Source organism: Musa acuminata, chromosome BXJ1-5, assembly GCF_036884655.1.
Source record: "Musa acuminata AAA Group cultivar baxijiao chromosome BXJ1-5, Cavendish_Baxijiao_AAA, whole genome shotgun sequence".
Taxonomy (NCBI): Eukaryota; Viridiplantae; Streptophyta; class Magnoliopsida; order Zingiberales; family Musaceae; genus Musa; species Musa acuminata.
In genome coordinates, this window is record NC_088331.1 from 25,823,778 (window position 1) to 25,894,882 (window position 71,105).

A 71,105-nucleotide genomic window follows, 5' to 3' on the forward strand; every position below is an offset into this window, starting at 1 on the left:
AGAAAAAGATCGGAGTAGATGGAAAGGTAGAGACCTATAAAGCAAGGCTAGTGGCTAAGGGGTATCGTCAAAGGCAAGGTGTTGACTACGACGAAACTTTCTCACCCGTAGCAATGCTAAAATCCATCAGAATTCTATTGGCTATTGCAGCACACTATGATTATGAGATCTGGCAGATGGATGTGAAAACCGCATTCCTCAACGGGAACCTGGAGGAGGAGGTGTATATGATGCAACCTGAGGGATTCGTGTCCAAGAACTACCCAGATAAGGTGTGTAGGTTGCTTAGATCCATTTATGGACTAAAGCAAGCTTCCCGAAGTTGGAACATAAGATTTGATGAGGCAATCAGATCTTATGACTTCGTTAAGAACGAAGATGAGCCTTGTGTATACAGAAAGGTAAGTGGGAGCGCTATTAGCTTTTTGGTGTTATATGTGGATGACATCCTCATCATTGGGAATGACATAGGAATGCTATCCACAATAAAGGCTTGGTTATCTAGACACTTCTCCATGAAGGACTTAGGAGAAGCATCTTATATCTTGGGGATTAGAATCTATAGAGATAGATCCAAAAGGATGCTTGGCTTGTCCCAGTCCAGGTACATAGAAACTATTGTCAAAAGGTTTGGCATGGAAAATTCCAAAAGAGGTCTCATACCGATGAGACATGGGATATCGCTTTCTACGAGTATGTCCCCAAAGACTCCAGAAGAAAGGGCGAACATGGATATGATACCTTATGCCTCAGCAATAGGGTCTATCATGTATGCCATGCTATGTACTAGGCCTGATATAGCGCATGCTCTGAGTGTCACGAGCAGGTATCAGGCGGATCCAGGCTTGGAGCACTGGAAAGCAGTAAAGTGTATCCTTAAGTACTTGAGAAGGACTAAGGATCTTTTACTAGTATATGGAGGTAATAGCCTTAAGGTTGAAGGCTACACTGACTCAAGTTTTCAGTCTGATGTCGATGATAGCAAGTCGAATTCAGGGTATGTGTACACCTTGAATGGAGGAGCAGTGTGCTGGAAGAGTTCCAAGCAAGATACCACTGCTGACTCGACCACAGAGGCGGAGTACATTGCTGCATCAGATGCAGCAAAGGAGGGAGTCTGGTTGAAGAAGTTCATCACAGATTTGGGAGTCGTGCCGGATAGTGAGGAGCCGATTTCCCTATATTGCGACAACAACGGGGCAATTGCTCAAGCGAAGGAACCTAGGTCTCATCAGAAATCTAAGCATGTTCTGAGGAGGTTCCACCTTATCAGAGAGATCGTGACCCGAGGAGATGTAGCAGTGGAAAGAGTTCCATCCGAAGATAACATTGCAGATCCACTAACAAAGCCATTGTCTCAGATTGTCTTTGAGCGTCACAGGGGTCTGATGGGGATCAGACACATAGGTGATTGGCTTTAGGTCAAGTGGGAGATTGCTAGTCATAAGTGCCCAGCAAGCCAATCACGTGAGTGATGGCACGTGTGACTTGATACAGAATCTTTTTGCTTATTATATTTTGGCGTATATCACTTTATAACTATTGCATAAATGCATATATATTGTGATGTCCTTGGATTTGTGCAATGGGAATCGGATCGTGATGAGATCACGATAATGAGATCGATTCACCTTTAAACACATATCCTAAATAATCCCGGTCATAGGTTACTCGAGAGGGACATCGTGATAACCGGATAGACTGGTGTGCTGTATACCCGTCCATATGATGGATGCAGCTGGTCTCATAGCTGCTCGTGTAGGGACACTAGGGATACAGTACAGGTGCTCATTGGAGAATGAGTTCACTGATTGATCCGCTTACGGAATGCTGGATGGTTGATGATGCCTTATTGTCAGACAACGATTCCGTAGTCCTAGTGGTGTATCTGGTTCTTAGACTTGAGACACCAAGGATGTCCTGTATGAGTGCTCCACTCTTTGATACCAGACTTATAGGTTTGGCTGTTCCCAGATCTAGTACAACTGGTCATTGGGAGTGGTAGTCGACCTTACGAGGGCTATTGAGTGTCGATAGAGGATCATCCACTCTCGGTATCATGAGAGGAATATCCCATGTGTTCTTGCTCAGACAAATCCCTGGCCAGGGTCATTCGGGTTGAGAGAGAAAGAGTTCTCCGGGAGAATCCGATTAGAGCGAGACTCGAGTAGAAACCGTATGGGTCTGACAGCACCATGCTCGATATACGGTCTCTGGGATATTAGATGGATGAGGGACTATAGGTACATGGTAACTAAGGACAGACAGGTCCAATGGATTGGATTCCCCTGTATCGTCTGGGGACTACGGCGTAGTGGCCTAGTACTTCCGTAGTCGATGAGTCGAGTGAATTATTACAGAGATAATAATTCACTGAGTTAGAAGGAGTTCTGACAAGTATGACTCACGGCCAGCTCGATATTGGGCCTAGAGGGTCACACACATATGGTAGGCATTGCGATGAGTAGAGGTTCGGATATGAGATATCCGACGGAGCCCTTGTCTTATTGGATGCAGATCCAATACCCACTAGGGAAAGGACCCATTAGGGTTTTGACACGGGATCTCTATAAATAGGAGGGATTCACAGCCTCATAGGCTAGAGTCTTTGCTTGCCCTTCCTATTCTCCTCTCCCTCTCCCCCTCAGAGTAGGCCTGGAGTTTTGAGGAGCGTCGTCGCAACCCTGCTGTGTGGATCACCGCTAGAGAGGAGGACGCTTGACCTCCTTCACCCTCTCCTAAGGATCTGCAAGGAAACAGGGATATACGATCTCCCTAGGTAACACAATCTTTATACGCAGTTTTGTGTTTTTTGCGGATTTTGCGCACCAATCTTCGCACGACGATGAACATCTTTTTGGGAATCGGGGATTTTTGTTTTCTTGTTCTTCCGCTGCGCATATGATGTCGCCCCCTATGATTTCCCAACAGTTTACCCCTGGCACAACATGATTTTTCCTGCTTTAATTGTGTCATCCTGATCAAAGCATCTTGCATTACTCAAAACGCAGATTAAAATATAAACACATATCGATTGGTTTCATCATCAAAATTCGAGATTCAATAGTACCGCCCAGTGGTAGATCCTACGGCGATAGTACTGCCCAGGAACGACGGTGGTATCGCTAGTACCCAGTAAACCTGGGATGAGACATTTTTAGGCTCCAAGTGTGAATCAACTTGAAGCCTATAAATATCCCTCTCATTCCTGGTTAACTAAAAAAAGCACATAGAGTTTAAAAGTGAGAAAACTCTGTAGAAATCTCTTGAGAAATCCCTTCCTCTAACTTAAACTTAGAATTATGTTTAGAGAGGAGTATGTGCTTGTAAAAGTTGTCTCCTAAACCTGTGAAAAGGAGAAGAGGGGTGTAAGAAGGAGGTTGATCTTCGCCTATGAAAGGAAGATCGATAGTGGATGCCGATGGCCTTGACAGAAGAGGAATTGGCGGAGTGGATGTAGGTCACGACGACCGAACCACTATAAAAATCCGATTTGCCTTTTCTTTTGTGCAATTTATCTTACTACAAACCTCCTTACTTTCTTACTATGCTTTTACTATGCCTACACTTGCATACGCCTTCAAGTTTCTGAAATCAATTTTTATCGTTTGAAACAAAGAGATTTTCAGAACCAATGTGATTTTTACCGCTGCACTAATTCAACCCCCCCCTCCCCCCCCCCTCTTAGTGCCGACTCGTTCCTAACAATTAAGCCAAGGAAATTGAAGTTGTGGCGATCAACTGACCGATTGCGCAATAGGCTGTAAGAGAGGACGATGCATCGAACAATCGGACGAGGTGTCGATGAACCAATAATATGCCGGACAACATCTGATTAGCTTAGTATTAATTATCTACATCATAGTAGGTTTTATGTGTGCAGGATTAACTACAATAGCAAGGCATAAAGCAAAATAAAGTCTTGGAGTCAAGGACACGATTTCGTTGGGAGTTCGAGAGTTCGTTAGAAGTCCGAACGTTTGTTGGAAGTTCTATTGGAATTGACCGAGAAAACCATAAGTTTGTCGAAGAAGCTCGTCAGAACTTGTCAAGAAGATTATAGTGAAGTCTAGGAGTTTGTCGAGAGTCTGCTGGAACATTGCCGAGAGATCATCGGAAGTTTGCCAGAAGATCGCTGGAAGAAACCTAGACTTACGGACTTGTTTAGCTTAGTAAATATCTTAGATTTCGTAGTTAGCACATAATTGGGATTGGAATTGGGCCAACCCAATTAGGTCTAGTTAGGCCCATATATGGACTATGTTGGGCCCAATAAAAAGCCCAAACAATGACCCGATAGGTGGCACCGTTGTGACACAGTCTCCGAGACTATGTCAAGCAGTTGTACCCGCAATTTGGGTAGTGGTACTGCCCGGTGGCAATGTCAAGCAATGGTACCACCAGTTTGGGTGGTGGTACCACCCAGACAAAGTCTTCCAGGTGGTGGTATCGCCCAGTATAGGCAGTGATACCGCCAGGACCGAGGAAACTTGGGATGAGACCTTTTTAGGCTCCAAGTTTGAATCAACTTAAGGCCTATAAATACCACTCTCATCCCTGGTTAAGTTACACACAACTGAGAGTAAAATGGGAAAGAAATTTCTATTGTAATTATGTGTGAAACTCCTCTCAAAGCTCTAAGTGTTTATGTTGTTTGAGAGAGGAGTAAGGGGGGTTGTAAAGGTTCTCTCCTGAACCTATCAAAAGGAGAATCGAGTTGTAAAGATGGTTAATCTTCGCCCATTGAAGGAAGATCAATAGTTGATGCTGGTGACCTCGACGGAAGAGGAATCAATGGAGTGGATGTAGGTCATGACGATCGAACCACTATAATTCGGTTTGCATTTCTGTTTTGAGCAATTTACTTTAAACTGCAAACTGTCTTACTTGCTTTACATCCACTATACGTTTCCATATGCTTTCAAGTTAAACATATTTCTGATCGGTTTTAATCGTACGAAGATTCTTCAAACCAATGTTTTTTTATCGCTACACTAATTCACTCCCCCCCCTCTTAGTGCCGACTAGTCCCTAATAGATAAAACTTGAGATTATATTTATAATGTAATGATTTGAATAGTAATATCTCAAACACTTGAAATTTGCACTTCTCCTTTTTATTAATGACAAAGGGGGAGAAGTATGATGATATTATGCATAATTTTATGATAACATGTTGCTTGGATTTTTGAATCCAAGAGTTCTATCAATATGACATATTGATAGAGGGAGTTAAGATTAACTCCGTGATCAATTGGTTGTTATCATCAAAAAAGGGGAAACTATTGAATCTCGAATTTTGATGATAAAACCAATTGATAGAGTTTATGATTTGATCTACGTTTTGAGTGACACAGGAAGCTTCGATCATGGAGAGACAATTAAAGCAGGAAGAATCATGTTGGGCCAGAGAAAAAACATGTCAGAAGATTGGATGTCAAGTTGAAGGATCAATCGACATATCGACAGAAGGCTTCGGGCCATGAGTTCGGGCATCTAGCCAAGAGCAGATAATACGCCAAGGAAATTGGAGTTGAGGAGGTCAATTGGTCGATTGGGTAATAGGTCGCAAGAGAGGACGATGCATCGAAAAATCAGACTAAGCGTCGATGAACCAATAACATGCCGGACAACATCTAATTAGCTTAGTATTAATTTTCTAGATCGAAGTAGATTTTTATGTGTGTAGGATTAACTACAATAGCAAAGCATAAAGCAAAATGAAGTCCTAGAGTCAAGGACCCGATTTCATTGGGAGTTCAAGAGTTCGGCGGAAGTCCAGACGGTCGTCGAAAGTTCTACTAGAATTGACCAAGAAGTCTAAGAGCTTGCCGAAGAAGCTCATCGAAACTTGCCAAGAAGATTATCGTGAAGTCCAAGAGCTTGCCGGGAGTCCATTGGAACATTGCCGAGAGATCGTCGGAAATTCGCTGGAAGATTGTCGGAAGAAACCTAGACTTATGGACTTATTTAGCTTAGTAAATGTCTTAGATTTCATAGTTAGTACATAATTAGGATTGGAATTAGGCCAACCCAATTATGGGCCAATTAGGCCCATGTATGGACTGTGTTTGGCCCAATGAAAGCCCCAAACAGTGACCCAACAGGTGGTATCGTCGTGGCACAACCGTCTAATGGTAGTGTCAGGCTATGGTACCACCCAGACATAGTCTTCCAAGTGGTGGTACTGCCCAGTGTCAGTGTTGTAGGTCGTGGTACCGCCAGGACCCCGAAAACTGGGGATGAGATATTTTTAGGCTCCAAGTTTGAATCAACTTGAGGCCTATAAATACCCTTCTTATTCCTGGTTAAACAACACACAATTGAGAGTAAAAAGGAAAGAAAACTCTGTTGTAATTACATATAAAACTCCTCTCAAAGTTCTAAATGTTAGAATAGTTTGAGAGAGGAGTAAGTGGGGGGTATAAGGGTTATCTCCTAAACCCGGTAAAAGGAGAAAGAGTTGTAAAAGGTGGTTGGTCTTCGACATTAAAGGAAGACCGATAGTGGATGCCGGTGGCCTCGACGAAAGAGGAATCAGCGGAGTGGATATCGAACCACTATAAACTCGGTTTACATTTCTATTTATGCAATTTACCTTTACTGTAAACTTACTTGCTTTACATCCGTTACGCTCTTCAGTATACTTTCAAGCTATCTTTTCAAGATCGGTTTTAATCAAAATGAAGTTTTTTCGGAACCGATGTAATTTTATCTCCCTCTTAGTGTCGACAATGGAGGTCATGAGTACAAATAAAATAAAGATCAAAATATTTGATGAAATAATGTATATTTTAGATGATGTGACTTGTATTCGAAAGAATTATTTTTTAAGCCTTTTAGATTCTTGGGATTACGAGGACAAGGTTAGTAATAGAGTTTTAAAAATTATATAGGGTTGCATAGTCCTAATAAAATGAAAATTACATCAAGAAATACACTATATGAAAGAAAGTATAGTAAAAATCTCGAATGATCGGAAGTATAGGGGATGATAGATACCTATACAAGGAGCTTCATTTGTGAGATAAAAAAAAAAAAAGAAGATATTTATGATATTCAAAATGTTGACATTTATGAGAGAGAAAATCTTAATGATAATAAAATAGAGAAATAGAGGTATCTTTCTAGAATCAAGTGGCATCACGGATTTGACTCTGATTACTTTGGATGCATTTGTGACTTATTGAATCAGGTGTTTGACTAATTCATTCGTATAGCTATATTAATTTTTTTAAACAATAATTTATAAGTTTTCAAAAGGATGCACAAATAAAGAAAAAAAATTAGTAAGATGGAGATCGTTAGGATTGATAAACATCTCTAGGAGTTCTAATTAGAGAATTATAATTAGATTCTAATTTGTTGAAATAGAATTATGATTAAAAAATTATGTAAAATAAAAATTCTTAGTGAATTAGGATTTATTATTATAAATATATTATGTACCTTAAAGTTTTGAGGAGAAGAAAGATATAAGAAAGACACTTTTTTTTGGTAAGTAAAAGTAAAATTCATTATGTGTAAAGTTTCTACAAATAGCTTTATCTATACAAGTCATAGACAAAGCCAAGTAACTCATAGAGTGCTAATGCGATAGTTATGACTACACATGCTGTAGACTATAACTACCTGTGGGTACATTATTTAGCATCATTCCCAAGATCTTTAGCTAATAGCAAAATTAAATTTGATAAAAATATCTTTTTCTCTTCGGGTGAAGTGCTCGGTTTTGAGTTCATGCTCCATACAGGATCTTGAGTCTCTAATAATCTCTTTCAAGAGCTGTGCATTGTTTGTGTGTTGACATTCAAAGATTCTATTACATCTCTCCTTCCACATCCACCAAATAGCACATCTGAAAATAACCTTTGCCAGTTGTGTAAGAGGCCCTTTTCTTGAGAAACATTGCATAAGGTCGCCTAGTTCTTGGTGCAAGTTTGGTTGCGGCAGTCTATTGAGTTCAAATCGCTGGAGAATCTCCTTCCATATCCATTTTGTATAATCACAAGCAAAATAGAGGTGGTCAATAGTTTCTTCTTGTTGTAAACAAAGGGAGCATCGGTTAACATGATAGATACCTCTTCTTTTCATATTGTCTATTGTAGGTAGTTTATTGAGAAGGGCCTGCCATGTACATAAGGAGTGTCTTTGTGATCCCGGTCGATCCCATGTCCAACTGCTTGGGACCCACTTGTTATTTCTTTGCCTAATTTGATTCCATGCGGATGTGGCACTAAATTTACCATTGTCATGAGGCCAAATAAGTATATCTGAAGAGTTGTTCCTGATTCGAATAGCTATGATAGTCGGCCAAAGTGATAACATTTCAGGAGAAATAGGATTAGGGAGACACCAAGTACCGTTAGCGATGAACTCGGAAACCTTCCAATCTTTGGGAGCCCCAAGATCTTTTCGTATTCTGTCGCCATATAATTGAAATATACTCTTCCCATTCACCCAAGGATCGTACCACATATTAGTACTAGTTCCAGAAGAGATTGCATACGAAATGTGTTTGATTAGCCAATTCCTTGCCTTTAAAATTCCTTTCCAAGCTGCAGAGTGGTATGTTCTTGTTGAAATTTCCCATATTGATTCCTTTGAGAGATACTTAGCAGAAACCCAATGTGACCATAAGGAACATTTGTTTTGCAAAAGATCCCACAATTGCTGTACCAAACATGCTTGATTCCAATCTCTAGTATTTCTCAAATTTAGCCCCCCTTCATCTTTCGGTTTGCAAATGCTATCCCAATTTACCATATGCATTGCCTTTTCATTTGTGCCAATCCAGAAGAAGTTTATTAATAACCGTTCAATATCTTGGAGAAGTCCAGCAGGCAGAAGAAATGCATTACACCAATATATAGAGTAGGAGTGCAATACCGAACGGATGAGTTCGAGTCGTCCTGCTTTTGATAGAAACCTATTTTTCCAAGAAGAAATTCTATTCTTTATTTTTTGCAAGATAGGTTGACAGTGGGTTTTGTGAATGCCTGTGGATATGAGCGGGAGACCCAAATAAGGAACTGGCAAGCTTCCTTCACTAACTCCCAAAGTTTGTGAAATAAAGACCTTATCCTCAACGTAAGGGCTCATATATACTTTACTTTTCGCATGATTTAACTGAAGTCCAGAAACCATACCAAAGTCATTCATAATAGTAGCCAGGTTCTTTACTGAAGTTGGTTCATTTTGGAGAAAGATAAGTAAGTCATCTGCAAATGTTATATGTGATATATGAACAGAACCAGCACTGGGTACCTTAATGCTGCCATTTAAGACTGCGTGTTCCAACATACAACTAAGTCCTTCCATCGCAATAGTAAAGAGATACGGAGAGAGTGGATCACCTTGTCGGATGCCATTCGTGCTCCCAAAAAAACCAATAGGTGAGCCATTAAAGAGTATCGAAAACTTTGGAGTTTCTAGGCAAGATTGAATCCAATTAATCCATTGCTGTGGGAAGTTCATATCAAGGAGCATCTTATAGATAAATTTCCTATTAACTGAATCAAAGGCTTTCCTTAGATCAGCTTTAATGCAGATTTTTGTCCCTCTTGCTTTTGAATGCAAATCTTTGACCAAGTCATTAGCAAGCAAAATGTTATGATGTATACTTCTCCCTTTGATGAAAGCGGCTTGATTTGGGCTAATGATCTTGTGTAATACCTTTTGCATTCTATTTGCCAATACTTTGGAGATGATCTTGTATATAAAGTTGCATAATGATATGGGTCGATAGTTCTCTAGTGAATCAGCCCCTGCATTCTTCGGAATTAAAGAAATAAAAGTGCAATTCATCTCTCTAAGAATATGACCTGAAGAGAAAAAATGTTGGCAAGCTTTGATCACATCATTTCCAATAATAGACCAAGCAGTTTGGTAAAATTCAGTTGGAAATCCATCTGGACCTGGGCTTTTGTGCTTTGGTGACTTAAAGATAACACATACAATTTCGTCATCTGTAATTGGGGCATTGAGGATTGAAATAGCTTCCGAATCAATTTCGTCATATAAGAAAGACACTTTCCATACTCTTAATGTTGTCTAGTGGATTTAAAGAGGATTAAGAAAAGAGTTGTTTCAAATTTACGTGGGAGAAGATATTTTGGATTTGGACTGATTTATGAGAGATATCTATTTGATTGTTTTCTCCTTCAGCAATAAGTACTTAGTTTTTAATGAATTTTTTGATATATTATTTGATTATTAATCTTTAAAAAATTTGTTTCGGTCATGTGTTTTGATTCTGATTATTCTACACTTTTTAAGTGACGTGACGTGTGTGACGTGAGAGGCCAGCAAAAATTAATTTATACGACCATACTAATTTGCATATCACCATAACCAAGAAAATTTGCTAGATACAAGTTTTTCACATTTGAAATCCTTTAATAACCAAGAAAAAAAAAAATCCCAAAATAACCTTGGTAAACATCAACCGAAATATAATACACCGAGCAAGCGCGAGAGCGGTCACACGGCAGCATTCGCAGCTCCTCCTCCGGTCGACTCCCTCCACCACCGACTTCTTCGCGTTCATCATACTAAGTTGCTCCTCCGCTTTCACCTCCCTCTCTCTCGCCTGTAGCAGCGTCCTTCGCCTACGACGCCTTTTCTGCTGCCCAAGTAAGCGTTATTTAACGTCGACACCAGTTTAGCTTTCTTCTCGATCGGTGTAACCACCTGAGACGACCTTGTGAGTTGAGTTGCTTCTCGTCGACACCAGTTTAGCTTTCTTCTCGTCGGTGCACTTGTGAGTTGCTTCGTTGGCTTGGCTTGAGTTAGTAGGGGAGCCACGTATTGCTATGAAAGCAAGGTGGAGCAGTAGAAGATGGGCGCCTCCCGAGTGTTTTCATATTCTCAAGTCTCAACCACCCGAGGCGAGAAGGTTTACAAGGAAGGAGAATGAGTACGACTGCGTGTGCGTGCGGCGGGCCAAGTGCCCGAAGCCACAACGCCATCAATCTTTAGCTGGTGTGTCACGCGTGCCCTTTTGTTTGTGTCAATGTGTGACTGGTGGAGTGTCTCTGCGTTGTGTCCGTATTTATTTGTATTAGTTGTTTTGTAGGTAGATAGGAGTCACCTTTATGAGAGGTTGTCGATTTTATCAACAATCTCAAAGGAGAATGTTCTGATATAATTGTTTTTTTTTTTCTACAATCTCGAGGCACCTAAAGCTACATAATCGATCATTTCCTGTAACGCACAGGAAATGATAATTGCATTTTATTTTCATCAATGGCCGAGTAGGAGAACGGAATAGATTTGGTAATAATTGCATCCTCCAACATATTATAATAAACCTAAAAGAATGACTTGAGATCAGTATTGCTATCGAATGACGAAACACGAGCTGAAAGGTTTGTGTATAATTTATCACAACAAAAGATGACCAACCGCAAACTGGATGATGAAATAAATAATAGAAACCGAGGGCAAACAATTATTCTTCTCTTAGTGTTTTCCCCACTGATTCTGGATCATGCAAAACTACACAACTCTTTTGGCGCCTGAAACTAAAACAAATTGTGGTTGGACAAGGAATTTCAGATCAAATCAGATTTCTCGAGTGTCAGTAGTATGATGATATCAAAATTCTCCATCTAAAATTTGAAAAAGCAAACTAGTCCTACGTAGATATATCGTCTATGAGGTACGATATATTTACCAGTTTGCAATCAACTTTTGTCTACAAGTAGATGACAACTAGAAGACTCAAAGATTTGAGTCACCTCGATGGCTTGGATTTCAAACAAAAGAATCTGTAGAACAACACCATGTTGAACATCAGGTTCTCAGAGCTGCAACTTGGATTAATCCTCCACGATACCCTAGGATAAATCAATTCCAGAAATCATGGACTAGAAAGCTGAATTACAGCAGCTTCTTCCTCTCAAAAAATGTCTTCAGATGCCATAACTGCAAGCTCGCCACTGAAAGACAGACAGCAAGAGAGAGGAAACTTAGCCAAGCCATCCTAGAGTTGGTAGATCTGTTCATATCTAGCATTTGCTCCTCCCTGGATCATCGTAAGAAACAAACAAATGACAACCACCAAAAAGTATGATAATGAAATTACTAAGATCGATTCTGTTAATTTAGTAGCATAATGTATGTAAAGTTCCTGTTGATAAAAACCCCAGTTGTCAAATCAAATCTTGTCGAAATTTACAAAAAGAAGGAACACACGAAAATACTGGTTTAAGATAAAACAGTTTAACAGACATCATGACATAACTACTTAAATATCAGATTTAATTTCAGATAGTAGAATCCTCTGCCAAAGGTTCCCAACAACTCCCAGTGTACAACAGACATGTTGATAGAAAATTGCTGATGCTAGTTCAGATGAATTTATGTAATGTATACCTTTCACGGAGATAAAACATTTCATCATGGATGGACTTAACAGTATCTTCCAACTTCTTCAACTCCAGTTCCATGACCTACATAAGATCAACAGAAAGATGATTGATTTCATGCCTAGAGATGACACTAAAAGATCCACCAAACAACAAAACAGTTATATTAGTCACACATTGGATCTTTGTACCAAAGTGCAGATTTAGTCAGCATGAAGAAACTTAACTAGAAGGCAATTTCACGATCCAGTCTCTAATACAGTCATGTGAGCGAAAGTCGAAAAGATAACATCTCATGAGGAAAGTACCATCATCCGAAGAATTTCAAGAATGGGAGTTCTTTAGGGTTAGCAAGCATGTAGATTGATTGGTAGGAAAAGTAATGTATAGACTATACAGTATGATAAAAATCTGTTTTGACTTTGGACAAATTATGCAGTATGGATGTGCACCAAGTTCAGCTTTTCCTGTCAAGTATAACAGATCAGAGAATCACACTAATTTTGCATGCCAAAGAAAGAAGTTGACAACACACAGCGTTCTGATAATAACTAATGTCACACAAAAATTTTATTTATCAAATATATATAGTGGTTACAGCAGAGCTTTTACTTTCAACTCCTTGAAAGAACTATAAAGGTGCTTTCTGCAGGTATTCATAGCATCAAGAGATAGGTAAAGTTAAAAGTGGAAACAAAGAAAGAATATTAGATGAGAGAAGAAACATTGTGTCCTGTAGAAAATAATCACTATTGCTGATCAAATTTGTCCAATAAATGAAATTTTAATCAGTCAAATTTCTTTTTCAGAAACTTGTGATCTTACAGAATCCTCAAGGGGAAACAACATTGTCTCCCCAAGCAAAACATAACGCCTTATGTTTCTTATACCAAACTACAAACGACAGAATTCCTTGATATCAACACAATTCTAACTGGAATCTAACTTTGGTTATAAACCACAATGGGCACTTTCTTCTTACTGTCATACGAATGCGATTGTTTCTAATACTCGTCACGTTGATGCTTCCTGGAAACAACCTCCACTAAGTGGGTAGCTTGCTGACCTGCTTGCAATGATCTGCTTGCTCGGTGACAGCATTGTATAAGAGGTAGCCAAAATCGAGCAATAACATGAAAAGGACCAACTCAACTCAATGCACGAGACTTCTGCCAATGCAGAATTTGAGGGTCGATGTATGCAATCTTCCCTCTCCATATAGACAGGCTATTTCCATGACTCGAACTGTGGTCATCTATTTTATAAAGAAATAATAAGAGTCATCTATTTTATAAAGGAACAACCTTATTATTAAACTAAGGCTCGTCCTCAACAATATCATGCAAGATTATGATAAAAGTTCAGTTATATGTAAATTAGTAAATATAGCTAATGTTGTGGATTTACAATAGAAGAAGCAGCTATTAGCCTCTGCATTGATGGGTTTTACACATGAAAACCAAAACAATAATGACATTCTCATGCTCTCATCTTATATATTACTATAGACATACCTACAAAAGAACCATCGATTTATGAGATCATACAATCTCACCAACTCATATACTAAGCCAACGGAGCACATACATTAGCAAACCAAAAGCACATAACAAAAATCTGCTTATACTTGCATGGCCTTTATGGTAGAGTAATTGATCAGCACAAGCTAATTATCACATATTACTTTTGTGTGATTTCACCATCCATATGCATATCTTAGCCAAGAGATGCAGTTGCAAAGAAAGGTCCATGTCAATGATAAAGAACTTAACATCTCCTAACAAATTGTGATACATTCCTAGGAAGTCATACAAATATCCTTTGGCATTCTGAACTAATTGTCAAAAGAAGAAAAGCGATTCAAGAATAATTTGGACAAAGCCACCAAACTTCAGAGTCACTCAATGTTCACTCATCCATATGATATGAAATCACGCAGAAACATCAATATTTTCAGAAATTTTTTTTACAGTGACCTAGATCGGTCACAGATCAGAAGTAGGCGATTTACATGAGAGGTCTCTTCAAGCGGAAATCTGTGTTACTTCAACAATCAAAACATTTCCCTTTGGAATGCAAGAACCGGCCTACAGTAAACATCTAAACTCTAACCAGGCACGTTAAGAGAATCAAAAGACAAGGCAATTCGCTTACATCGATCTGACCCTTCTTGGCAACGTTGGTCCAGTCCTTGGCGGTGACGCCAGTCTGCCACTCGAACTCCACCGCCATGGTGGCGGGCGGATTGTGGTCGGGCGCCCACAAGCACGCCAAGTAGTCGCCTTCCTCGCTCGAGGTGAAGGCGAAGTTACCGGAGTCCACCTGATCCGCGTAGTGGATGCTATTGCCATACGGCGAAGTCACCTGATAAGTTTAAATCAAACAAGCTACAGATTCACGAACGCACCGATCGAAAACAAACGAGCGATTAGGGTTCGAAAGGGAAGAGGCGATTGTTACCCTGACGGTGATCTTGTGGGAATCAGGGAGAGGGGCGGAATCGGAGGGGTTGACGACGGCGTACTTGCCGACGGCCATGGCGTGGATCTTTATGTCCTCGGAGATGCACTTCGTGTGGCCCGACTGAAGCTCGAACCGCAATGCGCGGGCTGGCGGTGCCACCGCAAGGAACGACGCCAGGGCCAGGGTTAGCATGTAGGATCCGAGGAGTCCACATCTCCTTCCCCTCCTCGTTCTCCCTCCCATCACTCTCTCCCTCTCCTCTAAGTCTCTAACCATAGCGAAGAATGAAGAAACGCTTCCACGTCGAAGACGGAGATCGGAACGGACGAGAGGGGAGGAACGTAGAAGAGCTCGCCTCGGGTTAGATCTCCGGAACTCGACCAGAAATTGCCGCGTGGACCTCAAGATGGCTTAAGTCATCTTGGTCCAGCACGAATCTTAAAGAATATTCGTATAAATGATTTACTGCATCGATATGTTTGCACTAAAGAAGCTACTGCATTTACTCATCATGAAATAACCAAAGAGTCACAGTCCTTTTAGCCACAAGAACACATGAATCATACAAAAAACAGCAAGAAGTTGAATCAAACATAAAGAGTCGAAGTTTGTAACAAGTACATCGATGATATTGCAATCTTTTCGTTGGAAATAAGCATGAAAAGATGTTTTTCCAATTTGTTTCACAAACTTAAACCCTAGATAGGACACAGCTGAATAGTATAGCTGAGAAAATAAAATTTGCAGTAGATAAATTAAAGCAAAGTAGATTATCCTTTTGCAAGCTTGATGCTCTATCACATATCATGAATTCTTTCATGGGCTTGAAAGACCACTGTTTCCCGTGTCTCCACTGCAACAGTAGAAGTGCGGCAACTTAACTCGACCACAACTCCTGCAAGGTATATAAATTGACAATTTGATCTCATTCAAAAACAGGTATTCAACGGGGACAGAAATCTAGTGATTATTTATAGCCCTAAACAGAAATATTTCAACCAACATAAAACATTATCCAGCAATGATGCTGATTCAAGGCAATTTTGCTTTTCCAAAATTTGCAAGTCAGATTATTCTTTTGCTGTTTGAAACAATTTGTTTAAGAGATTACACAAGACTGTAACATGAAGTGCGTTTTAACAGATGAATCTCTTGCCCAATGATCCATTTATATTTCTTGGAACAATCTCCTGGAAAAGGATCCTATAAGTAGCAATAACTTTCAAATTTAGTTCTGATCCTAAACATACTCACGGCAATCATATTGTGCAGCATACAGCTTTGTCAGGCAACATGTACAAATATGGGTTCATAATTCACTTCCACCTATCTACAATACACAGGTCTAAAATACTCATACCTCTAGCATTATTATAGTATCAAAACCTAGAATCAATCATCCTGATTGAAGATGAAAGAACACTTTTTTTTTTGCAAGTAAACAAAACCTAAGAGGATAGATCCTGTTTGATTTACATCAATCTTGGTGATAGAACCCTTGCAGATTCTAAACTTGGGGTTGATCTCTTTAGGGGATCGGCCTCCTTGGAACTCTATAGGGGTTCCTCCCTCCAAGTTGCTGCTCAAAGGCTGCAGAAAAGATTCATCTATTGCTTAAGAAAAGAGAAGGAATACATGGCTATTTATAGGGCTTCTAAACCCTAACTCCTAATAGGACTCCTACTTAAGACTCTTACTTCTAACCAACTCATAATAGAACTCCTACTCAAGACTCCTATTCCCTTACAACTCCTAATTCTTCTTTAAGAAAAAACCTCCTACATGAATGCCCCTCACAATTAGGACTCTCCTAGCTAGAGTCCTAACAGAATGTCCCTCTCAATTAGGACTCTCCTAGCTAGAGTCCTAACATTTTTACATGAATGTCCCTCTCAATTAGGACTCTCCAAGCTAGAGTCCTAACAGACCCGCCCTCTTCAAATCAGCCTTGTCCTCGAGGCTGATGATTCATGAATTATGGGAATTTGATCTTCAAGTCGTCATAGTTCTCCCAAGTGGCATCTTCTTTTGGTAGGTTCGCCCACTGTATTAGCACTTCATTAGTGGGTCGTCGTCGTCGAGTCACGATCCGTCGATCAATAATGGCACTTGGCTGGGTCTCGAGTTCTCTTTGGGTAGTCATATTTGGTGGGTAGCTTTGGGCTGTCTCCAAGCACCTGTTTAAAACTTCCGGTTGGCTGTTGGTTTATGGGTGATATGTCGTACTCCTTTTCAATTTAATACCCTGCATATAGAATAACTTTGTCCAAAATCTCCTATTGAAAATGCAAGTAGAATTTGTCACAAGCACAATGCGTCCCTTATAGTGTAATTCTTTTGAGTCCCAATTGTAATGAGCCATGGGGCTTGGTGCTTCCTCCAATTTTTTTATAATCTTACTAGTATCTGAATCTTCCTGCCATTCCATCTTAATATCCTCAAGGAAGTCGCTGGTCGGAAGTGAAACGGTCGAAACTTCAACTTGCTCGGGTAGCTGCGAAAGCGCATCTGCAAGAACATTCTCTTTCCCCTTTTTGTAAGTTATTTCAAAATCAAATCCAAGAAGTTTTGTTACCCATTTTTGCTGCTCGGGGGAAGATATCTTCTGCTCCAAGAGATATTTTAGGCTTTTATGGTCGGTCTTGATTTGAAAGTATCGCCTGATCAAGTACAATCTCCACCTCGTTGCTGCGCGCACAATGGCGAGCATCTTCTTATCATATGTTGACATATTTTGATCGGAGGGAGATAATGCCTTGCTAGTGTATGCGAGTTGTCGACCATCTTGCATGAGAATGACTCCAATTCTGACTCCAGATGTGTCGGCCTCAATAATGAAGGGTCGGTTGAAATCTGGTAGTGTTAGCACCGGCGTCGTCGTCATGGCTGCCTTAAGTTTGTCGAAGGCAGCGGAGGCTCTATCCAACCATTGGAAGACATCTTTTTCTAGTAATGAAGTAAGCGGTGCACTGATCTTTCCATAGTTTTTCACGAACTTACGGTAGTAGCTTGTTAAACCCAGAAAGCCATGTAGCAATTTTATGTTTCTCAAGGTCGGCCAGTTTTGCATTACTCCAATTTTGAAGGGGTCCACTGCCGCACCTTCCTCTGATATGATATGCCCAAGATATTCCACCTTTTGTTGAAGAAAGCAAAAATTCATGGTTGTTGTGTGTTCAAAAGGTGGTTTTCCGTATGTCTTCTTCGCATGCTCGTATTTGATGATACCCGAATCAAAGATCCAGCTTTGTAAAGATTTGTGCTCCCTTTCATCTAGCAATTCATCTACTATTGGAATAAAGTATTTGTCCTTGATGATTATGCCATTGAGAGCTCGGTAATCAACACATATTCGCCTTGTTCCGTCCTTCTTGCGTACAAGTAGCACCGACGAAGAGTAGAGGTTGCAACTTGGCCGAATAACTCCTGTTTCGAGCATCTCTTTTATAATCCTTTCTATTTCATCCTTCTGGAGATGTGGATACTGATATGGCTGAGCATTTGCTGAAGATTTGCCTGGAAGAATCATTATACAATGATCATGCCGACAGGTAAGAGGTAGGTTGCGCGGTTCGTCAAATATATTTGAAAATTTAGTAAGCAAAGGAAGTAGATTTGGATCTTCAAATTCTGTTGGCTCTCCCTTAGTTTGCTGCTCAAGTTGTACCAAAAAGCCGCTGCATGCTTTATGCAAAACATTCTCCATTTGTTGTGTGCAAATCGTTGTTATGTCGCTCCCACGTTTCCCGTGCAATGTCACCTGTTTCTCCTTACTGTAAAATTTCATAATTAGTTTCATAAAATTCCAAGAAATATCACCTAATGTTGTCAACCATTTAATTCTGAGCATGGCCTCATGATTGTTAAGAGGGAGAAGGAAGAAATCTGCAATTATCTCTTGGTCCTGCAGTAATAGTTTCTCCTACAAGCGCCTATGATCACAATTCAAAATCCGTCCGTCGGTGACCTTAACATCAAACCTGCAGCGATTCTCGATAGGTAATGATATCCGAACAGCAAGTTTACTATTTAGGAAGTTAGTAGTACTGCCCGTGTCGATGAGAACAGTGATTGGTTCTTGTTTGAGAAGGCCTCCAATTTTCATCGTTTGCGGGTTTGAGTAGCTAGCTAGTGTATGTACCGTAACTTCGGTCGATTGTGGCTCTTCTTCTGCATCTTCTTCTTCATGTTCAAGGCTCTCTTTTGGATGTTCAATGACCTCTTCTTCTATCGGTTCAATCATAAGAAGTCCCCCTTTACTACAGCGATGCTCACGGCTCCACGGCTCGTCACAATGCCAACATAACCCCTTCGCATATCGCTCCCGAAGCTCTTCTCTTGTTAACCTCTTTAGTGTAGGGACTTGGTCGACAGTAGGGGGGGCTAAGGGCTTCAATATTACTGGTTGAGGAGAGACCCTAGTCCTCCGAGCTTCATGGGTCAATTGCTCCTCTTGATGTCGTGCGAAAGAGATGGCTGCCATAAGCGTATACGGTTGTCGCGCTTTAACTTCTCCTCGGATCTCTGGCTTCAAGCCCTCAATGAAGGTCCACAATAGCTGTTTTTGAGACCAATCATGAGTTTGATTAGATAACCTTTCAAACCTGGTTTGGTACTCCTGAATGGTGGAGGTTTGTTGGATCTTTGCTAGTTGTTCGTCAATATTCTCGTAATCGGTTGGTCTGAAGCGAATCAGCAATCCTTCTTTGAATTGTCGCCATGAAAGGACTCCATAAGTATGTTCAAACCAGTCAAACCACTGTATAGCATCCCCTTCAAGATGTATAGCTGCAATTTTCACCATAGATACATCCGCGGTTTTGTGGTACCGAAAATATCGCTCCGCGCGCGAGATCCAACCAATCGGGTCTCCTTCTTCCCATCTAGGGAAGTCCACTCTCATGCATGGATAGTTGGGGTTGGTCATAGAGCTTCCCCTCTCTTGGAAGTCATATCTTCGGGCTTGGTGTGATTGGGCAAAGCTCTCTCCTTGATGTGATTTCTTCGGGCTTAGTAGTCGGCCCAATCTGAGTTCGGTAAAGAGCGTCCGAATCTTATCCTCCATTCGCGCCTCCAAGGCTTCGAATTTAGCATCGATTGCCTCCTTAGATGCCATAGTATATGCCTCCAAATCTATGATGTTAAGATCTCTCTTTTGTTGTCAGGTTAAAGGCATGTATAGGTTGAGAGAAGTGATGGTCGAAAGGGTTGGTGGATTGGTGGATGTAGGCTGCGGTTTAGGCTTGTTTTGTGGCTGTTTTGGGTGCAGTTTGAGGGTGTGGTTTAGTAGAGTTTTAGGGCTGTGGATGAAAGTTTTGGATCTATGGTAGATGGTAGCAAAGGTTTGATAGAAATCCGTGGAAGTTGCAGCAAGTATGTGCTGTCTTGTAAGAGTAGAATTGTCGTCGAAGAAACAATGGTTTCTCGACGTAATTTCCACCAAAAACTTGAGAGAATTGAGGAGGGAATTGATAGCAAAATCACAATTTATATGACAGCAAGGATATCTAATTTAATCAAGAAAATTTCGGCAGTATAACAGCAAGGAAATTGGTGCAAGTTGCAATTGCAAAATTAACGTCGAAAAAATTCAGCGGGTTACGATGAAAATTTGCAGCAACATAAAATCATTTTTAGAGATGAATTTCTTAATAGATCAATCTTATATGGAAGCCAAGATGATCTATGAAGTGTATAAGAAATTTAATTCAAAAAATATTGCTAATAGATGGGTTAAGGCAACGATATGCGCTGAAATTTTCTGCAGCATAGATTTTCAAGTGCAGCAGATTGGACAAAAAGATCAGTAGTTTATATTGAGAATTTTTCGATGAAACCAAAGAGAAATCTACTGTTAGGAAGTGTCAAAGATGTCATGAAAATTTCGTAGAAATTTGGATAGAAAAAGCACAGTAGCAAGATCAAACAGATGGTGCTATGCGGCTTGAATTCTGCAATTCAAGTGCAGCAGATTGGACATAAAAGATCAGTAGTTTATATTGAGAATTTTTTGATGAAACCAAAGGGAAATCCACTGTTATGAAGTGTCAAAGATGTCATAAAAATTTCGTAGAATTTTGGATAGAAAAAGCACAGTAGCAAGATCAAACAGATGGTGCTATGCGGCTGGAATTCTGCAATGTATCTTTCGTCGTAGAGATGAAAACTTTGTGACGAAAAATTTATGCAGCAATATAGGAACGATTTTTTTTTTTTTTTTGGATTTTCGAATAAGGATAACTAAATTGCAGCAGCAGTAAGGTAGGAAACCAGAACCTGTTGCAATTCACGGGGAGATCAAAGGATGATCCGTGGTGGTGGAGATGATGACGAAATTCGGTGACGATCTTTTAAGCAATTGTGGGAATTGCTTTGGATGGTTGTAGAGGGTTGATGGATGGCTGTGGAAGGGCAGCGAGACGCCAAGAACGCTGCTCTGATACCAGGTGGTAGAACCCTTGCAGATTCTAAACTTGGGGTTGATCTCTTTAGGGGATCGGCCTCCTTGGAACTCTATAGGGGTTCCTCCCTCCAAGTTGCTGCTCAAAGGCTACAGAAAAGATTCATCTATTGCTTAAGAAAAGAGAAGGAATACATGGCTATTTATAGGGCTTCTAAACCCTAACTCCTAATAGGACTCCTACTTAAGACTCTTACTTCTAACCAACTCATAATAGAACTCCTACTCAAGACTCCTATTCCCTTACAACTCCTAATTCTTCTTTAAGAAAAAACCTCCTACATGAATGCCCCTCACAATTAGGACTCTCCTAGCTAGAGTCCTAACAGAATGTCCCTCTCAATTAGGACTCTCCTAGCTAGAGTCCTAACATTTTTACATGAATGTCCCTCTCAATTAGGACTCTCCAAGCTAGAGTCCTAACACTTGGCTGCATGAACAAGCAACACAAGCAAAAGATCAGGAAATGGCTAGCATGTGGTATATCCATGCTCATGAAATTGTAAAGCTGATACAAACTAGATCTAAGACATCTAGCAGAGGCTAAATGTCATTTGGATCTGTTAAACATCTAAAAATGAAATTCTAAGTCTACCTAAACAAAAACTATTATAGTCATGCTCAAGCAGGCTTGAACAATTCAATGTTTGATAGAAATTACATGTTACTTTTCTAGGAATAGTAGAACATTAAATGTCAACATGCAGAACATGCATCAATTTGTCACATACGACAGCATTCTTTTATAGTACGGTTATAAGTCATATTTCAGGAAAATAAAATATGCTGATCCTAGGGTTGTGTATGGCCACTGTGCAATATATAAGATGTCTGTTATCTAACCTGTCAACCATGCCCTCATCTTTCAGCTATGACCCTCGGTATTACTTAGCATTGAGTGGAAGTGGAAACAATCTTTTGGATCTTATTTACTCAAAGAAACTATTATTTTATTGACCAAATGACTCTAACAAGCATTGCCTTGCATTGTAAAAAAAGGCATAAATCTAACTAAGTGGTTGATATGCAGTATATACTGAAGTAGAATGTAGTACCTCACTGGTATGGTAGTGTCACTAGATGTCATGAGCAATTCACGTGCACTCTCCCCATACCTCACTGGTATGGTGGTGTCACTAGATGTCATGAGCAATTACACGTGCACTCTCCCCACTCCTCTCTCACAATAATTCATTCTCGATCCTTGGAGCTGACTCAAAAAAGAATCAAGATTTACCTAAATTTGTGAGACAGTTCTAAAAGAAGTTTTTCTTCAATTTCGTCCTTTATTTATTCTGTAGATAATAGTTGTGCACTAGGACTGATTTAACATGCTCAATAAATATAAAAATGATTTTCCAACTTCACCAATATCATGTTGCTCATTTTACAATCCAATAAAAATGGATTCATTAAAATAGCCTTTGCTAAACAGCAAGATTGAAGATAATGCATAAACTAACACAATTTTAGCTGTATGCTTTAACTTCTGTACATATGGTTTTAGTGTAGGAATATTAGTTAGAACCACGTAAAACATGTTACCTACACAATCAGTCACATCTTACTTACTGAAACTTGGTGATCTTTATCAAATTTTCCATATATGAAATGTGTTTAGTATTGAAAAACTTTACGGATGCCATCTGTACCCAACTCTCTGAGTTGCTGAAAAAATATAGATGGAATTGTAAAAATCTGAACTGCTTCTTGATGGACATCCTATCTGTTCAGAGTTCTAAAATGTAAAAACTAGCAGAACAGATAGAGAAGTTGAAAGTTTGGTATGCTGGTCGAAGTTAGCTTGATAATCCTTATGAACTCTAGCAGTTAATCCATGGAACCAAAATTGGAACTCTGTGCAGATGAAAATGCATTATTTGTTGGCATGTGGTACTCCAGGAAATTCTATTAGTTTGCAAACTACAACCATAATTGATGAAGAGATTTGTCAAACTAGATCCAGGACATAGAGCAGCAAATCTTACTTGCAACGAACAATCACTGGAACAGGTTTCAGAGCCTTGGGTCCATTCCTCAGTCCTTTCTTATGCCGAGAAACCTGCATTGCAAACATTATGATGTAATATCATTGGACATTCTCATGAACACATGATGTTCGATGAATATGCTGATATTTTCTGACACATAAAGTTGGATCACTTGCACAAAGGAGACATGGTACACAATTTGGCACACTAGAAAACTTCTGAATCTTCAGAGGCAAGATCATCATGAATAAAGACAGAAAAGAAAGTGGTCTGACAAACTCCAGTAAAATGACACTTATCAATATGTTGTTTTCAAAGGAGAAGCTGCCAACATTTGTACAATCATGTCAGAAAAGACAAGGAGAAGGTATTGCATTTAGGATAAGTGTCACAACACAGCAAAAGACTACCAAAAGAGAAAGCAACAATTAAGTTCGATTTTGCTGGACAGAAAGTAAATGCCATCTATCCGGAGCATCATCGCGTTCGGTCCACTGATCAGCACGCACAGATTGCATGTAAGTCGATGCATGATTATGTATGAAGCACAATCGTCTCATGATGTTCAAATTAAATCATCAAATAGCTTGTGGGCATTTACTTGGTAGGTCGAACAACAAGCCGACTCCATTTCATCTCGATGTTAAATCACAACAACACCTCTAACGGAAACAAAATAAAACTAAAAGAAAGGCCAAACGAGAAATGAACAGTTAGCAACTAAAGTATTGAGTTAGCAGAACAAAGAGCCTCCTTTCCGAGACTAAAATCTATAGAACTCCAAACTTTTAGAGAAAGAAAACAAATCTTTCCAGCACTCAACCACATTAGTCAACAATAGATATTCGATAATCGGCGAATCGAATCTCCAGAAGGAGACAGGGTGAGGACGCACGTTTTTTTTGGGAACGGCCATGAGCTCCATGGAGGCGTCAAAGGAGAAGCCAGGGAGCGACGGGGACCCCGCAGAGGAGCCGTGAGCGAAGGGGCTCTCGAGGGAGTCAGAGGGGAAGAGAGGGCGAGGGAGACGAGCGAGATGGGAAGACGCCCGCCGAAACAACGCTGCCGCCGCCGCCATTGTCGTCTCTGTCGGGCCTCCGCAACGCTAACCTGTGCCGAGCGAGAACGGATTCGCTCGAACCGGTCTGTCGTGGTTCAACTGGGTTTTATCGGAGAGAGGTTGGGAACCTCTCCAAGTAGTAAAGAGGCTCGTTGTCCTCAAATTCGTCCTCAGATCGCATCAGTACCGTCCGTTAAAATCGGACCTTATGAGAGGCATGCGGCGTGACTGGTGGAGCTTGAGAGTGAAATGAATGATGATGCCGAAAGATATATGACTAGTGCTCGTCGGACACTTTTCTCCCCCCCTCCGCCCCACTTTCTCCGTAACCTAAACGGCCCTTAGGTGATTGATCTCAACTTCTCTCTCTTTCACGCTGCTTCTCGTTGGAGCAAAATGAGAGATCTGTATCGATGCTATTTCCGTCTTCAAATTTCTTTGTGATGGTGTTATTTGATTTGTAGATGTTTGTATTTATGTCTGTATGAAGTTTTTCGTCCTTTGTTTGTGGTGATGATTCTTGCACATCAGGTGTTTGTGTATATGAGTCTAAGAAGCTACATTTGGTTGCCACCCTCTCGCTGGGGCATCCTAGCAGAAAAAAATCTGAGCTTTAGCTGTTCTTTGCTTTCTCTATTCAGCAGGCAGATTAGATAGAACAGAGAAAGGGGAAAATGTCGTACATGCGCGGAGACTTGCTATCCAGGACAAGGAAGTTGGTGAAGGGTCTCGCAAAGCCTACCCCGGTGTGGCTTAAACCCATGGAAGAGTACGCCCCTCTCTCCTCCCATTCTCTCATCAACCAGATAGACGAACTTTGTTGGAATGGGATTATCTGATACACCCTTTCTGATGCTCTTTCTGTCTCTGGTTTCATGTATTCTGGAAGCAAAATTTTAGCTTGCTGGAGGCAGGTTGATTGTAACGATTGGTTTCACAGGGCGCCGCCGGTGACATTCCCACGGACGGATGGGAAGATCAGGAAGATTGAAATGCCGGAGGATGTATATGTCAAGAGATTCTTCAAGAAGCATCCGGATTCTCTCTACCATGATGCTGTCAAGTAACACTGCACTCTTTCTGCCGCTTCAATCTCTTGTGCTATGATGAAAAAGACCCTAAGGTCTTATCGTGGAAGAAAGGGGAGAAAAGGGAATGATCGCTTCGAGGAGGGGATCGGCCTCCTAGGGTTTTGTCATGATACTGAATAATATTTCATTGATTGATTGATTGATTTCTGAAAAGAAAGGGTGACATCACTATTTATAGAGTTCATAATAGACTCAATAAACATTATTCAAAAGCTCATAAAAGGGTCCTAACAATTCCTCCCTATTCAAATCAGTTTTGTCCTTAAGGTTGAGTAGCATCAAACTCGGGGAGCTTCTCTTTCAGCACTTCAACTATAGGCTATCTACAACGCATCACAACCCGTTGATCAAGTAAGTATGGTCTCCATTTTTTGCTAGTGTAAGCAATAGGTCTGTCTTTCTATGTAGTAATCATTGCAAGAAACTCCTGGCCTTGTATAATCAATTTTATCTTTGAGCATTTGCTATCATAAGTTAAAATTCATCCATTAGCGATCTTTACTTCGAATCTGTCATAGCCTTCAATATGATAAGCTAATCGGGCTACAACTTTCTTGTCCATAAAATTATCAATGCTACCCGTATCAATCAAAACAGTGACAGGCTGATGCTTCAAAGTTCCTCCTTTTCATAGTTTGTGGGTTAGCGTAGCCAGCCAATGCATGCACTGTATGTGTTATGGCTTCAGTATCTTCATTAGTTTCCACACCTTCATGATCGGAGTCCAACTCTTTTGCTTCCGGTTCCTCTCCAATTGGCTCAATCATCAGAAGTTGCTCTTGTTTACATCGGTGCTCCATACTCCACTTTTCATCATAGCACAAACCCTTCGTTGATCTTTCTTTGAGTTCTTCTCAGGTTAGTCTGCGAGTGATAGAATTTCGACTGGGAGTAGATATGGTGGGTTGCTTACTGCTCACCTGTTTATTGACATCTCTGTTTCGACGGTATTTCATGCTGATTTTTTTCTTATGCAGATGTGCAAATGAAATCGCAGCTATTATGGTGCGGGGTTGACGAGCCTTAACTTCATATCGAATCTCTGGATTAAGCCCTTCAATAAATGTACCCAAAAGTTATCGTTCCGACCAATCTCTAGCTTGATTTGACAATCTTCCAAACCTGCTCTGATATTCTAACACTGTAGAAGTCTGACGAATTTTGACGAGCTGTCCATCAACATTCTCATATTCTGATGGGCCGAAGCGAACAAGAAGCCCTCTTTTGAACTGCTCCCACGAAGGAACTCCGTGGAAAGTTTCATACCAATCGTATCACTGGATTACATCTCTATCGAGCTGGATTGAGGCCACTTCTATCTTGGATTCTTCTGGGGTTCTGTGAAAATGAAAAAAAAATTTCGCCCCAAAGATACAACTGGTAGGATCCCCATCTTCCCATCTCGGAAATTCCACCTTCATGTATGAATAGTTTATGTCACAGTCTTGGGGCCCTTTTCCTGTATTTTCAGATCTATGCAACGTAGAACTTGAGCCCCTATCTTGTTGAAATTTGCTGAGGCTCTCCAATAGGCTCTTTTTGAAATCATTAAGTGTTTCTTGCAGCCGGTTCTCAATTCTGATTTCCAATGCTTCCATTTGTGCTTTCACTGAGTTATAGGTGGCCATTACGTAAGACTGCAAATCTGTAATCCCCAGTTCTTGTTTCTGATGTCTGGTCAAGGGCATCAACACTATCGATACGAACCTGCCGAGGAAGCGGACGTCGAGGGTAGTGCTGCGGTCGTGGTGTTGGAGGAAGAGTTGCTGTCCTGTTTCTGTCGTTGCGTAGGGTGAGAGCGTCGGGGGCTGGAAGGCGACTACGTCGGTATGGTTGTAGCTGCATGGGGTGAGAGCGCCGGTGGCTACGATGGCGTGGATGGAAGGCAGCGTTGCTTTGTCTCCATCGCACTGCAGAAGGAGGCGCTAGTGACGTCGAGGGATCGCGTGCGGTTGAGGAAACGATGGTGGCTGCGGCGGTCGTGGTTGCCTTGTTTTGATCGCCGTTAGGAGGGATGGTTGAGCGACTGCAACTGTGATCCAAGGAGAGTCAGCGATGGTGGCGTGGTTGGGGACAACGTCGCCGACGGTAGAAGCGATGAGGGGTTTGGTCCGTTGGTCGGGAAACAGCAGTGGGGGAGGGCGGCGTTGAAGCGGCCGAGGTTGAAAAGGGGAGTCAGTGTGTGCGTTGCCGGGTTTGAGGCAGCGCCGTGCAAGAACTTGCTACGTGTGCTGCTGGAGGGCGGCTGTGGCAGCGGTGGTTGCTGGCCGGAGCGAAGCGGCGACGGTGGTCGCTAGCCGGAAGCAGAGGAAGCGGTGGTGTGGTTGGAAACAAGAAACAATGCTCTGTTTCTATCGCTGCGAGAAGAGAAGGTTGCTGCCGGGGTTGAGAGGCAGCAGTGGCGATGCGGTGGGAGCAAGGTCGTCGAGGGCGAGGAGCAGCAAAGGGTCGCCGGGGCTAGGCACTGCTAGGGGGTGGTTCGCTGGCCGGGAATGGCGGCAGTAGCCCTTTCTCGGTTGCCTTGTTTTGGTCACCGCGAGGAGGGGAGGTTGCTGGCTGGGGAGCGGCGGCGGGGGTGGAGAAGGAGGCAACGAGAGTCGCGGCTGCGATCGACGAGGGGCTGCAGCAATAGAGGAAGCTCTATTTCTGCAACCGCTATAAGGAGGGGCTGCGTCAACCGGCGGTTGCGACCCAAGGAGGGGCGGGCACGATGGCGGACTAGGGCAGCGTCGTCGACAGTAGAAGCGGCGATGGGGTGGTTCGCTGGCTGGGAAACGACGCCGGCGGTCCTTCTCGCTCAAGCGAGATGGGGAAGTGAGGAGAGGTCGCTGGCTGGGTGGGGGTAGCGGTGGCGGTGGTGGCTGTTGGCTAGGCAACAGCGGCAGTAGTGGTGGTCCCTCGGTCGGGAAGCAGCGGCTGCAGTGATCGCTGACCGGAGATTAGCGGCGGCGGGTGAGCTAGCCGGAAGCAGGGGAAGCAGGGGTGGCTGCGACTTCTTCTTCTTCTTCTCTCCTTTTTTTTTTAGGATGAAGATAACTACAGCGAGGGGGCAGCGGCGGTGGTGGTGGCTGCTGGCTGGGCAGCAGCAACAACGGTGGAGAAGGGGCAACGGTGGTCGCTGGCCGGGATGCAGAGGTTCCTTCTCGGTTAAGAAGGATCGGCATTCGTGGCTGTTGGCTTCACCCTTCCTCATGCAAATTTCTTTTTTTTTTTTTATAGTTACGGCAACACTGCAACGAGAACGCGAAGGATCGCCGTTTTGATACCAAATGATAAGACCCTAAGGTCTTATCGTGGAAGAAAGGGGAGAAAAGAGAATGATCGCTTCGAGGGGATCAACCTCCTTGATCGCTTCGAGGGGATCGGTCTCCTAGGGTTTTGTCATAACATTGAATAATATTTCATTGATTGATTGATTGATTTCCAAAAAGAAAGAGTTACATTACTATTTATAGAGTTCCACCTAGGGTCCATCAGGATTTGGACTCTTAATAATAAATAAATATTAAATAAACCTCTACCTGATTCTAACTGAACTAAACTGATTCAATAAACAATTGGACTAAACAAACTCAATAAACATTATTCAAAAACTCATAAAAGGGTCCTAACATATGATTGCTTATCCTTTTGTGCTCTAGTGATTGTAATTAATGTGTATGTAATTTGATCGTGAGAGCCTTGGGTTTTAGTGTTTCAATTTGTAGTTATAATGTGCTCGATTGACAAATTTGTACTGTGGTATCATCGGTACAATTAGATTTACTGTTGTAGTCAATGACCAAAATCTTAATTATGGGTAATCCCCCTCATGGTTTTTTGTCAGCTGCTTTCTTGTTTCAGTTCAAAAGGTTGGAAACTTGGCATTAATTTTTAGTTAATTCTGTTTGTGTAGAAATGAGTTACTTTAGACAGATTTTTTGCGATACCGATTTTCCTTCCAAATAGTGCTGAACAAATGCAATGAAGTACAGATCGTAATGAGTTGCTCTTATTTCAACAGGATAAGTGGTTTTGATCCTCCTCCAGCACGAGTTTTTGCTTGGCGTGTTTTGGAGCTCAAGGGACAAGGTGTTAGTGAAGAGGAAGCCATGGCTGTAGCTGATGTACATTCATCCTCTTTAATATTGTATTGGTTTGTTTCAGTAATTTATGTTCAGAAAATCAGGATGCAATGCAACAAAAGATTTCTTGTTTTCTAACCAGTCCACAGACTCATACATAGAGTGTTTATTCATTGAATGTCTACTATGGCGCTTAAATTTTGGAGACGTGATATTTGAAATACTGAATATTTACTTAGTGCTTTCTAAGTAATTTGTTCCATGATTTTTCTTTAGATGGAATATCGAGCTGAGAAGAAGGCAAAGAAGAAGGCGTACTCTGAGCTGAAGCAAGTTGCACGGTTGCAAGGGAAGAAGCCACCTCCAAATCCCTACCCGAGTGCCATTAAAGAAATACAAGCAGAGGAGAAGAAATTTGTCCGAGACCGTTTCTTTAATGACACGGGAGTGTCTAATTTACTACAATATGATTATATGAGCATTGATTATGATCTAGTATCTTTTTCAGTCAATAATGATGCCTCATAATCATTATCTCAGCACAATCAAATATGACAGCTCATCAGCATATTCTCTGCACAAAGTTAAAGCTGTTTCAAGGTGCTTTTCTTCAAGACAAAGGAATGCATTAAAGGAGTTGGTTGGCAGCTGTGAACATTTCTTCATTACCAATGAGTGCATTAAAATAGTTGGTTAGTAGCTGTAAACACTTAATTTCGAAATTCCCTATGCATGAAGGGTTGTTTCATGCACTAGTATTTATTTTGGTGTTTAGGACTTAGAAAGGGCTTTTAGAAACTGATGATATCTGGGCAGCAGCTCTTAGAGAACCCTTAAACTCTGTATCTCTTGGAAGCGTCCTTGAGTGGTGAGTCTTTTATTTTCTAGTTCTGTATCCTCGTTTAATCTCCATTGGGTGGTGAACTTTCTGTATCCCATTGCGATTTTAAACTTGGTGGTGAGCTACTTTTTCGTTTTACTGAAGTTTCGTCAAGAGTTCGTTCATTGCCTTTTATGATATTTTCTATCTGAACAATTGTTATATCGGTTTTCTATCGACATCCATTCTGCATTTTTTCCCTCCCCGGTATCAGTTTGGTATCAGAGCTAAAGGCTAGAGATCATGGCAAGGCAGAATGGAAAAGGTGTAGTTGGTGAAAGTAGCGACCATGGAGATGACACTGAGTCGTTGAGGTTGCAGCTACAAAAATTGCTGCGTAGCCTACAAGAAAAAAATGAAATAATCGACGAACTTCAAAGTAGACACAACCAGCATGAAAATGACACTCGAGAGTTTACTTCTGATGATGATACACATCTTCCAAGGGAGTCGAGAAGATGTCGGAGAAGAAATGAAGTCCAAGACGAGTGGCAGAATAAATATAACCCAAGATTTGATATTCCAGAATTTGAAGGAAAAATAAATGTTGATGACTTTATCGATTGGCTTAATACAGTAGAAAGAATTTTTGATTTTCATGAACCACCAGAACAAAAGAAGGTCAAACTTGTGGCACTCAAACTCAGGCGGAATGCATCTTTTTGGTGGGAAAATATGAAGAAACAAAGAGAACGTGAGGGGAAGAGTAAGATCGTTACATGGGAGAAAATGAAAAGGGAGCTAAAGAGAAAATATTTACCTGATAATTATAGACAAGAGATCTTTCTCAAAATACATGATTTCAAGCAAAAAGATCTTAGTGTGGAGGAGTACACTACAGAATTTGATAATTTGATGTTAAAAGGAGAGCTTGTGGAACCGGAAGAGCAAACAATTGCAAGATACTTAGGAGGTCTGAAGTATGAGATTGCTAAAGTTGTTCAGCTACAGCCATATTGGTCTTTAAATGATGTGAACAAGCTGGCATTAAAAGTTGAAAAGCAACAGAAGTTTGAAAAGAGTTTTCGGTATGGCTCAAAAGAAGGCTACACAAAAGGAGGAAGTTCCAAGCCTACTGTCCAAAGCAAGGTGATATCAAAGGTGCAAGAAAAGGGTGAAGATTCTGCTGGCAATAAAAAAACACCTAATTCTTCTACCCCAAGTGGTCGAAAATGCTTCAAATGTCATGGTTTTGGGCATATTGCTTCGGATTGTCCAAATAGGAGGATTGTAACTTTGGTTGAAGAACATAGTGATGGAGGTGAAAATGAAGCTGACGATGAACCAAAATACGATGATGATGAGGAAGAGATTACTTATGCTGATCATGGTTTGTCTATTGTATTGCAACGTAGTTTACAAGTGTCATATGTGGCCGACGATGAAAGTTGGGTGAGAAAAAATGTGTTTCACACTAAATGCACTTCTCTTGGCAAGGTGTGCTTGGTGATCATCGACAGTGGCAGTTTTGAGAACGTGGTTTCTTTGGAGATGGTGCAGAAGCTGAAGTTGGATACGATCCCTCATCCACATCCATACCAATTATGTTGGTTGCAGAAAGAAAATGACATCAAGGTAACTAAAAGATGTTTAGTTTCATTTTCTATTGGCAAGTATTATAAAGATAAAGTGTGGTGTGATGTTGCCCCTATGGATGCTTGTCATTTGCTATTGGGAAGACCTTGACATTATGATAGAAGAGTGTTGTATGATGGTTATAAACATACTTATTCTTTTAAGGTGAATGAAACGAAGATTATCTTAGCTCCATTACAACCTTCCGAAATCAGTGCGCCAAAGAAGGAAGTTAGTGCTTTTATTTCTTTTAGAGAATGCAGATATGAATTGGACAAGGGCGGTCATGTTTTGGCCCTAATGGTAGTAGAGGAGAACGAACAACATACGGAGACACCGAAAATCATGCAACCAATCCTAGAAGAATTTCAAGATGTTATACCGGAAGAGATTCCACATGGCCTTCCACCTTTGAGAGACATTCAACATCACATTGATCTTATTCCGGGGGCTGTTCTACCTAATAAGGCTGCCTACAGAATGAGTCCTAAAGAACATGAAGAACTTCAAAGGCAAGTTGATGAATTAGTGAAAAAGGGGTTAATTCGGGAGAGCATGAGTCCTTGTGCAGTTCCAGCCTTGTTGGTGCCTAAGAAAGATGGTTCTTGGAGAATGTGCGTGGACAGTCGAACCATCAACAAAATCACAGTAGACTATCGCTTTCCTATTCCAAGGTTAGATGACTTACTTGATCAATTGTGTGGTGCTTGTATTTTCTCAAAAATTGATTTGAGGAGTGGCTATCATCAAATAAGAATGAGGCCCGGAGATGAGTGGAAAACAGCGTTTAAAACTAGAGAAGACTTATATGAATGGTTGGTTATGCCATTTGGCCTATCTAATGCTCCTAGCACCTTCATGAGATTTATGAATCACATACTTAAGCCATGCATTGGAATATTTGTTGTAGTTTATTTTGACGATATATTGGTGTACAGCAAGAGTGAAGAGGAGCATATGAGTCATCTGAAAGAGATCTTTCTTATTTTGAGGCAGCAAAAGCTTTATGCTAATCTAAAGAAATGTGATTTCTTTACTTCTAGTGTGGTGTTTTTGGGGTATATTGTTTCAAAAGATGGAATCATGATGGATCAAAGTAAGGTTGAAGCTATTCTCAATTGGCCAACACCTGCTTCATTACATGATGTGAGGAGTTTCCATGGCTTAACATCTTTTTATAGAAGATTCATCAAGAGTTTCAGCTCTATTGTCGCTCCAATCACCGAATGTCTGAAATGTGACAAATTCAAATGGACTAGTGAGTCTTACGATGCTTTTGAGCTTTTGAAAAGAAAGGTTACTGAGGCTCCTATTTTAGTTCTACCAAATTTTGATAATGTGTTTGAAGTTGAATGTGATGCATCTAATGTGGGAATTGGTGCTGTTTTGAGTCAAGACGGAAGGCCCATTGCATTTTTTAGTGAAAAGCTGAATGATACAAGAAAAAAATACTCTACTTATGATAAGGAGTTTTATGCGATTTATCGAGCTTTGTCTCATTGGAGTCAATATCTCCTCGCCAAGCCATTTGTTCTATATTCTGATCACGAGGCATTAAAGTTCATTAATCATCAGCACAAGCTAAACAAGAGGCATGCAGCTTGGGTGGAGTTCTTACAATCTTACAACTTTACAATCAAGCACAAATTTGGTGTTCAAAATGTAGTTGCTGATGCATTGAGCAGAAAGCATTCTTTATTATCAGCAATGGAAGTCAAAGTGGTTGGATTTGAAACATTCAAAGATCTATATGAGAATGATGTGGATTTTGGCTCGATATGGCAGAATTGCAAATCAGGTTCCTTTCAACAATTTTCGATCTTTGATGGTTTTCTTTTTCGAGCTAATGCTTTATGTGTTCCAACTTGTTCTTTGAGGCAAGTAATTCTAGCTGAAGCTCATGGTGGTGTTTTGGGAGGACATTTCGGTAGGGACAAGACTCTAGCTCTTGTTCAATCAAATTTCTACTGGCCTAAAATGTTCAGAGATGTGGATAGACATGTGAAGCAATGCCGATTATGTCATTTGGCAAAAACAAGAAGTCAAAATTCTGGGTTGTACACTCCATTGCCAGTGCCAAATGCTCCATGGGAGGATGTGAGTCTTGATTTCGTTTTAGGACTGCCAAGAACTCAAAGGAACAAGGATTCTATCATGGTTGTTGTTGATAGATTTTCAAAAATGTCTCACTTTGTTCCATGCAATAAATCAAATGATGCATCTCATATTGCTGATTTATATTTTAAGGAGATTGTTAAATTGCATGGTATTCCAAGAACTATGGTGTCTGATCGAGATTCAAAATTTGTTAGTCATTTTTGGAGAACTCTTTGGAGGAAGCTGGGTACTTCTTTGAATTTCAGTAGCTCGCATCATCCACAAACCGATGGGCAAACTGAGGTAACAAACCGAAGCTTAGGAAATTTACTTAGAAGCTATGTTGGCAAGAATATTAAGCAATGGGATGTCATTATTCCACAAATTGAGTTTGCTTACAATCGTTCTATGCATCATAGTATTGGTAAGTGTCCTTTTGAGGTAGTTTATGGTGCTAACCCTGCTGGTCCTTTGGACTTAATCCCTCACTCTATAACAAAGCAATTTAGTGGAGATGCTGATGAAAGAGCTAAGCAGATAAAGAAGCTGCATGAGGGTGTGAAAGCAACCATTGAGAAGCAAAATGAGAGGTACATGCATGCTGCCAACAAACACAGAAAACATGTGGAGTTTAATGCAGGTGATTTGGTCTGGATTCATCTAAGGAAGGAGAGGTTTCCACCGGGCAAATTTGGAAAATTGAAACCAAAGGCTGATGGTCCATTCAAGGTGCTTAAGAGAATTGGCAGAAATGCTTATGAGATAGAGCTACCTGAAGATTACGGAGTATCCCCAACATTTAATGTGGCTGATTTGAGTCCTTTTTATAATCATGTTGATGAATCAAACGAAGACTTGAGGACAAGTCTCATTCAACCGGGGGAGATTGACACGGGAGTGTCTAATTTACTACAATATGATTATATGAGCATTGATTATGATCTAGTATCTTTTTCAGTCAATAATGATGCCTCATAATCTTTATCTCAGCACAATCAAATATGACAGCTCATCAGCATATTCTCTGCACAAAGTTAAAGCTGTTTCAAGGTGCTTTTCTTCAAGACAAAGGAATGCATTAAAGGAGTTGGTTGGCAGCTGTGAACATTTCTTCATTACCAATGAGTGCATTAAAATAGTTGGTTAGTAGCTGTAAACACTTAATTTCGAAATTCCCTATGCATGAAGGGTTGTTTCATGCACTAGTATTTATTTTGGTGTTTAAGACTTAGAAAGGGCTTTTAGAAACTGATGATATCTGGGCAGCAGCTCTTAGAGAACCCTTAAACTCTGTATCTCTTGGAAGCGTCCTTGAGTGGTGAGTCTTTTATTTTCTAGTTCTGTATCCTCGTTTAATCTCCATTGGGTGGTGAACTTTCTGTATCCCATTGCGATTTTAAACTTGGTGGTGAGCTACTTTTTCGTTTTACTGAAGTTTCGTCAAGAGTTCGTTCATTGCCTTTTATGATATTTTCTATCTGAACAACTGTTATATCGGTTTTCTATCGACATCCATTCTGCATTTTTTCCCTCCCCGGTATCATTTAATCCCAAAATACTTGAGATTGTGCAGAAGATGAAAGCAGAAAAAGTTGCAGAGATGCAAGAAGGACAAAGAGAGTTTGGCAATGGCAGGGGTGGTGGTGGTCAGCGTGGTGGATGGAAAGGTGGCCAGCATCAGTAATTTAGATCCGTCGGTACATAGATTGAATTGTTACTTGCTTTTTGCATCTTGTCATTTTGGTTAGGAGACTGTCTTTTCCATGTGAGCAATCTGAAGTGCAATAAAGGATTATTATGGAACAATGAAAAATGTCTTTTTGTTAAAGATGCCTTTCTTAAGTTTGCTAGACAATAATCACCTGATATACACGATACTAAAATCACAAGTGAAATGTCTTACGGTTTATCTTATTCAACATAGAAAGTTTGGACAAAAGTAAATTAATAGGTATACTTAGTTATCATGTACATCTAATGGAGTCATCATGACCATTTATAGGAAGCTGACAGGAAACACTAAGCATAGATTAGCAATACAAGAATAATGTTGGACAGGTTGCATGCCACACAATTTATCGAGAAAACGATGATAAGGTTATGCATTATAGTGAAATGAATAAAATTCAATTTATTTTTCAATTCTACCTGGTTAATTAGATTTCTGCTTCATACATGATGATGAATTCGGAGGTAAATCGGTAAGGAGCTTGACTGCTACATATGTTCCCTGTTTTTTCTTTATATTATCCCTTGTAGTTGCATGCATTTGGTTTAATCAGTTTGTGGTTCACTCTCGGATGATAGAAATATGAAGCACACTTACCTAACTCAGCAAAATTGAATGACTGCAGCAATTCAGTAGTATTTTGATGTTCATCCGTTCTTGATTTAGATAATTATTGATCATGTGAGTGAAGTACATAGCCAAGTCATATATATTGTTTAGCAGCTATTATTAATGGTAACCTCTGTCGACCATCTTCCATGATTAGCCCCTCAAACCTATAAAATCGTCTTTGCTTCATAAAATTAATGTCGAGTTTTGGCCACCTATCATATTGGATTCAATTCTCTAGTAAAACATTGCCACCAATTTCCAGATGATTATATATATACTATGGTAATTTTGACTCGTTGAAGAAGCATTACTTCCAGTGAGATAGATGCACATGAATGAAACAACATCAAGAAGAATCCTGCGTATACCTATAAATCACCAGGTGTTTGTTTACAGCATCCAGGAAGCCAACTTAATATTTTGCGGCATGTAGACTCCATATACCAAAGTCTTTGATTCATATTAAGTGCATGATTATTGTCAGAATCGAGGCTGATGTTTTGTCTTTTAAGCTTTGAAAGCTTTCGATTTCCATTGTTTTTGCACATGGATTGCTCGAGTGAACTAACTGATGACTTTGATTCAGTAGATGCTAAACATACTGGCAAAACAGTTTCTGTGGCACGCATTTGTTGCCTGTAAACTATAAACAATTCAATCTATTAGAAACTATTCCGGAGATCTAATATCAAAACAGACAAACCAAGCTTGCCATCTCGACCCATGCAAATTCGAGAGTAACTCTTCACCTGATCACCCAAACAAATTTGCGGGTGGTTCTTCATCAAAAAGATAATTCATCTACTCAATCTCAAACATAGGATGATCCACATCAAATAGGGATGCCAATGACCATAATTCATGGGACCAACCATAGGCTGCCTGGGTAAGTTCCATCACTACAAACATACAAGCCTGATACAAGAGACCATCTCATAGCCAAAACATCCAAATGGAATTAACAGGGCAATGTTTCCAAAGTGGAAGCTACAAGGAAGATCTCGATAACAAGAAGCAGCGTTTTTCTGCAACTTCAAACAAACTCAAAGGTCAAAACTGGCGTCTAGCCCTTGTTTCTGCCACTGTAACCCGTATCGATCTTCCATCCAAGTCCTGCACAGAAAAAAGGTATGTGCCTTAGTCCGATGGAACATTATCAATAAAAATACAAAAAATATATTAATATTAGTAAGCAGTCAATCCAATTGGTCCATTGTCTACTATGAAACTTTTAGAATGTGAATCCTCCTCCCCAGATCTGTGATACTGGGGATATGCAGGTGTACAAACAGGTATTAAGAAAGATAATGATAAGAAATAATGTTCCCTTATCAACAACTGTGTACAAAACAAAGAACAAAAGGTCCGAGTAGAGAAATATGAAGATAAAGACATACGGTGCCATTTAGTGATTGTATAGCATTCTCAACCTCCTCAGCCGAGCTGTAAGTGACAAAGCCGAAGCCCCGCGATCTACCGCTCTCCCTATCATAAACGACTTTGGTCTCTAAAACCTTCCCTTGCTCACTGAAAAGTGTCTCAAGAGCCAGATCATCAATGCCCCATGAGAGATTACCTACGTAGACCCTGTTTGCCATGTCAAGGTTACCACCAGCCCGGAATCCTCTAGATGGGAACTCATCTTTTCGTGGAGGTGGTCCTGAGTTCACCCTCAATGGCCTCCCTTCTAGTGTCTGTCGGATCATAGAACCAAAATTACAGTAAATCCTCCACTTACTCTGCCAATTTTCTTTAGCAGGCACAAAGCGAAAACTAATTGAACTAATGCATATATGGAGCACAAACATTTACATGACCAGCATAAAAAAGATGCAGAGAAAGAAAACATGCATGAACATCTTTCTTTGCAGGTTGATTAGACATAATTCAAAATGAGTGAAAATGAATTGCAAAAGACCCAATAACCAATTAAGAAGAGAAAAGTGAGAAAGTCACTTTGGCAGATAAGGCAAAGAGTAAGAGGAACACATGCTAGCTAGTGAAGATACATCGTAATCCATTATATAACTCAGATTTAATAGTAAACTAAATACACAGATTTACTCTACCGAAGATTAGCCAGCCCTTAAAGAACCAAAAAGGAGAAATAAGGTTGAAGAGGAAATGCAGTCTCAGCTACAAACTTAACTGCAGGTAAAAAATCCAGTGAAGTAACAGCAATTAATGCATTCCTGATCTCTCGATTAGCACCGGTTTAGATATTAACCAACTCTTGTTTAATTTAGATTTCCAAATTTTGTTTATCGGTTTGTGGGATTTGATGATCAGTTAGAACTTAAGACTCACTTAATGTTAGTTCGAATTAGGTTTTCATACTCATGTTATGGTAACAAGAAAAAGGGTAAAAGGTTTATGAAACAAAAACATTACATGTATCACATAACTTGGACTGGGAAGTAATGTAGAGCGTTGTTAATGTTTTCACTAAAGATTAGCCCTTAAGAAAAGTGGAACAGAAATATATGGTTAGGCATGAAATATCATGTGTCACAAATTTGAAGAGTATATGCCTTGAACTGCTCCATCACTAAAACCATAACTTCAAAAAAAGGAGCAAGTCAGATTCCATCAACCAACTGCAGGGGATACCTTTTGCTATATTAACCATCTTATTGTTGATCTTCATATACAAGCGTTTAGGTAATTTGTAAATTTATACTGATAGATTCACTCACATAACCATTAAACTGCTGAGTGGCTGCTTCAACCTCCTCCACGGTTGACATTGTCACAAATCCAAATCCTCTGCTTTTTCCAGTTTGCTTGTCATATATAACCTGCAAAGTAAACAACCAAAATGTCAACTTTTATAATAACCTGATGTTCAACTAATGCATAAAGTAAACCAACTATTTGGCCAGCTATCTGCGTGTTACAATGAAGGGTTAAAATGAACAAAAACATGTTAGAAATACTACCAAACCACTCGTAATACAACCGGACAATTAAAGCAGCAGGAAGAAAGTTCAGGCACTTGCAGCTTCTGCCAGATGAGATATGCCCATGAATGAGGCTTGCGTTCATCGAAGATAAGCCAAGCCAAGCCAAGCCCAACACATTTCACCTAAAAGTTACTTAAACAAAGGATTTACCTCCACCATCTCGACATTCCCGGCGCGTTGAAAGAGACCAGCGAGCTGGGAGCTGTCGAAGCTAAACGGGAGGTTCCCGACGAAGAGCTTCAAGTCCGGCGAGAATTCCACCTCCTCCCCACTCGACAGGTCCGCCTCCTCTTCTTGCTCCAAATCCGAGGACACCGCCACCTTGGGAACGGACCCCGAATCTAAAGCTGGCGCCTTTCTTACCGGAGGAAAGGGACTATAAGAAGGAAAAGAGACATTTTTGATCGAAGAGAAGGAAACGTAGGAGAGAGCAAGGGTTTGGGTTTGGGGCTTGGAGGACGAGATTCTGCGGATTCCGAAGGAGAGGGAAGGGAGGAGGAAGGAACAAGCCGCCATGGATAGTGGGGGGCTTATGCTTTCTTCTTGATAAGGTGGAGGAGAGAACTGGGGAGGAGAAGGGGCATGCGATGGACGAGAGGGGGGAGGAGATATGTCTGTCTTTAGAGAAATTAATACGATAATTTTTTTTTTCTTAAAAAATATTCATATTTTAAGTATTTCTCAAGGGGTAACCTCTCTTTTATTTTTATTTTTTTAAATAATATTTTTAATTTAAAAATATTCAAAATATCTCTTAAAAAATTTTGTCAAATTTTTCTACATATATATTTTTTTATTAGTTTTAAACTATTATAATATTTTTATTTGACTCATTTATAATATTTTTTTAATAATATTTATAATATTTTTATTAAAATAATATTATAAATAATATCATATCGTGTAATTGTCATTGCCTATAAATCATTATGATATCATAATTTTAGGTTTAAAGTTAATTTGATTGAGGTTAGTTGTCTATTTACATCATTTACAGTTTTTCAAATAGATTTTACATTGTTCTCAAAACACTACAACAAAATTAAGGATACTGTTTGAGGAAAAAAATGAAATGAGAAATATTGAATGAAAAAAATACTTCAAATATGAGTATTTTCTATAAAGCTCATCCAAATCAATATCCCTTTGTGTTGACGATCATATCATTTTAATTTAAAATAATATTTCATTTGATATATTCCATAGAATTGACATTATTATTATTATTATTAAGAGAAATATTTAAACATCATGACATATATATTTATCAAAAATTCTTGCCAAACATCATCAAGACAACTCGACGGTGAATAAATATTTTAAATGTCTCATGTTAACTAACTTAGGATTAAATTTGATCTCGTCTATTATTAATTAGATGAATATTAAAACTAAGATGATTAGGAGGCATCTCATATTTTGTCATCGATAATATAATATATTTCATGTTATTTATTATGATCCACATACAATGAATGCATAGATATATATTTTAATTAATTCAAAAACTTAATATAAAAATTAAATTTATTATTATTATTATTATTATTATTATTATTATTATTATTATTATTATTATTATTATTTAATGAATGGCGAATTCTAAAAAAAAAAAAACTCCTATAGTCTTTGATAAATTCTTGTTAGAATGCCCCTACTTCCAAAAAATTTCAAATTTTCATAGACCACCCACCATTTGTTGATCGACAACTTTTATCTTTTTACCCCTCCCAGGCAGCTATTTGGTTCGGTTTAATATATGTTTTGAGGACATATGAGTAGGTGGTGTGGGTGGTGCTGATATGGATGATGAAGTAGATAAAAATTAACAGAAGAGAATGTTGTCTAACTTCAATGAGTGAAAAAACTATTATTGTACAAACTTCAATGAGTGTTTATGCTCGGTTACTTTTTGCCTCCAACAATAATATTAGCCCCCTTACTAGATAGAGGTAATAGGACTTGCAGGTGAGTTTTTGTTCGACATAGAAAGAGGGAACGACCGAGCGTGACGTCACACGTCTTCATCGTAGCATAGGAAGAAGAAGAAGAACGCTATCTATCCTCCAATCTTTTAATTTCTACACTTTTATCGTTGGTTCTCTGATCACAAGCACTATGCATACATCATACATAGATAATACTGGTGAACTTTTGTATCACAGAAATTGTGCATACAAGTGGTTAGCACACTTGCCTCGCTTTCGTTCTAACTCTAATGGTAAATATGAGTAAGAAACAAGTGCAGGCGTTACAACATTCCCTTATCTTGCGCCATCTCCACCTCCATTTATTCCCATGGAATCTTAGGGTATGGCCAAGCCGAGAGACTTGTACGAGTAGCGTGTGCTTCCTTCTTTTCCCGTTGCGATGTGCAAGAAGAATCATCAGACATCAAAGAAGGCGAAGCTTCCGATGCAGCAAGATGTGTTGATTGACGAACTACGCCGCCTTCGAAAATTCCAAGCTCTTCGTCATCAGCCTCGTAATGCCATGCAAAGCATCTGCGAGCAGCGTGCGCGTTCCTTCTCCCATTGCCAAGGGTAAGAAGAAGCATCAGACACACGTTAGAGAAGAAGATAGAGCTTTCGATTCGACAAAACCTGTCGATCGGCAAAGAAGGAGGTCACCTTGGCAAATTCGGAGCTCTCGTTGTAAGTCTCGTATTGCCATGCAAACCATCCCTTCACCATCTTCTCTTGATCAATTAGTGAATCCCATCACGAGTTGTCGCTAGTACCGGGGGTTTGGATGGATTTCTTTTCTGGACCTATATTATAATTCCAACATGTCGAGACCCTTGATCACACCTATCTATCTATGTACACGGATCTTTTATGGTTTTCTCTTCAAAAGTTCGTCGAGCTCAACCTTGACCTCCTCGCATCATATTTCACTACCGGGCACATTGATTCCCACGTTGATTGGAACAACCAAGACACATCAATAACATGAAGAATTAATATTCATATGAGAAATGTTAAGCTTCATGGCTTAGTCGAGATCAATACTTTGATGCAAGGATTTCTTGTGCGTCTGGGCCAACTTCGAATCAATGAAAAATCAGAAGAGAGAGATCAACTTTTTTAGATTTAGTACTTACAAATGGTAATATAGACAAACTACTAAATATTCTTACCAATATATTGCTTCACTTATGTTCGTCTTGAGCTCACCCACTTTTGTTTAGTTCTTTGTCATTAACAAAAATGAGAAGTTCCTACTCTTATGTGTTTAGAGATAAAAAGTTTCATACATTATATGAAAAACATAGTATCAAATTTTATCATCATGCAATCTAGCAATTAAAGATGTGTAAGTTTAGCATGTTTGCTTTTCTTGAGATAACAACTAATTGCTTCTCTTTAGACTACATGCTAGCAATTTTCATGATATACAAGTTTCAAGCTAGCAAATTTTTGCTTCCTTTGCAATGTTTGAGCTAGCAATTTTGCTTCTGTAACAAGTTAGCATATCTTGTATTTTGAGATAGGCAAGATAGTGATGTTCAAGAAGACAACTTTTGCTTCTTGAAATAAGCAAGTTAGCAATCTTTGTTACTTAAGATAGGCAAGCTAGCAATCAAGTTTTTGCATCTTCTTGACTTGTGCAAGCTAGCTATCTCCCCCTTTGTCATTGTAAAAAAGAAGGGAAGACCCTTTACATCGAGCCATGGTCTTCTGGATGAATAATCGAATTGGAAAAGATAACAAGAAAGAGGATGAATAATACTATTAAAATCAACTATAAATAACAAATACAAGATCAAGATCAATAATACATTTCTAAAATCAACTATTAGAAATGTATTTAGACTAGAAATGTATATAAATATATTTTTTTAAATGATATTTACATCATTTTCTCAAAAAGATTATTATGAATTTAATGTAAATAGTTTTAGTGGATATGTCAATCCTTTAGAAGATCTGTATTGACCAAACAATAAAGAATCTTCAAAGAAGAATTAGAGAATATCTAATTCAATCAGAATTATTTTTGAAGTCAAGAAAAAAAAATAAAAAAAAGATATGTTCCTTATAATTTATTCTCAAATATCTATTTATAGATATTTTTAAAAAAATATAAACTTTGATAAATAACTACCAAAATAAATTTTAAAAAATCTACTTTTTATACGTCTAATAATTATAAAAAAACTATATATTTTTTTTATATTTGTATAATTTATAACAATCCCCCACTTATTCAAATATTTAAAAAAATTTCTCTAAGTGATTAAATTGTATTTATGAATAAAGTAATATATCTTTCGATTTAAATATTACCTTATTGTAAGTATCACAAAGTGAAGTCGAAATCCCAAATAGCATAGCAGCTTTAAATTCGTTATTTCTAGTGACAACACCGGTGACACCACATACATAAATACAACATTCTTATATTCCTTACAAATTCTCTCAGCCCTAATATGACCTTGGGCTTATCCAAGTTCATAAACTTTTATGAGAGAAACTCTAACTTTCAATTGAAACGACACCATCTTTAAGTTGATGTAGGTGAAGTTCTTATAGTACCTTTGTCACTATTTAAGATACTTGTCATAACTTAACTGAACTTTATTAAGAGTATAATTGACTCAACCCTCATTCTGTGGCAATCAGTATTATAATATCTTTAGATGAGATTAATAAAATATTTCAAAGTGCTGAACCACTTCACATGTCAATGACTTGTTCTTGTTAGGATCAAGAGCACTAAGAGGGGGGGGGAGGGTGAATTAGTGTAGTGAAAAACTTTCGACGATTTAAAACGATGTTCGTACGATAAAAATGATTTCGGTATGAAAGCTGATTTGGAAGTTGCTTTAACTTAGATCAGGCGAAGTGCAGTTAAAGTAAAGCTATGGAGGCAGTTTGCAGTTAAGATAGAGAATAGAAAGTAAATGCAAACCGAGATTTAGAGTGGTTCGGTCAATCTTGACTTACATCCACTTTTGGCTTCCTCTTTTGATGAGGTCACCGATGTCCACTAGAGGCCTTCCTTCAATAGGCGAAGGCTAACCACCCTTTTATAGTTTCACTCCTTTTGACGGGCTTAAGAGACAACCCTTATAGAAATTTCTCTCATCTCTTGAAAGCTCAAAACTTGAAAGAAAAGAGGGAGGAGAACTTCTAGCCTTTACAACACTTTTGAGCTCTAAAAATCACATAGTAAGATTGGATTTTCGGTGCCCTTTCATGCAGGAAAGGGTGGGGTATATATAGGCCCCAAACTGGTTTGAATTTGGAGCTCAAAAATATCATCTCCCGGATTTCCGGGGTCCTGGCGGTACTACCTCCTGATTGGGGTAGTACAACCACTTGGCAGCTCAAAGACTAAGCCTCTAGGCGGTGCCATCGCTTGACAAGGGTGGTTGCACTGCCCAGTCTCGCTCGGAGACTAAGCCCAAGCGGTGCCACCGCCTGACTGGGGTGGTTGCACCGCCCAGCTTTCCTAGGAGACCATCTCCTGGGTGGTGCCACCACCGACCCTGGCGGTGCCACCGCTTGGCAGGAATTCTGGTCCGAATGGGTTGATCCATTCTGTCACGAATAAACTTTGAAACAGGATGTTTGATGTAATGCTTATATCTGTCCGTGTCTGTTGGCATGTTCATGCCTTGTACAGCGTATAGAGGGGCAGCCGAAGGCTTATAAGTCCCATTTTAGTTGGGTTGGTGGCCTCTTTAGGCTTGTAAATAAAGGTTGTGTCATGTGGACACGTGCGAGAGATTTTCGATTTGTAATGAACCATTTTACCCTTTATTGTGCCACTGTTCAGAGCTTGTAAAGTCTGTTTGTAATTTGCATTGTCTATGAAGTGTTTTTCGGAGATGTTTGCTTGTGGATCCCGATTTAGGCATTCTCTCTAACCCGTTCTCTCTTTTGGTGGTCCTAAGGGACAATGGGAAGCTTCGGGGAGGCTGACCTTTGCGGACGGACACGCAAGGGTGCCGCACGACTTAGGCAAAACCAGCTAAGTCCGTGTCATATGGTATCAGAGCGGGACAAGCACTCATAGAAACACTTAGCATGCAAACGTGGGGGACCTAGCGGGACTGCGTTGAGGGCAGTCAGCACACGCGCGACCGTTTAGGGGAAAACAGGCATGGAGATGTAGGGAAAAGGAGTCGCTCAGAGGAGCGGGCATCTGAGATTGGCATTCAGAGGAATGGCCAGCCCTTCGCGCAAGAGGCACCACGAGAACAGGCAAGCTTGGAAGAATGTGGAGCGCACAAAGGTTGGGATGGCTGAGTTTGAGCTACGGCTCAACGTTGACAACCATACTTGATGGTGCTCAAGGCAAGCGAGGCGCTTGATAAAGGACGAGACCATCCAAGGTGGAATGAGTTGCTCAACGACCAAAAGAGTTATGCAAAGCTCACAGAGGTGAGGGGAATTGCTAACTTGAAGAATTTGGTACTCATGCATGGGCTTGTATGCGGACGATGGAATGTTCGTGGCCATCCCAAGGCGACCGAAACTCGGCGCCATGGAGCATTGAAACTTTCTCTTTGGCATGTGAAGGATACGTCCGTAGGAGGCTGAAGTGTGCAATGAGTTCAGCATGTTGCTGCTAGTCATAGGTGCCCAGCAAACCAATCACGTGAGTGATGGCACGTGTGACTTGATACATAATCTTTTTGCTTATTATATTTTGGCGTATATCACTTTATAACTATTGCATAAATGCATACATATATATGTGATATCCTTGGATTTGTGCAATGAGAATCGGATCGTAATGAGATCACGATAATGAGATCGATTCACCTTTAAACACATATCCTAAATAATCCCGGTCATAGGTTACTCGAGAGGGACATCGTGATAACCGGATAGACTGGTGTGCTGTATACCCGTCCATATGATGGATGCAGCTAGTCTCATAGCTGCTCGTGTAGGGACACTAGGGATATAGTACAGGTGCTCATTGGAGAATGAGTTCACTTATTGATCCGCTTACGGAATGCTGGATGGTTGATGATGCCTTATTGTCAGACAGCGATTCCGTAGTCCTAGTGGTGTATCTGGTCCTTAGACTTGAGACACCAAGGATGTCCTGTATGAGTGCTCCACTCTTTGATACCAGACTTATAGGTTTGGCTGTCCCAGATCTAGTACAGCTGGTCATTGGGAGTTGTAGTCGACCTTACGAGGGCTATTGAGTGTCGATAGAGGATCATCCACTCTCGGCATCATGAGAGAAATATCCCATGTGTTCTTGCTCAGACAAATCCCTGGCCAAGGTCATTCGGGTTGAGAGAGAAAGAGTTCTCCGGGAGAATCCGATTAGAGCGAGACTCGAGTAGAAACCGTATGGGTCTGATAACACCATGCTCGATATACGGTCTCTGGGATATTAGATGGATGAGGGACTATAGGTATATGGTAACTGAGGACAGACAGGTCCAATGGATTGGATTCTCCTGTATCGTCTGGGGACTACGGCGTAGTGGCCTAGTACGTCCGTAGTCGATGAGTCGAGTGAATTATTACAGAGATAATAATTCACTGAGTTAGAAGGAGTTCTGACAGGTATGACTCATGGCTAGCTCGATATTGGGCCTAGAGGGTCACACACATATGGTAGGCATTGCGATGAGTAGAGGTTCGGATATGAGATATCCGACGGAGCCCTTGTCTTATTGGATGCAGATCCAATACCCACTAGGGAAGGACCCATTAGGGTTTGACACGGGATCTCTATAAATAGGAGGGATTCACAGCCTAATAGGCTAGAGTCTTTGCTTGCCCTTCCTATTCTCCTCTCCCTCTCCACCTTAGAGTAAGCCTGGAGTTTTGAGGAGCGTCGTCGCAACCCTGCTGTGTGGATCACCGCTAGAGAGGAGGACGCTTGACCTCCTTCACCCTCTCCTAAGGATCTGCAAGGAAACAGGGATATACGATCTCCCTAGGTAACACAATCTCTATACGCAGTTTTGTGTTTTGCGGATTTTGCACACCAATCTTCGCACGACGACGAACATCTATTTGGGAATCGGGGATTTTTTTTTTCTTGTTCTTCCGCTGCGCATATGATGTCGCCCCCCATGATTTCCCAACAGTGGTATCAGAGCCAGATTGTTCGTGTGAATGATTGGTTTTGAACTGCGTGTGTTGTGTTTAGGAAGAATTTTGACGTCAAAATCGTTGACGCAAAAGCGAGGAAGAGCAGCAACAGTTGCTGCTCTCGATCTGCATGCCTGTAGCCACCTGCAGCGGCAGCCGCAGCCGTAGCCAGGCAACACAGCGCCGGCGCATGCGCAAGCGCTGTGCCTGCAGCAGCCGCCCGGCGGTCTGCTTGTAGCAGGCTTGCGGCCGGCGGGGATGGCAGCGCGGGCTGAGGCACCGCAGGGCAGAGGCGCCTGTGGCCGCTGCTCCCACGGGCAAAAACCCCGCAGGGGCGGCCGCCAGCGAGGCAGCACCGCCTGCGGGCGTTGCCTCGCCGGTAGAATTGCCCGCGGATCCAGCGGCGCCCGAAGGGGGCGCCCACTCATAGCGGCAGCGCCGCCAGCGGGCGTGCCGCCTGCAGGCGAGGGCAGTGCCCTCGCCCCGCCGCACAGGCCGCCGCCGGCAGGGTGGCGGCGGCGGCAGCAGCGAAAGGAGAAAGGGCATTAGGGTTTTCTGGTCAAAAGACAGTTTTGCCCCTCGAAATTTGATAAATTCCAGTTTCTGTCTTCTGTCCAAATTACGAAAATACCCCTATAAATTCAGAAATTCTCTACATGTCCCTAATTTTAGAAAATATTAATTAATTAAAAGGTTTAGTTGATTATTATTTTTTATTATTATCTAGTAGTCCTACATTATGATGATTATTTATACATGTGATGTATGATGTGTTGACGGATGATCATGGACCGTGTGATGTGTGTACTTGTGATTATTATTATTGAGGTCTGCGAGCCTCCATTATATTTCTCGTTTATTGTCGGGCCTGCGTGCCTATGATTAAGTTGTAATCACATGAGGAGGCGCATCGGGAGTGTGGATGCGATAGCGGGACCCACGAGACGGACGATCGCGATGCATGAAGATGCATCAAGATGTCGACGGAACCGACGAGGACGAGATGGACGATCACAGGGCATGGAGATGCACCGTTGCACATATAGATCTTGATGTGAGTGATTAGGCCTACTGGCTCGGGCCTAATCACATTAGGTTGTGGTCCATGATCATCTGGTGTGATTGCTTATACACATATTAGATATGTATATATATTTGCATGCGATGTAGATATATATTAAATATGTATATGTGTGACATGTCATATTAGGAGACCAAATTATAGAAACATCTCTCGATAATATTAAGTCGGTAAACGTGAGGCAATTAGATTGACCCACGTGGCCTTCCATCGTTATGAGTAGGAACCGATTCCCGGTGTAGGTTGAGTTGGTCGAGTCCCTCGAGACTCACCTATATCACGATTCGCTATCTTGCTTACGACATAGAGATGTCACCGGTGACCTGAGGGCATGGTATGCTTGGTCGAGTCCCTCGAGGGTATATCATCAAATCAGACTCATCTTGTAACGAAGGTGTTGACTTAACCGAGCATCATGGTTGGTCGAGTCCCTCGAGGCCATGGTGATTCGGAGGCCGAACAGGATGGGAATCACAAGGAGTTGTGATCGGCAAGAGTTGCCTACCTTTTAGGCTTAGTGTGATTGGTCGAGTCCCTCGAGGTTACACTAAGACGCTGATTGGATCCTGATCCCCACTAGAAGTCTGCCGGAGACTTCCGTTTCACGTGTTGAGGGTGTCGCGTGACTCATTAGTAAAATAGTGGGAGCATATTAAGATAGAAGTCCATATCTTGATAGTTTATTTCTTGCAAAATCTGCATGTTATTCATTTCTGCTACATCTTTATTTTCAGAAAATGTCGCTTTTAAATCCCTTACGTGGCATACTTGATGTCAACCGCCTCACTGGTCCAAATTATACGGATTGGCTCCGTAACTTGAGAATTGTTCTCACAGCGAAGAAAATCGTGTACGTCCTTGATACAGTGATGCCTACGCCCGAAGAAGGGGCAAGCGAGGATGAGATCGCTCGCTACGTGAAGTACATTGATGACTCCACTCTTGCTCAGTGCTATATGTTGAGCTCTATGACTCCAGAGTTACAGAGACAACATGAAAAGATGGATGCCAGATCCATTCTCCTACATGTCCGCAAATTGTTTGAGGAACATGGAAGGACTCAACGATATGAGATATCCAAGAGCCTTTTCCGCGCTAGGATGACTGAGGGGACATCGGTTCAGAACCATGTCCTAAAGATGATTGAGTGGATAGAGAAACTCACAGGTCTAGGAATGGTCCTAGAGGATAACTTGTGTGTGGACATTGTGCTTCAGTCCCTACCGGATTCCTTTTCACAGTTCATAATGAATTTTAATATGAACAAGCTTGAGGTGACTCTCCCAGAGCTCCTCAATATGTTGAGGGAGGCAGAGAGTACTATTAAGAAAGAGAAGCCAGTTCTCTACACTGGTGAGACCAGAAAGAAAAGGAAAGTAGAAAGGTCCCTTAAGAAGGGAAATGGCAAGGGTAAACAAGATAAAGCAAAGGTTGCTAAGAAAGACCCAGCAAAGGACAAAGGCCAGTGCTTCCACTGTGGTAAAGATGGGCATTGGAAGAGAAACTGCAAAGAGTACCTTGCAGAAAGGGCAAAACAAAAGCTTGATGAAGCTTCAGGTACATTCATGATCAGTCTCCATTTGTCAGACTCTTATGATAACACATGGGTATTGGATACCGGTAGTGCTTATCATATATGCAATTCGTTGCAGGTTCTGGCAAGGCCTAGGAGACTAGAGAGAGGCGAGATGGACCTCAAGATGGGTAATGGAGCAAAAGTTGCTGTATTAGCTGTTGGCGAGGTCGCCCTACATCTGCATAGTAGAGCTTTTATTGCATTAGATGCATGTTATTTTGTTCCTTCTATTATAAAAAACATTATCTCCATTTCATGTTTAACAGTTAGTGGATATAAATTTATTTTTGAGAACAATGGTTGTTCGATATTATTAGATGATAAGATCATCACGAAAGGAACATTGCATAATGGTTTATTTATGTTAGACACCACTCCACATATCATGAATGTAAATATGTCCAAAAGGAAACGAGATGAGTTGAACAGTGCATACCTGTGGCATTGTAGGCTAGGTCACATCCATGAAAGAAGGATTCAAAAGTTGCTAAATGATGGATATCTAGATCCATTCGACTATATGTCTTATGCAACTTGTGAGCCTTGCATTCGTGGAAAATTGACCAACTCTCCATTTAGTGGAACTAGAGAGAGAGCTACTGAGTTGTTGGAACTCATACATAGTGATGTATGTGGACCCATGTCAACTCATGCCATTGGAGGTTACTCCTACTTCATTACATTTACTGATGATTTCTTAAGGTATGGATATGTGTACTTAATGAAGTACAAGTCCGAGGCCTTTGAGAAATTCAAAGAGTATAAGAATGAGGTGGAGAACTAGAATGGAAAGAGTATCAAAACTCTTCGATCAGATCGAGGAGGTGGGTACTTAAGTATAGAGTTTACTCAGTTCCTCAAGGACCATAGGATATTATCCTAATGGACACCTCCTTACACATCTCAGCTCAATGGTGTCTCTGAAAGGAGAAATCCTACTTTATTAGATATGGTACGGTCCATGGTGAGTTTCGCTGACCTACCCATCTCATTCTGGGGATATGCCTTAGAAACCACAGCTTACCTTCTGAACAGAGTTCCAACTAAGTCGGTAGTGTCTACACCATATGAGATATGGAAAGGGAAGAAGCATGATCTTAAGGTTGTTAAGATTTGGGGCTGCCCAGCCCACGTTAAAAGACACAACCCCGATAAGTTAGAATCAAGGACAAAGCGATGCATATTTGTGGGGTACCCCAAGGAAACTTGTGGGTATTACTTCTATAATCCCGAGGACAAAAAGGTCTTTGTAGCTAAGAGAGAAGTGTTCCTTGAGAAGGAACACATTCTTGGCGAAGATAGTGGGAGAATGATAGAGTTGAGCGAAGTTAGAGAACCAAGCTCAAGCACCACTCTACAGCCCGAGTCTGTTCAGGTACCTAATACACAAGTTTCAACTTTACGCAGGTCTGATAGAGTATCTCATCCTCCTGAGAGATATGTGGGACATATTAAAGGAGAGGATGCTGAGGATATTGATCCTCAGACCTACGAGGAGGCTATTATGAGTATAGACTCCGGGAAGTGGAAAGAAGCCATGAATTCTGAGATGGATTCTATGTACTCCAATAAGGTTTGGAACCTAGTTGATGCGCCCGAAGGTATTGTACCCATCGGTTGCAAGTGGATCTTTAAGAAAAAGATCGGAGTAGCTGGAAAGGTAGAGACCTATAAAGCAAGGCTAGTGGCTAAGGGGTATCGTCAAAGGCAAGGTGTTGACTACGACGAAACTTTCTCACCCGTAGCAATGCTAAAATCCATTAGAATTCTATTGGCTATTGCAGCACACTTTGATTATGAGATCTGGCAGATGGATGTGAAAACCGCATTCCTCAACAGGAACCTCGAGGAGGAGGTGTATATGATGCAACCTGAGGGATTCGTGTCCAAGAACTGCCCAGATAAGGTGTGTAGGTTGCTTAGATCCATTTATGGACTAAAGCAAGCTTCCCGAAGTTGGAACATAAGATTTGATGAGGCAATCAGATCTTATGACTTCGTTAAGAATGAAGATGAGCCTTGTGTATACAGGAAGGTAAGTGGGACCGCTATCACCTTTTTGGTGTTATATGTCGATGACATCCTCATCATTGGGAATGACATAGGAATGCTATCCACAGTAAAGGCTTGGTTATCTAGACACTTCTCCATAAAGGACTTAGGGGAAGCATCTTATATCTTGGGGATTAGAATCTATAGAGATAGATCCAAGAGGATGCTTGGCTTGTCCCAGTCCAGGTACATAGAAACTATTGTCAAAAGGTTTGGCATGGAAAATTCCAAAGGGCAAACATGAATATGATACCTTATGCCTCAGCAATAGGGTCTATCATGTATGTCATGCTATGTACTAGGCCTGATATAGCGCATGCTCTGAGTGTTACGAGCAGGTATCAGGCGGATCCAGGCTTGGAGCACTGGAAAGTAGTAAAGTGTATCCTTAAGTACTTGAGAAGGACTAAGGATCTTTTACTAGTATATGGAGGTAATAGCCTTAAGGTTGAAGGCTTCACTGACTCATGTTTTCAGTTTGATGTCGATGATAGCAAGTCGAATTCAGGGTATGTGTACACCTTGAATGGAGGAGCAGTGTGCTGGAAGAGTTCCAAACAAAATACCACTGCTGACTCGACCACAGAGGCGGAGAACATTGCTGCATTGGATGCAGCAAATGAGGGAGTCTGGATGAAGAAGTTCATCACAGATTTGGGAGTCGATACAGATAGCGACAAGTCGACTTCCTTATATTGCGACAACTATGGGGTGATTACTCAAATAAGGGGACCCGGGTCTCATCAGAAGTGTTATGAGGAGGTTCCAGCTTATAAGAGAGATCGTAACCCGAGGAGATGTAGCAGTGGAAAGAGTTCGATCCGAAGATAACATTGCAGATCCACTGACAAAGCCGTTGTCTCAGATTGTCTTTGAGCGTCACAGGGGTCTGATGGGGATCAGACACATAGGTGATTGGCTTTAGGTCAAGTGGGAGATTGCTAGTCATAGGTGCCCAGCAAGCCAATCACATGAGTGATGGCACGCGTGACTTGATACAGAATCTTTTTGCTTATTATATTTTGACGTATATCACTTTATAACTATTCCATAAATGCATACATATATTGTGATGTCCTTGGATTTGTTCAATGGGAATCGGATCGTGATGAGATCACGATAATGAGATCGATTCACTTTTAAACACATATCCTAAATAATCCCGGTCATAGGTTACTCGAGAGGGACATCGTGATAACCGGATAGACTGGTGTGCTGTATACCCGTCCATATGATGGATGCAGCTGGTCTCATAGCTGCTCGTGTAGGGACACTAGGGATACAGAACAAGTGCTCATTGGAGAATGAGTTCACTGATTGATCCGCTTACGGAATGCTGGATGGTTGATGATGCCTTATTGTCAGACAGCGATTCCGTAGTCCTAGTGGTGCATCTGGTCCTTAGACTTGAGACACCAAGGATGTCCTGTATGAGTGCTCCACTCTTTGATACCAGACTTATAGGTTTGATTGTCCCAGATCTAGTACAGCTGGTCATTGGGAGTGGTAGTCGACCTTACGAGGGCTATTGAGTGTCGATAGAGGATCATCCACTCTCGGCGTCATGAGAGGAATATCCCATGTGTTCTTGCTCAAACAAATCCCTGGCCAGGGTCATTCGGGTTGAGAGAGAAAGAGTTCTCCGGGAGAATCCGATTAGAACGAGACTCGAGTAGAAACCGTATGGGTCTGACAACACCATGCACAATATACGGTCTTTGGGATATTAGATGGATGAGGGACTATAGGTATATGGTAACTGAGGACAGACAGGTCCAATGGATTGGATTCCCTTGTATCGTCTGGGGACTACGGCGTAGTGGCCTAGTACATCCGTAGTCGATGAGTCGAGTGAATTATTATAGAGATAATAATTCACTGAGTTAGAAGGAGTTCTGATAGGTATGACTCACGGCCAGCTCGATATTAGGCCTAGAGGGTCACACACATATGGTAGGCATTGCGATGAGTAGAGGTTCGGATATGAGATATCCGACGGAGCCCTTGTCTTATTGGATGCAGATCCAATACCCACTAGGGAAGGACCCATTAGGGTTTGACACGGGATCTCTATAAATAGGAGGGATTCACAGCCTCATAGGCTAGAGTCTTTGCTTGCCCTTCCTATTCTCCTCTCCCTCTCCACCTCAGAGTAGGCCTGGAGTTTTGAGGAGCGTCGTCGCAACCCTACTGTGTGGATCACCGCTAGAGAGGAGGACGCTTGACCTCCTTCACCCTCTCCTAAGGATCTGCAAGGAAACAGGGATATACGATCTCCCTAGGTAACACAATCTCTATACGCAGTTTTGTGTTTTACGGATTTTGCGCACCAATCTTCGCACGACGACGAACATCTATTTGGGAATCGGGGATTTTTGTTTTCTTGTTCTTCCGCTGCGCATATGATGTCGCCCCCCCATGATTTCTCAACAGTTGCTAGGCCTTGAGGGGTGCAGCGGGGGCTGTATTGACGGGGAGTCGCAATCTAGCAAGTGTGTTTGCAGGAGGCAGAATAATGCATAGTTTGTTCATCAGATCGGAGTAGTCCAAGGGGATGGTGGTGTCCGAAACGAAGAGAGATGTTGCTCCAATGAGACAGTTATCCAGGAGGGATAAGTCCCGGCTCTCCAGAGGGAGAATCATGTGAGACGGACCTCACAAGTTGAGGAGGAGTACCTCAACAAACAACAACTCCACGAAGCTCGATGGACTGAGTAAGCGGCGAGGAGTCGTCGCATGATCTCGCTCGAGAGAATGCATTGGTGGATGCATTGCGAGATCAAGTGGGGGAGCGACCTGAAGCAACTTAAATGAAGGCACACTTGGAGTCTATGTGAAGATCGGACTCAAGGGAGGGCTGACCCGTGGAATGGTGGGAGCGAGGGCCACCATCGACTCAATGCGAAAACGAGGAGCGGAGCAACTTGGGTGTAACTTGGTGAAGTTCCCAAGCCACATGAAGGGAGCCAGCAGAGAAGTTGGAACATGGAGCAGAGGCACAGTGCTTTTCTTAGATAGAGGTCAAGGACATGAGCTCTTGCAGAGGCAAGAGCAGGATCATGTTGTTCCATGGGTCCTTCATTCTGACGGAGTGGACTCATCTTGCATGGTGCCAAAGACGAAGGGAGCTTCTGGGCACATGCACCTTATCTCGGAGGAGCATTTGATGGAGGAACTAAGGCGACTCAATTTGCGGAGGCGAAGTTAGGTTCAAAAGGCCTTAGCATGGGGCAAGAGGACGTAGAGGCAGGTACTCTTGAAGAATATGCCACAGTGTTGCCATTCGAGTTGCTATGAAGGAAGCAGTGCGCAGCGGAGATTGTGTTGGTCGGGGCAGAGGCCCAGGATCCAGACAATGGTGCACAAATTACAGTGAAGTCGGAGGACTTCGGGAGCTACTAGGCGACGAACTGTCCTAGAGCGGTGCTTCATCTAGGTGTGACCCAAGAGTGGGTGGATGAAGGTCGATTGCCAAAGGAGCGAACAAAATCGAAGGTGGAGGAGACCCTGCAATGTATTGGTAGAGGCCACACATGGAGGGTTCACAATTTGAGTTTATTCCATAAGGATCAGAATGCAATAGAGATGTCACCAGGAGGCGACATGGTGCAGCGGATCGTGGTGGAACAGTTCGTGGCAATGCGATACACACGACATAGACCCGTGAGGGACTAGATCATATGGAGGTATGATCGGGAGCAACTGGAAGCTCCACTTCGGTGAACAACACGACGACAAGAAGGGCTATGGATTCAAGGAGTGAAGGCCATGGTACCGCAGAGGCGGGTCTTCCGGGCGTGCATCAAATTTTGCATCAGATGAAAACCTTGGTCATCAGCATATGGGGGCTGGGTTCCACCAAGGGAAAAGTTCGAATGCAAGTACTAGTGAGTTCCATGGGAGGGACTTGATCATGCAGAGGTATGATCGAAGCAGCTGGAGAGTTGGACTGCTCCAGAGCTCATATTCGCTTAAGGGAGCCCGACAAGTCAGAGGACAAGGTCGAGTAAGCGAACGTTGCTACCAAGGAAGCTAAGGAGAGCAGAATCGGTGCAAACCCTACAATGCGATGGCAGAGGCCATGCATGGGAGTGCAGTCTGTCTTTCCATCGACCATAAGGACCTACTTGAGAACACGGAGGTGTTGAAGCAGGGGGTCGAAAGGGGCGAGGAAGCGACGATGAGTCCAGAGGGACTTAGCTACCCAAAATCAAGCATCAGTCAGAATGGAGGTGGACTCAGAGGAGTGCCACAGAGACATTTCTACTGATCATGAAGAAAAGGGATGCAGATGAGAGGCGACGGATAGTAGGGCCATGGGCATGGCAGCGCCATGGTACCGTAGAGCGCTTGGTCGTGAAAGGGGCCGAGGAGGTGGAGCATGCAGAGGCAATCTCCAAGTACCGAGACAAGGCTGAAGGGCAGAGGCCAAGAAACTTCGTAAGACCGGTGTCAACAAGTTTCTCATCAAGATAGCCGTAAGTGAAGGACTTCGGGTCATGCAAGAGTGCACGACCAAGGAACAAAGCAGGCAATACGCGGTACTGTACCTTTACTACTCAGTGGAGTAGGCGGTAGGGTTGATGGAGAAGACGGTACAATCCCAGAGGTGACCTCATCTATCAGAGAATTACTCCAAGTTGGGGTGAAAACTTCCCGCATTCCAGAAGTTCGATGGCATTGAGAAGGTGAATCACAGTAGCTAACTCAACGCAAGGAGTGCAAACACTTTAAGTGCTTCAGAAGTGTGAGCAAAGAGCAGGCGAAGGCTAGTAACCAGCTCGATGCATGAAGTACAACCTCGAGGAGGCGGGCAAAGTCAAGTAACCTTTGCCTTCTCAACTCTTAAGAGAATGGGCGAAACCGAGTACCCCAATTCTCTTATCTATCCAGCAGAGGAGCTCTGCACAAGTTCAAAGACCCTTCGAAGATAATGGAAGAAAATAGTTGTTAAATCCTCACCAACGGTGATCAGTGCTACTGAGAGTAGATTGTCCGCTTCATTTCCCAATGAAATGCCAATCGAAAGCGGAAGTGATGCGAACCTACTTGGATGTGACAACTAACTGAAAGAAGAGTCAATGAGCATATTTTGTCGAGGAAGGACCCAAAACTTCATAAGTTTGCGAGACGATGCTCGTTAAAGCTCCAACAAGCATCCATCCAGTTCAAGCGACATGAGGAAATTTTGAGAGACTAGCACAGTAAGGATGGTCTTTTCCTTCATCTAGGAGATCCGCAAGAATCAACAAGGATCAACACAACTCAGCCAACCCCACACCAGAGTTAGAGTCATTGGTGAGTTGAAGCAGCATGGCGGATCAAAGGTTCGACTACTCAAAAACAACAGCAGAGAGCAGCTGGGAGCCAGGAGACGCATTGCAGCTGGAGCGGAAGATTGAAGACTCAGCAAAGGCGAAGAGTTGCAGTGTTCACAAAGGCTTCGATGAGGACGTCGAAGGAATAAGTGGGGGAGAATGTCACGGACAAACTTTGAAACAAGATGTTTGATGTAATTGTTGGGAAATCATAGGGGGGGCGACATCATATGCGCAGCGGAAGAACAAGAAAACAAAAATCCCCGATTCCCAAAAAGATGTTCATCGTCGTGCGAAGATTGGTGCGCAAAATCCGCAAAAACACAAAACTGCGTATAGAGATTGTGTTACCTAGGGAGATCGTATATCCCTGTTTCCTTGCAGATCCTTAGGAGAGGGTGAAGGAGGTCAAGCGTCCTCCTCTCTAGCGGTGATCCACACAGCAGGGTTGCGACGACGCTCCTCAAAACTCCAGGCCTACTCTGAGGTGGAGAGGGAGAGGAGAATAGGAAGGGCAAGCAAAGACTCTAGCCTATGAGGCTGTGAATCCCTCCTATTTATAGAGATCCCGTGTCAAAACCCTAATGGGTCCTTTCCCTAGTGGGTATTGGATCTGCATCCAATAAGACAAGGGCTCCGTCGGATATCTCATATCCGAACCTCTACTCATCGCAATGCCTACCATATGTGTGTGACCCTCTAGGCCCAATATCGAGCTGGCCGTGAGTCATACCTGTCAGAACTCCTTCTAACTCAGTGAATTATTATCTCTGTAATAATTCACTCGACTCATCGACTACGGAAGTACTAGGCCACTACGCCGTAGTCCCCAGACGATACAGGGGAATCCAATCCATTGGACCTGTTTGTCCTCAGTTACCATGTACCTATAGTCCCTCATCCATCTAATATCCCAGAGACCGTATATCGAGCATGGTGCTGTCAGACCCATACGGTTTCTACTCGAGTCTCGCTCTAATCGGATTCTCCCGGAGAACTCTTTCTCTCTCAACCCGAATGACCCTGGCCAGGGATTTGTCTGAGCAAGAACACATGGGATATTCCTCTCATGATACCGAGAGTGGATGATCCTCTATCGACACTCAATAGCCTTCGTAAGGTCGACTACCACTCCCAATGTCCAGCTGTACTAGATCTGGGAACAGCCAAACCTATAAGTCTGGTATCAAAGAGTGGAGCACTCATACAGGACATCCTTGGTGTCTCAAGTCTAAGAACCAGATACACCACTAGGACTACGGAATCGTTGTCTGACAATAAGGCATCATCAACCATCCAGCATTCCGTAAGCGGATCAATCAGTGAACTCATTCTCCAATGAGCACCTGTACTGTATCCCTAGTGTCCCTACACGAGCAGCTATGAGACCAGCTGCATCTATCATATGGACGGGTATACAGCACACCAGTCTATCCGATTATCACGATGTCCCTCTCGAGTAACCTATGACCGGGATTATTTAGGATATGTGTTTAAAGGTGAATCGATCTCATTATCGTGATCTCATCACGATCCGATTCCCATTGCACAAATCCAAGGACATCACAATATATATGCATTTATGCAATAGTTATAAAGTGATATACGCCAAAATATAATAAGCAAAAAGATTCTGTATCAAGTCACACGTGCCATCACTCACGTGATTGGCTTGCTGGGCACTTATGACTAGCAGTAATGCTTATATCTGTCCGTGTTTGTTGGCATGTTCATGCCTTGTACAACGTATAGAGGGGCAGCCGAAGGCTTATAAGTCCCATTTTAGTTGGGTTGGTGGCCTCTTTAGGCTTGTAAATAAAGGTTGTGTCATGTGGACACGTGCGAGAGATTTTCGATCTGTAATGGACCATTTTACCCTTTGTTGTGCCACTGTTCAGAGCTTGTAAAGTCTGTTTGTAATTTGCATTGTCTATGAAGTGTTTTTCGGAGATGTTTGCTTGTGGATCCCGATTGAGGCATTCTCTCTAACCCGTTCTCTCTTTTGGTGGTCCTAAGGGACAATGGGAGGCTTCGGGGAGGCTGACCTTTGCGGACGGACACGTAAGGGTGCCGCATGACTTAGGCAAAACCAGCTAAGTCCGTGTCAATTCGGCCCAATTTGTGTCTATCAAGGGCCTAATTGCCCCCAGATTAAGTTAATGGGATCACCTCCCATTCCTAACTTAATCTACATGCTAACTATGATATTTCTTAAGACATTTACTGCAACTTGCTCTGGTGCATCGATCGCTTCTTCCGGCGAGCTTCTAGCGAACATCCGACGAACATCCGACGAACCTTCGGCGATGCTCCGGCGAACTTCCGGCAAACTCGTGCACTTGCGACGATCCACTTGGTGAGTTCCGATGAGCTTCTTTGGCAAGCTCCTGGACTTCTCGGATTTGTTCCCGTAGAACCCTCCGACGACCGTCCGAACTTTCGTCGAACTCTCGAGCCCCCAACGTGATCATGGTCTTGACTCCGGTGCAACTCCTGCTGCATGTCTTTCTTCTATCGTAGTTAATCCTGCACACTTATCTCAACATATGGATTAGATAACAAATGACAATTGACTTCATCATCAAAATCTGAGATTCAACAATCTCCCCCTTTTTTATGATGACAATCAATTGATAACGGAGTTAACCTTAACTCCCCCTATCTATATGTCATACTTGAGATAAGTTATTCTTGAATTCAAAGCCTTTGAATTCAAGAGACATATAGATAAGTTCAGCTCATTTAACCTTATCAATACTCTCATCATGATTCCTATCATGATGTATTTCTCTGAAAATGATGTCAAGGCTTGACATCCATTTTCAGGTTTTACATTTCAAATGTGAAAGATAGCAATCGTAGCAATTCATCATATAGTAAGATATCAACATGTAAAATTGTGATGTAAGTTCTTGATATCTTAACATAATACAAACAGTTTTAGCAATCATAGCATTTCATCACATGACAAGATATCAATTTGTAGAATTACGATGTATGCTCTAGATATCTTAACATAGTGCAAATATGACAATAACATAGTGCAAACATGGCAATCATAGCAATTCTATCACCAATTTATCATATATTTCGATGCAAGCTTTTGATACCTTAACATAATTCAATTTCAAATATGGCACTCATAGCATCAATTCATATATTTCTCATTTAAATATGGCACTCATAATATCAATTTATATATTTCTCTCCCTTTGTCATCAACAAAAAGGAGAACAATATTAGCAAATTTTAACTAGGTTTATGTCATTTTTCAATAATGAGTGATAGGATACTAATTATGCAAGCATCTCAAGGAAAACATGACATGGAGATGATTTTCATTGCTTCTTCCTCTTTATTTGCTATTATCTTTTTGCATGAAGGAGGAAATCCATTTGTGAGCTTACTCAAATGAAGTTAAAATTGATAAGATTAAAGCATACTTCATTTTTACAAGAATCAAGATATGTATATGAATCAAATCCTTGCACGTAAAACTATTTCTCAAAAGATATAAGAAGGAATCATCAAATCCATTTCTGGAAAGATATTTTTCTATGAGAGATGCATTTGCTAGTTGATTTCATATGTCAAAAATCAATGATATGAATCCAAAACTCGATATGACATATGTTTATTAAGTCCGGAAGAGAATAATATATCGAGAAAATCCGATTGTTAGAATCAAGAAGATCCAAAAATGAATTTTAACACTTTCATGCATTCGGACGAGGTTTTGTTATAGATTTTCAAATTCAATCATGAAGATAAAACATGCTTATTATCATGGAAATTTTTGTATCCAAAATATATAATTTCCAACATGTAATTAAGGCATGTAATTGTGTAAAATCATCATGGCAATTAAGTGATTTAATCATTAAATAAAAATCCAAAAAATAATCTTAACAAGTTCATGCATTCAGACATATTAACATTCCTAATTCTCTTCTAATAAAATCAAATTGTTCTTCACTTAAAGGTTTTGTAAAAATATCAGCTAGTTGATGCTTAGTATCTATGAACTCTATGATTACATCATGATTAGTAACATGATCTCGTATATGTTAGGATCAAGAGCACTAAGAGGGGGGGGTTTGAATTAGTGCAGTGGAAAACCTTTTACGATTAAAACAAAAACTGCGTTCGTTCGATAAAAGTGATTTCTGTAAGAAAGCCGATTCATAAATCACTTTAACTTTTGATTAAGCGAGATGCAGCAAAGATATAAATGTAGTTTGCAGTTATGATTCAAATCAGATAGTAGGCGCAAACTGAAATATGATATTCGTACGAAGAAACTGATTTATGTCTAAATGCTGATTTGTAAATCACTTGATTAAGCGAGATGCAGTTTAAGCAAGGATATAAAGGTAGTTTGTAGTTATGATAGAAATCAAAACGTAAACATAAACTGAAATATGATGATCATACGAAAAAACTGATTTACGTCTAAACGTCGATTCGGAAAGTGCAAAGCTTGAAACCCGATCGTATATGCGTAGAAAGCAGTAAGCTTTTGAGGAGGTTTGCAGTAAAGATAATATGCGCAAATTAAATGCAAACCAAGATTTCGAGTGGTTCGGTCTGTTAGGATCAAGAGCACTAAGAGGGGGGGGGTGAATTAGTGCAGCGGAAATCTTATAATAATTTAAAAACCAAAAGCTGCGTTCGTTCAAAAACTATTATGATGCAAAAGCAAATTCTCAGTTTGTATCTAAGTGCAGTTTGCGTCTAAGCACAGATTGCGTCTAAGCGCAGTTTTGCGTCTAAGCGCAGATTGCGTCTAAGCGCAGTTTTGCGTCTAAGCGCAGTTTTGCGTCTAAACTCAGATTTACGTCTAAATGCAGATTTACGTCTAAACGCAGATTTACGTCTAAACGCAGTTTTACGTCTAAACGTAGTTTTACGTCTAAACGCAGATTTACGTCTAAACGCAGTTTTACGTCTAAATGCAGTTTTACGTCTAAACGCAGTTTTACGTCTAAACGCAGTTTTACGTCTAAACGCAGATTTACGTCTAAACGCAGTTAGACGCAGATTTACGTCTAAACTTTGAAACTCGTTTGTATACTCGCAGAAGGCAGTATGCAGTTGAAACCAAGACGTAAACGTGAACTGAAATCTGATGATTGAGCGAAGAAAGCCGATTTACGTCTGAATGCAGTTTTACGTCTAAATGTTGAAACTCGTTCGTAAAATCGTAGAGGACAGATTGCAGTTATTAATAGGATTAAAATGTAAGCGTAAACTGCAAGGAAGCTCGTTCGTAAAAGCACGGAAAACAGTTCTGCAGAATCAAACGTAAACGTAAACTGTAATGTATGAAGATACGAGTTTACGTCTGAATGCAGATTTGGAAGAACAGCACTTAGATCTTGTTCGTGAAAGCGCAGAGAGCAGTAGTGATGAGGGAGGTTTGCAGTAATGATAAAGTGCTCGAAAATAAACGCAAACCAGAGATTTAGAGTGGTTCGGTCAGCCTTGACCTACTCCACTTTTGGCTTCCTCCACCGATGAGGTTGCCGACGTCAACTAGGTGCCTTCCTTCAATGGGCGAAGGCCAAACTTCCCTCTTACAATTTCTCTCCTTTTGGCAGGCTTAGGAGACAACCTTTACAGACCTTTCTCTCCTCACTTTACAATTGAAAACTTGAAGAACAGAAGGAGGAGACTTAAGGGTTTTACAACACTTTTGAGCTCTTTAGAATCACAGAAAAGATCACGATTTCGGTATGGGTCTGTATCTTTTCAGTGCTGAATGGGTGGGGTATTTATAGGCCTCAACCCAATTCAAAATTCGAGCTCAAAACGATCAAATCGATCAAATCCCAGAATTCTGGGATCAGGCGGTTGCACCTCTCGACTGGAGAGGTGGCACCGCCTGGCAGAGCTCGACGACTGAGCTCTGCCGATTGCTTCTCTCTGCCAGAGCTCGAAGACTGAGCTCGATGGTTGCATCACCTGGCAGAGCTCGAAGACTGAGCTTGGTGGTTGCATCACCTGGCAAAGCTCGAAATCTGAGCTCGGTGGTTGCATCACCTGGCAGAGCTCGAAACTGAGCTCAGGCTGATGCACCTCTCTGCCAGAGCTCGAAGACTGAGCTTGGTGAATGCATCACCTGGCAGAGCTCGAGACTGAGCTCAGGCTGATGCACCTATCTGCCAGAGCTCGAAGACTGAGCTTGGTGGTTGCATCGCCTGGCAGAGCTCGGAACTTGAGCTCTGGCGGTGCAACCTCTTGGCTGGGGCGGTTGCACCTCCCAGCCTCGCAGCCCAGGCGGTTGCACCTCCTGGCTGGGGCGGTTGCACCTCTCAACCCCACAGCCCAGGCGGTTGCACCTCCTGGCTGGGGCGGTTGCACCTCTCAACCCCACAGCCCAGGCGGTTGCACCTCCTGGCTGGGGCGGTTGCACCTCCTGGTGCAATCAGGGTCCGAATGGTTCACTCCATTCGGCCCACTTTGAATCTTTTCAGGGGCCCAATTGCCCCAAGATTAAGCTAATGGGATCACCTCCCATTTTCATGCTTAATCATCATGCTAACTACGATTAACTCTAAGACAACTTCTGCAGCTTTGCTCCGATGCGTCAATCGCTTCTTCCGGCGAGTTTCCTGCCAACTTCCGTCGATCAACCGATAACCCTCGGTGATCCTTCTGCGGACATCCGGCATACTCCTGGACTTTGCGACGATCCACTTGGCGAGTTCCGACGAGCTTCGCTTGGCAAGCTTCTGGACTTCTTGGATCTGTTCTCTCTGAACCTCCGACGACCGTCCGAACTTCCGTCGAACTCTCGAACTTCCAACGTGATCATGATCTTGACTCCGGCGCAACTCCTGCTGCTTGTCTTACTCTCATCGTAGTTAATCCTGCACACTTATCTCAACACATAGATTAGATAACAAATGACAATTGACTTCATCATCAAAATCCGAGATTCAACACGGTCAATCTTGACCTACTCCACTTTTGGCTTCCTCCACCGACGAGGTCACCGACGTCAACTAGAGGCCTTCCTTCAATAGGCGAAGGCCAACTACTCTTTTACAGTTTCACTCCTTTTGATGGGCTTAGGAGACAACCCTTACAAAATTTTCTCTCTTCTCTTTAAAGCTCAGAACTTGGAAGAAAAGAGGGAGAAGAACTTTTGGCCTTTACAACAATTTTGAGCTCTAAAAATCACAGAACAAGATCAGGATTTCGGTGTATTTTTTATGCCCTTTCAGTGCTGAAAGGGTGGGGTATTTATAGGCCCCAACCCAGTTTGAATTTGGAGATCAAAATTGTCAATTCCCGAAATTTCGGGATCTAGCGGTTGCACCGCCTGGTAGAGCTCGAAGACTGAGCCTTTGGGCGGTGCCACCTCCTATCAGAGGCGATTGCACCTCCTGCCAGAGCTCGAAGACCGAGCTCAGGCGGTGCCACCGCCTGACTGAGGCGGTTGCACCGCCTGGCAAAGCTCGAAGACTAAGGCTCTAGGCGGTGCCACCTCCTATCAGGGGCGGTTGCACCTCTTGCTAGAGCTCGAAGATCGAGCTCAGGCGGTGCCACCTCCTGTCAGGGGAGGTTGCACCGCCCAGTCTCGCTCGGAGACTGAGCCCAAGCGGTGCCACCACCTAGCTGGGGCGGTTGCACCGCCCAGTCTCGCTCGGAGACTTAGCCCAGGCGGTGCCACCTCCTGGCTTGGGCGGTTCAACCGCCTAGCAGAAATCAGGGTCCGAATGGGTTGATCCATTCGGCCCAATTTGGGTTTTTCAAGGGCCCAATTGCCCCAAGATTAAGTTAATGGGATCACCTCCCATTTCCAACTTAATCATTATGCTAACTACAATATTTCCTAAGACATTTACTGCAACTTGCTCCGGTGCATCAATCGCTTCTTCCAGCAAGCTTCCGACGAACTTCCGTCGATCATCCGATGAACCCTCGGTGATGCTCCTGTGGACTTCTGACAGACTCCTGGACTTGCGACGATCCACTTGGCGAGTTCCGACGAGCTTCTTTGGCAAGCTCATGGACTTCTCGGATTTGTTCCCGCAGAACCTCCGACGACTGTCCGAACTTCTGTCGAACTCTCGACCTCCCAACGTGATCATTGTCTTGACTCCGGCGTAACTCCTGCTGCATATCTTACTTTCATCGTAGTTAATCCTGCACACTTATCTCAACATATAGATTAGATAACAAATGACAATTAACTTCATCATCAAAATCCGAGATTCAACAATCTCTCCCTTTTTGATGATGACAATCAATTGATAATGGAGTTAACCTTAACTCCCCCTATCTATATGCCATACTTGAGATAAGTCATTCTTGAATTCAAAACCTTTGAATTCAAGAGACATATTGATAAGTTAAAATCATTTAAACTTATCAATACTCCCATCATGATTCCCATCATGATGTATCTCTCTAAAGATGATGTTAAGGCTTGACATTCATTTTCAAATTTTACATTACAAGTTTGAATGATGGTAATAGTAGCAATTCATCATATTGTAAGATATCAACATGTAAAACTACGAAGTAAGATTTTGATATCATTATATGATGCACACATTTCAAATGTTTTAGCAATTTGAGCATTTCATCACATGGTAAGATATCAATACATAAAATTACGATGCAAGTTTTTTGTTTGATATCTTGACACGATACAAACAAGGCATAATGCAAATTATAGCAATCATAGCATCTATTCATATATCTCTTGGTGATGCAAGCATGGCATTAATACTCATATATTTCTCCCCCTTTGTCATCAACAAAAAGGATGGTAATTGTGATACCAGGAGAACAATATAAGCAGATTTTGAGCATAAGTGTGATAATTGTTCATGCCATTACTAGGTTCATGTTATTTTCCAATTATAAATGATAGGAAATCAATTATACAAGCATATAAAGGAAAGCATGATATGTAGATCGCTTTGAATATTTCTTCCTTTTTATTTGTTATAATCTTTTTGCATGAAGGAGGAAGGCTATTTGTGATACCAGCTATTTGTGAGTTTACTTTGAGTGAAGTTAAAATCGATGAGAGATTAAATCATGCTTCATTTTTACAAGGATCAAGATATGTATGTGAAACAAATCTTTGCAAGTAAAAACACTATCATCCATATTTTAAGATGGAATTTATAAGCAGAAATCATTTCATCAAATCCATTTCAGAAAAATATTTTTTATATAATAAGTGTATGAGAAAATCCGATTGTTAGGATACCAATTGTTAAGCGAATCCGAAAATGAAATTAACACATTCATGCATTCGGACAAGATTATGCTATAGATTTTCAAATACAATCATGAAGACAAAACATGTTTATTGTTATGAAAATTTTTGTATTCAACACATAATTTCCAACATGTTATTTAGGCATGTAATGGCAATCAAGTGATTTGATCATTCAATAAAGTTCGAAAAATAATTTTAACTAGTTTATATATTCAGACATATCAACATTCCTAATTCTCTTCTTATGAAATCAAATTATTCTTCACTTAGAGGTTTTGTAAAGATATCAGCTAGTTGATGTTTAGTGTTATGGCAATAATAATATCATGGCAATGTCATGACTCATTAACTGCATTGGTATATCATTTTCTCAAATCATATTTATCATGGAAACCAAGGCACAAGGTTTTCAAAGTAGTTATAAAAACATTTAGTTTCAATGTAAAATTTGACAATGAATAACGAGATTAAACAATGAGAGATGTTTGTAACTCTGCATATGCTCACAAATAAATACATCAGGTAACCATATCAAGGATCAAGGCAAAGGGCATCATGGTGAGTAACATAAAGAGTTTACAATAACAATAGGTGATTGTGTTCATAAATACACATACAAGCTCATTCAGGAAGTGAAAAATTAAAGTGCTTAAATAAAGAGTCAAATTGTCGATGAATTTGTTACAGCTCAGATAGGATTTGATCTTGTCGATGTTCAAGTCGTTCTTGTCTTTATTCAAATCGGTCCATCCGAATCCCAATATCTTCGATAGATGATGCAGGAGCTTGCTCAAATGAATGTGTTTCCTCAAAGGGACAGATCGGAGGAGATTGAGTACCCCTAAAGACTGGTGTTTCCGGTTCTGGTTCAGGTTGAGGGGGATCGATTCTTCTAGGCATTCTAACCCAGTTACTGTTTCTATAAACACATCTTAATCAGTGAAGTAGATTTTTATTTATTATGCTAAACCTATCTACTTTTATTACTTCTTCCGGTGGTATTGGAATATCGTAGGTTTTCAGTATTCTAGTGATTATACCACCATATGGAAGCATCATGTCTTTCTTTGATAGTTCTAACATGTTTTGCTGGATAAGATAACCAAGACAGATGTCATGTCCTTTCATGATCCAATACATAGTTCCTAATTCTATTTGGCTTACTTCATCATGATGGTATTGTTTAGGAAGAATGATGCTAGTTAGGATATGATGAAGTACCTTAGTATTTAGTGGTAGTAGATGTTCACAACTTTTAGGAACAAATGCTAAGTTGGGATTGGCGAATTGTTCCTAAGGCTTCAACATATGTTGTCCCAACAGTTTCATCATCCCATGATCCTCTAAAATAAAGTCCTCTATTTTTTAGGGGAATGCCTATCATGTCGCAAATGAATTTATCCGTAATGGAGATGTGTTGTCCTAAGAGATAGGTAGACATTCTTTCTTCTTCATCTACTTGTATATTGTTGTAAAATAGTCTAACAAGCCTTGGATAGATGGGTTCACTAATTTATAAAATAGGGAGTAGATCTAAGTTTGCAAACCATTGGAGTATCTCTAAGTCTCTTAGTTCATTTAAATCTACATGTTTTCCCTTATTGACACTCCTAAGTTCGAAAGAGGAAAACTTTTCTGCATGATATTTTGAATCGAAAAGGGTAAGATCAAAATCTTCCACTAATCTCCTCTTCCCTTTGTCCCTTGAGGATCTTCTAGACCCCATAACTACTGCTATTTAAGAGGATAGTAATGAGCAAGAGTAAATGAATCAAAAACAAAATTTAAGGGGTTCTTAGAGAATACCTTAGTGAGATCTTCAATAGAAGGAGAGATTGTTGATCTTTTGCTTCAAAATGAGGAGTATTTGGGATGTTATGAGGGGTGAAATGAAGGTGGCGAAGCTTTGGAAGAGTAAAGAGGGGAAGAGAGTGAGTTGGGGTCAGTTCCACCGCCGGCCCTAGCTCGGGTTAAAAAGAGGCAGAATTGCGGGCGGTTGCACCGCTGGCTGGGGCGGTGCAACCGCTTGCAACACGTGACAGCTAGAGGTGCTACCTCCAGTTGGGGCGGTGCCACCGCCTGCAGGCAGTGAGCACTTGTTCTGACTGCAGTGTGATATGATTTGAATGTTTTTGACTTGAGAAGAATTTTCATTTAGAGTAATCAACTTTACTTACGTAATTATGTAAGAATTTTCATTGTAAGATAAGAAATTTTGCATAATCAAGATAGATCTTGTGACGTGCATACTATAAATGTCGTGCACATGTTTGTGACAGATTGTTCAAGTTGGTATGCCTTGCAAGTTTATGACAAACTTAGTAAGTTCATGATATAGTTGGATTCGAAAGTAACCAACGGATGAAATCAATGGGTTCGAAAATCCAGAGGATATATGAAGTGAGAATCATGGGTTTCCAATTCTGAGAGATCAAATAGGATTGTATCTATATCGCATTTGTAATTTTAATTTTCTAATCCTCTTCTGTTATTTAGGCTAGAGAGCATCGCGAGTTCGTTTTGGATCTCGGGTCATGAATATCGAGAATCCAAAGAGCAGGATATTATTTCTTGCTCCCAGCTTATGATGTTTTATGTCTTTACAAGAAAGGATGATCTTTAGGTACCCATTTGCTTTTGGGTGCCTAAAAAATAGATCTACATTTTTTATCATGTTGCATAGAATTTATCATGGTTCCTTTAGGAACCCAAAGTAGTTTGTTCGTACTAATTCTCTTGAATGGACAATGATGTGTTTTGTGTCCATGTTTGCAACAAAAATTGCATTTGCTTTGGTGTCGAACATGTAAGATGGGGCCTTTTATGAAGGTGGTTGGATTTTGGTGAGGACTTCTCACAAATCCGATTGTACTTCTTTTGGGAACGTGACCCTTGTTTGCAAGGATCATGTTCAAGGACTTGCTACCAACCTCGAATTTCTTCAAGGTGTCCTTAAGTAGCAAGTTTTCCTTTTGGAGAGTTTCTAGATCATGACATTTTATGCATGAACCTAAACTATCATGATATTCAATTTTTAACTTATCGAAATTACAAGTAAGACTATCATGCTCCTTTTTTAGCAATTTATATTTTCTACTAATAATCTTGCATTCATCAAATAAGTCATGGATGACATTTAATAATTCATCAAATGATAAATCTGCATCTATTAAATTTGTTACCTCCTCTCCGATGGCCATTAAGGCGTAATGAGCAACTTGCTCGGTGTTGAACTCCTCTTCTTCGGACGTGCTCGAGTCATCCCACGTTGCTTTGAGCGCCTTTTTCTTTGATGTTCTCTTTTTGACTTGGGGACAATCACTTTTGTAGTGTCCCGGCATTTTGCACTCGTAGCAAATAACTTGGTCCTTCTTGGGTTCAAGTTTATTTTTTGTGTCATTCTTAAACTTGTTTCTTTTAATAAATTTTTTAAATTTTCTTGTTAGAAGTGTCAAGTCATCATCACAGTCCTCATCACTTGAGTTTTCTCTCAAGTGCTCTTCTAAAGTTCTGAGTGTTATATCCTTCCTGTTCTTTGGAAGGATGTCTTCTTGCTCTTCATGAGCTTTGCAAGTTATCTCGTAAGTCATTAATGACCCAATTAGTTCTTCAAGAGGGAAGTTGTTTAGATCTTTTGCCTCTTGAATAGCAGTGACTTTAGGATCCCAACTCTTAGGAAGGGATCTTAGAATCTTATTTACGAGCTCAAAATCTGAAAAACTTTTTCCGAGTCCTTTTAGACTGTTGACGACATCCTGAAACGGGTAAACATGTCGCCAATAGTCTCACTCGGTTTCATCCGAAAAAGTTCGAAAGAATGTAACAAAAGATTAATTTTTAACTCTTTCACTCTACTTGTGCCTTCGTGAGTCACTTCGAATGTGTGCCAAATATCAAATGTGGTTTCACAAACCGAAACACGGTTGAACTTGTTTCTCCAATTCATTCCAATCGATCATTGGAAGAGAAGACTTCGAAAATCCATTTTCGACAAGATTCCAAAGTTCAAAATCCATAGAAATAAGAAAGATCCTCATTCGGGTCTTCCAGTAGGTGTAGTCCGTCCCATTGAACATGGGTGGACGTGTAATAGAATGGCCCTCTTGATTTCCGGCGTATGCCATCTCTCTTGGGTTTTAATCCGTTTGAGAGTTAACCCCGCTCTGATACCAATTGTTAGGATCAAGAGCACTAAGAGGGGGGGTGGGGGGGGGGGGGGGTGAATTAGTGCAGCGGAAAACCTTTTACGATTAAAATAAAAACTATGTTCGTTCGATAAAAGTGATTTCGGTAAGAAAGCCGATTCGTAAATCACTTTAACTTTTGATTAAGCGAGATGCAGCAAAGATATAAATGCAGTTTGTAGTTATGATTCAAATCAGATAGTAGGCGCAAACTGAAAT

The 71,105-nt window shown here is 41.1% G+C and overlaps 4 protein-coding genes across 12 annotated transcripts; 1 reads left to right on the forward strand and 3 right to left on the reverse strand.

Annotated features, from left to right (window-relative positions):
• Positions 1-11,541: 11,541 nt before the first annotated feature.
• LOC135674089 (transmembrane emp24 domain-containing protein p24delta9-like) lies at positions 11,542-15,264 on the reverse strand. 2 transcript variants are annotated; one of them, XM_065183541.1, is made up of 4 exons: positions 14,832-15,264; positions 14,526-14,735; positions 12,379-12,455; positions 11,542-11,942 (listed from the first exon to the last, which is right to left on the reverse strand). In XM_065183541.1, the coding sequence occupies exons 1-4, from the start codon at positions 15,108-15,110 to the stop codon at positions 11,903-11,905; spliced, it is 606 nt and encodes a 201-aa protein (XP_065039613.1). In that variant the 5' UTR covers positions 15,111-15,264; the 3' UTR covers positions 11,542-11,902. The 2 variants fall into 2 exon arrangements, with proteins under 2 accessions (XP_065039613.1, XP_065039612.1); XM_065183540.1 differs by having other exon boundaries at positions 11,542-12,028.
• Positions 15,265-15,397: 133 nt separating this feature from the next.
• On the reverse strand, positions 15,398-24,462 carry LOC135674090 (uncharacterized). Its single transcript, XM_065183548.1, has 3 exons — positions 24,181-24,462; positions 23,283-23,356; positions 15,398-15,729 (listed from the first exon to the last, which is right to left on the reverse strand). The coding sequence occupies exons 1-3, from the start codon at positions 24,361-24,363 to the stop codon at positions 15,651-15,653; spliced, it is 336 nt and encodes a 111-aa protein (XP_065039620.1). The 5' UTR covers positions 24,364-24,462; the 3' UTR covers positions 15,398-15,650.
• A 52-nt stretch (positions 24,463-24,514) lies between these two features.
• LOC135586061 (uncharacterized) lies at positions 24,515-35,874 on the forward strand. Of its 7 annotated transcripts, XM_065183547.1 has the most exons (6): positions 24,537-24,690; positions 24,987-25,114; positions 25,286-25,408; positions 29,440-29,542; positions 29,777-29,932; positions 35,596-35,874. In XM_065183547.1, exons 2-6 carry the CDS (start codon positions 25,020-25,022, stop codon positions 35,734-35,736), a joined length of 618 nt encoding a protein of 205 aa, XP_065039619.1. In that variant the 5' UTR covers positions 24,537-24,690; positions 24,987-25,019; the 3' UTR covers positions 35,737-35,874. The 7 variants fall into 7 exon arrangements, 5 of the variants coding, with proteins under 5 accessions (XP_065039617.1, XP_065039615.1, XP_065039618.1 ...); XM_065183545.1 differs by lacking the exon at positions 35,596-35,874 and having other exon boundaries at positions 24,515-24,690; positions 24,990-25,114; positions 25,235-25,408; positions 29,777-30,479; XM_065183543.1 differs by lacking the exon at positions 35,596-35,874 and having other exon boundaries at positions 24,522-24,690; positions 25,235-25,408; positions 29,777-30,479.
• A 1,263-nt stretch (positions 35,875-37,137) lies between these two features.
• On the reverse strand, positions 37,138-39,959 carry LOC135674091 (29 kDa ribonucleoprotein A, chloroplastic-like). Of its 2 annotated transcripts, XM_065183550.1 has the most exons (5): positions 39,507-39,959; positions 39,090-39,191; positions 37,970-38,087; positions 37,791-37,878; positions 37,466-37,506 (listed from the first exon to the last, which is right to left on the reverse strand). In XM_065183550.1, the coding sequence occupies exons 1-4, from the start codon at positions 39,870-39,872 to the stop codon at positions 37,799-37,801; spliced, it is 666 nt and encodes a 221-aa protein (XP_065039622.1). In that variant the 5' UTR covers positions 39,873-39,959; the 3' UTR covers positions 37,466-37,506; positions 37,791-37,798. The 2 variants fall into 2 exon arrangements, with proteins under 2 accessions (XP_065039621.1, XP_065039622.1); XM_065183549.1 differs by having other exon boundaries at positions 37,138-37,506; positions 37,791-38,087; positions 39,507-39,958.
• Between the last annotated feature and the right edge of the window lie 31,146 nt (positions 39,960-71,105).

Excerpts from the sequence above, each read along its gene's own strand:
- LOC135586061 (XM_065183545.1), top strand. The coding sequence starts at position 25,020 with ATGTCGTACATGCGCGGAGACTTGCTATCCAGGACAAGGAAGTTGGTG. Across the intron at positions 25,115-25,234 it reads TGGCTTAAACCCATGGAAGA|CAAAATTTTAGCTTGCTGGA; the intron begins GTACGCCCCTCT and ends GTATTCTGGAAG. Across the intron at positions 25,409-29,439 it reads CTCTACCATGATGCTGTCAA|GATAAGTGGTTTTGATCCTC; the intron begins GTAACACTGCAC and ends TTATTTCAACAG.
- LOC135674091 (XM_065183549.1), bottom strand. The coding sequence starts at position 39,872 with ATGGCGGCTTGTTCCTTCCTCCTCCCTTCCCTCTCCTTCGGAATCCGC. Across the intron at positions 39,192-39,506 it reads GGAATGTCGAGATGGTGGAG|GTTATATATGACAAGCAAAC; the intron begins GTAAATCCTTTG and ends TTTACTTTGCAG. Across the intron at positions 38,088-39,089 it reads CTCAGCAGTTTAATGGTTAT|ACACTAGAAGGGAGGCCATT; the intron begins GTGAGTGAATCT and ends ATGATCCGACAG.
- LOC135674089 (XM_065183540.1), bottom strand. The coding sequence starts at position 15,110 with ATGGTTAGAGACTTAGAGGAGAGGGAGAGAGTGATGGGAGGGAGAACG. Across the intron at positions 14,736-14,831 it reads CCCACAAGATCACCGTCAGG|GTGACTTCGCCGTATGGCAA; the intron begins GTAACAATCGCC and ends TAAACTTATCAG. Across the intron at positions 12,456-14,525 it reads CCAAGAAGGGTCAGATCGAT|GTCATGGAACTGGAGTTGAA; the intron begins GTAAGCGAATTG and ends GATCTTATGTAG.
- LOC135674090 (XM_065183548.1), bottom strand. The coding sequence starts at position 24,363 with ATGGCGGCGGCGGCAGCGTTGTTTCGGCGGGCGTCTTCCCATCTCGCT. Across the intron at positions 23,357-24,180 it reads TGGCCGTTCCCAAAAAAAAC|GTTTCTCGGCATAAGAAAGG; the intron begins GTGCGTCCTCAC and ends TTTGCAATGCAG. Across the intron at positions 15,730-23,282 it reads CCAGTGATTGTTCGTTGCAA|GAGTTGTGGTCGAGTTAAGT; the intron begins GTAAGATTTGCT and ends TATACCTTGCAG.